Source organism: Anneissia japonica, unplaced genomic scaffold (assembly GCF_011630105.1).
Source record: "Anneissia japonica isolate Jap-2015-1 unplaced genomic scaffold, ASM1163010v1 scaffold287719_len1884721_cov185, whole genome shotgun sequence".
Classification (NCBI taxonomy): domain Eukaryota; kingdom Metazoa; phylum Echinodermata; class Crinoidea; order Comatulida; family Comatulidae; genus Anneissia; species Anneissia japonica.
The window spans coordinates 1,391,988-1,464,076 of NW_022715822.1; the positions used below are offsets into that span (position 1 = coordinate 1,391,988).

The 72,089-nt window shown below is 34.8% G+C and overlaps 3 protein-coding genes across 4 annotated transcripts in view; 1 reads left to right on the forward strand and 2 right to left on the reverse strand.

Moving 5' to 3' along the window:
• The window catches only part of LOC117109408 (protein RCC2-like), a 24,658-nt gene extending 22,768 nt beyond the window's left edge, over positions 1 to 1,890 (reverse strand). The window contains exon 1 of the mRNA XM_033251759.1: positions 1,613 to 1,890. Coding sequence (XP_033107650.1) covers positions 1,613 to 1,768 — 156 coding nt within the window. The 5' untranslated portion in view covers positions 1,769 to 1,890. The remainder of the gene's footprint in view (positions 1 to 1,612) is intronic.
• A 52-nt stretch (positions 1,891 to 1,942) lies between these two features.
• LOC117109409 (UPF0415 protein C7orf25 homolog) lies at positions 1,943 to 12,157 on the forward strand. 2 transcript variants are annotated; one of them, XM_033251760.1, is made up of 8 exons: positions 1,943 to 2,082; positions 3,540 to 3,705; positions 4,556 to 4,799; positions 5,510 to 5,647; positions 6,166 to 6,272; positions 6,514 to 6,706; positions 7,576 to 7,760; positions 10,569 to 12,157. In XM_033251760.1, exons 2-8 carry the CDS (start codon positions 3,565 to 3,567, stop codon positions 10,797 to 10,799), a joined length of 1,239 nt encoding a protein of 412 aa, XP_033107651.1. In that variant the 5' UTR covers positions 1,943 to 2,082; positions 3,540 to 3,564; the 3' UTR covers positions 10,800 to 12,157. The 2 variants fall into 2 exon arrangements, with proteins under 2 accessions (XP_033107651.1, XP_033107652.1); XM_033251761.1 differs by having other exon boundaries at positions 2,067 to 2,204.
• A 9,582-nt stretch (positions 12,158 to 21,739) lies between these two features.
• LOC117109444 (ski oncogene-like) lies at positions 21,740 to 57,735 on the reverse strand. Its single transcript, XM_033251804.1, has 6 exons — positions 56,527 to 57,735; positions 29,025 to 29,224; positions 28,567 to 28,653; positions 27,977 to 28,089; positions 27,524 to 27,720; positions 21,740 to 26,492 (listed from the first exon to the last, which is right to left on the reverse strand). The coding sequence occupies exons 1-6, from the start codon at positions 57,508 to 57,510 to the stop codon at positions 26,094 to 26,096; spliced, it is 1,980 nt and encodes a 659-aa protein (XP_033107695.1). The 5' UTR covers positions 57,511 to 57,735; the 3' UTR covers positions 21,740 to 26,093.
• Positions 57,736 to 72,089: the final 14,354 nt, after the last annotated feature.

Consider the following 72,089-nt stretch of genomic DNA (forward strand, 5'->3'; position numbering starts at 1 on the left):
TTAGTGCAATAAAATAGATTTCAAAAATTTTGACATTTCGGGATGTTTTGGCAAATATCTCTAAAAACGATTTGCGAAGAGTGACTGGTTTGGCTTGTCTTTGCCACATAAGTCTGAGAGTACCATTTCCGGCCTTCTAGAGGTGACATTAATAGTAAATTTTCTTACCTAAGCCCCAACCATGGTGGGGATGAGGTTGTGTAGATCCTCTATCTGTCGAAGTCCCTACCCGGGCCCCCTCTATTTCAAATTCCTAAATCCACCACTGTTTATTATCCAAAAGTGATCTCAACCAATAGGGCACAATAACATGACATACAAAAATTCATAACCAATAGGTGTTTGGAAATTCTTCAAATTTGCTTGTTTACCAACTTCTGGCAAATTTATGATGTCAGCATCACGGACATATGGAGGAACACAGCCAGGCCACTGCAAAGATTCTTCTTGCTTTACAGCGTAGGAACCAAAAACAGACCTGAAGACCACCGTACTATCCTTTCCCCTACAATTTAAGTGAATTTCCAGGTGCTCTAGTGATGTTGGTAAAGAGGCCTAATAATAGTAACAAAACATAGGCTCATAGGCAGAAGGTGGTAAATTTGCATAGATGCTCTTCCATAACAATTAAATCTGGACTTGAAGATGCAAGTGTTTTGCCGTTCAAGACGGGGACACTTAGAACTAAAGAGACCTGATTTTAAATGAAAATGGCAATTACACAAAACAGCCAACAAATGACAATAAACCGAAACAGCATCGCCTAGTCGTACCAAAACATTAATCAAAGGGTAAATGGCAACTGAACATAACCTTGGGTAAAACAATAATTTCTATTGCACTTTTTATCGTTTTTTCGATTACGAACATTGTTTACTGGTAAGTCAGATGCCTTTGAACTTTGGCCTAGGGTCCCTTGACCTATTATAAGATATAATATCTTCACACAATTTTTTTTTGTAAGCCCTACGACAAGTTAGCATTTTTTCTATGTTGAGGATTTTAAGGATTAACACAACAATCCATAGTGTCAAAAAATAAAGAGTATTATGCAACTATTATTTGTATTGTAACAAACCTTTATTTATTGACCAAAAAATACTTAAAATATTTGCTAGGCCTCAGCATGATGCAGTGCTGCTAGAGTTTATGACAACAATAAATATCAAAAACAATTTAATTTTAAAAACTATTTCATGATTAAATTATAAATTCATAGAAATATGTCTTGAAATAAACACTAACAAATACTGTAAAGTAAATAAAAACTAATTATTAGGGACACTATAGACAGTGCAAGTGAAATCATGTTTGTCTTTTCCACAAGGCTAGCTGTTATAGACAATCCAAGGCTTACCTAGCTAGCCTAGGCTAGGCCTTGGCCAGTCCAGCCTATTTTCAGTCTTTTTATGTACACACAACACTTTAAAATAACATTAATTTTGGAGGGATTTTCAAATTTATTCGAATGAGAGGTATTCTCTATGATTATCCAAACAATATTTGTTCAAAATGTCCTAGGAAGAGGTGTACACATTTTTGAAAGACCTGGTGCAAAAATAATTTCAGAGCATCCGGCCGATAATTGGTGACCCGATCGTTGTGAACTCACGATTTTTTCCACTTCTTCCCCAGGGGTAAGATATGTCTCCATCTTGACTTTCTTCCCATCGGAGACGCCATCCTCATTTTTCTTGGGTTTTCTTCTTCTCTTTTTAGCCTCAGCTGTTTTTGGTACGTCGTTATTTACTGCTTTGGGCTTAGGCATTTTAATGTGGTTTTATTGGCACAAATAAATGCCTCACTTTTTTAAACCCTGCGATGTAACGTATTGAAGGATATACACAAAGAACACGCTCTGAAACAACATAAACGCGGGGAAAAGAGCCCTCTCGCGGTTTGTTAGAATCGTTCTCACAATTTTGTTAATTGTTAGATTTCATGTGATACTTCAATTTTATTAGAGCGTTTATGAATCACGTGATGCACCTCCTCGCCTAATACGATCGTCAGAGGGCAGTATGTAATATTGTATTAATGTAATGTTACGACGAATGGTGCTGTGGGGAATATTTCTTTGAGGTACGGTGGAGATCATCGACAAATTTGGATAATTTTGATATTGGTTGGGGAAACACATAATGATTCAATGTTGTGCAATTACTGTATACCATTAGTCGTATGACGACGTTATAACATTTACAGTAGGTCTGCTAGGCAACTATACAACATAGGCTAGGCCTACTCTAAGGCTAGAGTAGGTAGGAGGGTATTCAGGTAGGATAGGCCAAGCCCTAGCTAGGCTAAGTAATTTTAGGCTAAGGGAAGGCCTAACTAGGCTAGTCGTCGTTTAGGCAAGACATAAAAATAGGCCTAGGCTCCCAGTGGGAGCGTGTGTCTAATTTTATAGAACGATGATGTGGAAAATGATTAATGGTTTAACATTTAGATTAAGAGGAGGGGGTGGTGGTGTTGTTGATATTAATTATATACTGTCGTGTATATATAATATATGATATCCACCTACAGTAGGCCTAGGTGTCTAGTGCCTAGCCTAGGCCTAGACATGACCTCCACCGGAATTAGAAAGGTCGACTGTTGCGCGATAACATAGTGTCTGCTGCTCCCTGAGGGGCAGGATTGGATTGGATTAATTCGGGGTAAACACCAAGAGGATAGCCCACGAAAGTCTAGAAGAAGACTTACTTCCAGTGGGGTCCTTCTGGTGGTGATTGGGCTACACTGGGAGACAATCCCCTACTCTTTTCCGAAGAGTGTACTGCATTCTTTAACGTGCACATGTGCCATAAATGCACACGGGACCAACGGCTTAAACGTCTCATCCGAAAGACTGCGCTATTGTAACTTGTATTTCAGCCCTCTACCTGAAACTACTTACAGTACTAGCCTACTAGGTTCTAGCATAAAGCTAAGCCTATTAGGGAGCCTATGCCTGGAATCTAGATCATTCATAGATTAGTAGTATGCAAAGTCAACTTGGAGCCAAATTGTTATATGCTCGTTTTGATTTTATTTATTATATTCCTACCATTAAAGAAGGTTAAAAATAACAAATTGAGAGAGGATCCCCAAAAGTGAACTGAATCAAACTATGTAGGCCCGGATTCAAGCAAGCAAAACCAAACTGCGTAAAAAAAAAACAAATTGAAATTGGTGCTAAAAAAAAACGTATGTTAAGTATGGGCGCCGAATAGTGTAATATTGATGTTAATAATGAAAATTATGAAAATGGACAATTTTCTTAATTTTTAAATAGTCATGGCAGAACCTCATTAAAGAGTTAGTCTTTATATTATACAGTTGAACTTACCAAAAGTCGAATCCAAAACGGCATTAAAAATCTTAGATAAAATTTGACTTACAGATCATTAATTAATGGAAAACACAACAATTTTGCATTAAATAAGATCGACCTAGAAATTAATCAAGTTAGGCAAAGACAAATTTTTGTCTTGCCACTTGCTTTCAAATTGTTACTCTTTGTTTTTAGTATTTAAACAAATTATTATTCATTCCAGGAATTTTTGATGTGCAAAACTTGCAATGAATGCCATTCAACCACTCATTGATAAAGCAAGTGATCTTATAAAGAGAGCAGATTATCTTGAATTAAAGAAACCATCTATTAAAAGCATACCAAAGTTCATCAGAAAAGTTAAAGCAGAGCTCAACTTTCTTCTAGCTGTAAGTTATAAAGTTCCATTCTATTTAATGTTGCCACTAAAAAAAGTGAGGGAAATTTAATAAAAAACCTTTAAAATTTAATAAAAAATTTAATTGTGCATTTAAGTGAAGCAACCGGGAACTCAACTGCTTCGTACAACAGTTGTACATATGTCAGTAGAGAAATCCAACTCTGCTCTCTACGAGTGTCAGACAACGCGAGGCTGTCTGCTGACGGTCAGTGGCAGTCTGAACGAATTGTCATTAACAACAGTTCGTTATGCGAGCATTGTGGCGTTGCGTTCCTCATAGTTTTGCATCAGCCGACAACCGTTAGACGCAATGATTGCTCGGCTTAAGAGATCTCAACTTATCAACTCCAACTATAAAAGAAGTGGTTTGGCACAGCGGGAACAGGTTGGTTTTTCTACCTCAAAATCTGGGTTTCAATCCCTCGCTGTGCATTTCACTTGTCTTTGATTACTTTTATTTGTATTGCTTCTCTCAACCCAGGAGTATAAGTGGGTACCTGGTAGGGTTAAATGTCAAATGCACTGATGTAGCTACTGCAGTGTTATGGAATACTCCCCCAGGGAGCTGAATTTATGGTCCATGTGTTTAATCCAATGTCCAGCGTAATACAAATGTAAAGGGCAAAATGACCTATGGAAGTCATGATTAGAGTTGTTTTTGGTTGTGAGTCCTGCTGTGACAGGAATTGAACCCAGGACCCTGGAATTAGAAGGCAAGCATCTTAACCACCAAGCTAATCAACTCCACTCCGCTACTGTAGCTCCCTCAACAACTTCTGCATACTTGATAGCCATTGCCTAATTGTTAAAATGATAAAAAAAGAGTTATTTTTCCATAGTTGGAGAATAGAAATGTGCCACCTAAGGACAACCAGCTTCAGAGCACCAACCTCACCCATCTGGAGACCGTCCTAAGTGCCGCTGAAAGCCTCCCTGACGTCACAGACATCTTTTGTCATAAACACTACACAGATGATTATGAATTCAAAAAAACACTGGGTGTTGATATCATCTCAAATAATGGTGCAGTCTGGGTGAAGGTCACAGCAAGGAAAGGTCATGCACTTCACCGCATCTGGGAAGGTCTGTATCTCAAAATAGCAATAGGATTTTAAATTAATTGATTTCTCATTAACACTACTGAGGAACCCTACTTTATGCAGATGCATCTGACGGAAAAAAAGTGCACAATGCGTCACCAGGAGTCTTTGTCACTCATGAGTGTTGGCAAGTTAAATGTCTGTTGATTGACATCCTTGGCCACACAGTCAATATTGTTGAGTAGTCTTCAGCCTCTGAAGGTGCGGGGTATGCGCCCCATTTGAGCTATGGGAAGGGATCCTGTTAAATAACAGCATTATTCCAGAATTCACATAATTTTATACTCTTGATAATCCAGGGGTCCCAAGTCTTCAGTAAGTCGAGGGAGTCTCCCAGAAATCAGGAAGGCCTCCCATACTCCCTCGAGCTAGCAAAAGTCTCCTCGAAGATAACCAATCTCCCGGGAATTCACGTTTTTACTACTATTATCAATTGTCTCCTGGAAGTCGGTGCTGATGGGTATGATCATGCACAGCAAAATTTAAACAGGTCTTCCGGATTTGAAATTTTCCAACTTGGGACCCTGTAATCAACAGAAAAGATAGTGATAATGATGACACATTATGCTTGCTTGTGATTTTAATTGACTTCAACGGAATATACTAACCAACAGGCGCAAGTTGACATGTTAAAATGCATTTCTAAAACAAAAAATCACATTAACATAGAATAATGTGTATTTTGGTTTCTAGGTGAGGGTGACTATGGTGATAAAGATATAGTTGAACAAGCGCTGGAGTATAAGAAGGTAGCATCTGAACATCCAATCAAATTCATCGTACCTCAAGTGCATGTCATATTTTTCAACGGCGTTACTTCTGCAATCCAAGGTTAGTAATTATATTCCTCAGTGTTTTGATTGGCTGATTGCTTTATGTTCACTTTTGGCCGACTTCCATTTTTGACTTGAGGAGCGTTCTCTTTTGGAGAGAATAGGCAATAAGTCGGTTTATCCAGGCACTGTAAGTATCCGCTCATAGACTACAAACATCACCATTGATTTGTGTAACTTAATGATTTAAACTGATAAAAATATCTAAACAAAAACTCTGTCCAAACTATTAAATTTTATGTGACAAATTTGTGTGATGTGCCCATATATGGTCATGATGATGTCATATTACAGACATATCACACAACAGTTACTGTTCTGAAGCTCTGTCCACACTGTCAAATTTTATGTGACAAATTTGTGTGATGTGCCCATATATGGTCATGATGATGTCATTTATTTGTCACATAAAATTTGATAGTTTGGACAGAATTTTACATAACTATTTATATAACTTGTTACATCAAACTTGTATTGCTTTACCTATCTTAACCTATATCCTATTCTTTTAATTAGGAGAGTTACACTCTGTTGGCATAGCAACACATGGTCATGTGCTTGATGATGCAGACGATCATAGAAATGATACAGTTCCCTCTTTTGATTGGTCAGTTTTAAAAGAGGTTAGTTTTTATGGCGTATAATTGAAATTTTATTTCTTCTTTGCCAATTTTATTGTTTTCAAAAGTGGTACAGGATTCTACCCAAGGCAGTACTGTTTTGGGTTATATTTTAATGTTATAAATTAACAACATAAGCAACTTATGGAAAACACAATCACCCCACGGAATATACACAATTAGTGATTATAATTTAATAGGTTCTTGTTATCATTTGCTACTAATCTGTAATTTTCTACAACAGCTGAAAGTCGTGACTGAAAACGACCCGCGTCAAAATAAAGTGAATTTGGACGTGACAACAATGATTGCACTAACCAGCAATCTCACTCATGATGGATGCTGGTATAGTTACCCAGAATGCAACCCCATTAACAAGCAGGCACTGGAGGAAAGGCAGCGCCCCCAATTGACCTGCCTGTACAATTTCATGAAAGGTAACAGTGGCGTTGTCATTTTACAATCAATTGAAGCATGTTCAATTAATTTTTTCTAGTGAGAGGTCAAAACAGTAGTTGTCGGTAAAGACCTCTTGTTTTCTCTATGAACCCTTACCACCACAACCTTGGTGGTCTAGCAATCAACAAGGCCTACAAAGACCCCCAATCTTAATGAAGCCACAGGGCCCCAAGCCCCGGTGTTACACCACTCAAATGACTACTGTGATATGCACCAAACCGTGGAGAACTTGGTGAACTGGTTGTATCCTGTCAAGGTACTCTCTGAATACAGGTTGTAGTTAGTTGTTTTTAGCAAGAGAAATTTGCAATGTTTTGTATAAAAAATGGCCCCAGTGCACATTGAAAAATGTAGGCACAATACAGAAAAGAGCAAGGGATTGTCTCCTGGTGTTCTGCCCAATTTACCACCATTAGTGGCAGATCAGGAAATTCAACATAGAGGGGACCCAGGAAGGGACTTTTACAGATCAAGGGTCTAATCCCCAAACATGGTTGTGGCTGAGGTATAGAATTTAATGGCTATGGCGCCTCTAGAAGGCTGGCAATGGTGTGCAAAGCTTTAATTTGAACATAATTTTCTTTTTTTTCTCCGTTGTTGTAAGGTATCCAAAAGTTTAGGGGTGGGAGAGGCTTGACTGGCTGGTCCTCCCCCTTTCCCTTGAATCCCCTACTGGCAACTGTACCATCCAAGGGCCTGGCCCAAATTTCCTAGTTAACTGGGATCAACGAGTTTAATTGTCTTTGATTAACCAGACAAGATAAGCAAACTACATACTTTGTTGGTAACTATTGTAATACTGTATAATAAACCTATTAATTATGAGCCGCCTTGTAATCGCTTTCAGGTAAAAGACTATTTGCTTGTAAGACAGCTGTAGAGGGATTTAAGGATAATGTAAACACTGTAGGAGGTCCAACTGAACAAGCCAGAGCTGAAAGACTGCTGTCAAAAGTAACTGTCATGGATGACTGTATATCAACAAGAACACAGGAGCACATCTGGAGCAACAAAATCAAGGAGAGGTCAAAGGTAAATAATTTAAGTCTAAAGCTTGGGTTTCCTTAAAATCGCTACACTATCGGGAAGGCTTCCTGATACGACCAACCAGTCAGTATCGCTGAAAGCTGTCAGCGATAGCTTGTAGCAATTTTGTTGAAAACATGCTTTACATTTCCTTTGGGGTCCATTGAAATTTATTTTTTTCTGGACCATGGGTGGGATGATCCCAAAAGGGATTGTTAGAACCTATAGACCAATCCATTTACAGTGATTATTATCTCTCTTCAGACACCATAGCTGGGAACCTCTGGTGGGGATTCTTACTTAATCATCTACTACAAATGTAAATACTGGAATGATATATGATTTACATTATTTTTTTTTCCTCATAATCTACCCTTAGTACTTCGCGCCAATTGCGGTGCCAATATAAAGCGCCCTATTCTAATTGGATTTGTCTATAAAGACGGTATGGTATTTGACAATATGAAAGACCAGGTGTACCTTGATGATTGAAGTCTGGTGCATTCTGTCTCAGCTGGTGCAACACTACCAGCTGACCCTCACAACTCTGATCGGTGGCAGGCTGAGTATAGTTGAAGTTAATGGAAATGCATTGGCTGTTCACACAGTGTTTGCCAGGCTTAAAATGCTTTCTTTTTCAATCACAGGTTCTAGGGTTCAAATTGTCTTAAGTCTCTCCCTTGGATATTGTTGTCGACGTCCCACACGACCACAGCTATGTAGTTGTCCGATACGGCTTTGTTCACACTGTTTTTGCACAAACACACGATCTACTATCCCTACACCAGTCACTTCTGTCAGTCTTTAATACGAACAACTTGAATTAGATGCGTAAATGAAAATGCAACTTTAGGCAAAAGATTGCATAAACAAACCCTAGTAATGAAACCAATTACTTAGCTGCTTTGTGCTTGCAGGTTTGAGCTTTTTCTTTTGTCACTTTGTCAATAGAGATAAGATTTAAACCAATTTACAACAAAAACCATAGCATTTACTAAAATAGAAAAATAAACTGTAACCATTTACTGTACATTATTTGTGGCAGCAGTGAATGATATATAAAAAAATCAGTTGATAGAGAGGCTAGCCTGGGGCACCACCAAAAGCAAAAAGGACCTGGGGTCCTAATGATCTACAGCCTCACAAGCCTTCGAGGCATGAGTTTAGCCAGAAAACCAAAATAGGCCGTCCAAAATATGCTTTACTTTAATGCAACATTTGATAAATTCAAAGAATTTTTAAAAATTTGCTAAAGTAGACCAGGCCCAACTAGGCTAGGCCGAGCTTTGTAGGCCAAGCCGTCCAAGCCGTCACAGTAAAAGTGGCCGTCCTAAATAATTATTGGCCGTTCAAAAGATGGCCAGATTTCATTATTTATTCAATCTTTTAAAGAACATTATGTTTTGTTGATTTATTTGGTATCTCAAAGTGGTTTCACATAAACTTTAGGTATCCAAGTACCGTTTTCGGGCATCTATATAAAGTCTCAAATTCTTAAAATATACTCATTTGCCCACCAAAACCATATCGTAGAGTTTGTACTATTTAAGTGCTATTTTCTGGTATCTATAAGTCTCAAATTCTTTAAATTTTCCAACCATGGTGGGGCTCAGGTGGATATGGTAGTTTTTAGAATTGTAAGTTTTTAAGTGCCATAATCGGGCACCTATTTATTTAATTTGGATTTATATTTACTCATTTTATCAAAAATAAAAAGAATTAAAAGGTAAATTAAGTTCCATTTTCGGACATCCAGGTACAAAATAGTGCAAATTTGCTAACGTCACCGCCAAGGGTAATTCAATGGTTGAAAGTATTTTCTGCAGTAAAGTTGATTATATTTTCTTTTCAAATATTAAAAGTTGTCTCATTTTCCAGTGAAGGGTTCAAGGCTTCCCCACCCTCCAATTAAAAAAATAATGGAGAGGAAAAGGAAAATTGTAATAAAATTTAATTTCCGGCCATCTATGGGTGCCATAATCAAAAAATATCTTACCTCTGCCCCAACCATAATGGGGCTGAGGTAGATGGACTCCTCTATCTGTGAAAACCCTCTCAGTTGGGCCCCATCTATTACCAAATCCTGTATTTGCCACTGACTTCTCAAAAGGAAGATCATTAGTAAACAATAGTCACTGTAATACTAATGCCAAATGGTCATTTTTTAAAACATAAAGCATCACATTTTTTGTGATAAGGTCGATGTGCAATTTACTATGACATTTATTATTACATGTGTCGCGGCTTGTCTGGGAAATCACAAATTGGGTCCCAGAGAAAAAAGTTTGGGAAGCGGGGCACTAAATGAAGTCGTCTACTTGCAAGCGGCAGAGCTCTGGATGATAGTGAGCCTAGATTACATGACGACAGTATGACCTAGAACTTAGTCATTTACAAGAACTTTGAGTTATTGTTATCGTCAGGATTCTAGGATGCAGTTTGGCAAGAATCTACATTGTATAGAGAACGAAAAACGGTTAGGATGAATGAATCTGTCCCAGGAATATGTCATCGTGCAAATCATAAGCTCCCTGTCAACAAACCAATAACCTCTTACTTTTATCTGCACATGTCAAAGGTCAATGTATATAAACAATTTAAGTGGCAAATGATTTATCTTTCCATTGTTTGTTAATCAATGCTGTGTAAAAAAAATATGGTCTTAATAAAAATACAACGATGTGTACAGTACTTCACCTCATAACTCAGTTGATACGATAACCAATGAGAGATTGGGTGTTACAACCCGTGTCGTAACATATATCACCCATCACTGATCCTCAACTTTTTTTTTTATTCATCTGTAAATTTCAGATAATATTCGGGACTGGTGATTTTTATGAGATGGTGACGCTGTCAGCCAACGCTTCATTTGTTCGCTCGGCAAACAAACATAACGTATTGTATGCGGTGGAAATCCACCAATCACGGGCCTTCACCGAGCAGAAGGAGAAGGAGATAAATTCCATGGCGGTGGATAAAAAGGATTTATTCAGTAGGATTACCCTAGAACATATCCTAAAAGATGTACTTAATCCAAGGTGATTATAATCTGTGGTTAATCAACAAATGCTACCTTTAATACAGACCAACCAATTCAGGAATGTAGCATGATTGGCCAGTGGAAAAATGGATTAAATTAATTGGATCTACAAAACATCCTAGATTATTTGCATAATCCAAGCTGAGCTAATCCCAACTAATCCAAGAATGCTACCTGGGAATGAATAATCATTACGTGCCAGAAGAAATCAATATGATTTAATGCAGAAAAGACCTTAAATTATACTTTTTTTTTCAGAAAATTATATACTATTTGAATTAATATATTTAATATCACACTTAATTGAGTTTTTAAAAATGAGCAATTTGTTATCACATTGTTAAGTTTTACAATAATGTTCAGAACATATAATTAAAAAAAAAAAAAAATTATTAAGAAAATTGTTACCAGCACATAAATAATGTAAATTAGTTTTTTATTGTTATTGTTGCTGTTATTGTTATTAATATTACATATTTTTTATTACAGTGATATTTTTATCATTGTTGCTTTAATATCATTTGATCTGAACATAATGTCTATATTTAATTAAACACTAAGCAATTTATTTTATTTAAATACAAAAAGGGTATAATATTTGTAATTCCAATGGGTACAGAAAATGTGACTTCTACTTCTACGCCCCATTTCCTATCGATATGAATGTAAAAATGACCTACTATTTCCTTTATTTTTAATCACAGCTCTGTCGCTCTTTGCCAATGTTTTTTCCTTAGAATAAGAAACCTATTGAGCCCTTATTTTGAATTGCCATTCTTATTCGGGTATAGCGTGTCCCCATTAAATACAATATATTGGGTCAAATTTGGAAATGGGCTTATAATACCTCCGGAGCCTTCCAAATTTAGGTGAGGCCTCACAGGTGAATCCTGCCTAATGCTTAGGTCTAAGTGGCCTAGGAAAGCCTATCTTGAAATTTAATTCTAAATTTAAGTGCAATTTATTTTATACTTGATTTATTATACTGTCTGAATTAAACCTCTGAGGTGAGGTGCTGGGCTTACAGTATACACAGGAAATTTGTAAATACATTTAAAATACTAAAGTTTAGTCATGGCCATATATATTTAGTAACTACATTAATGGTAAAAGACCTATGGAGATTTTTAACACTAAGCATAGAAATAAATGATCAGTTTATTGCATACCGTGTCTAGACTCTGACATAGAAAATAGTATGTCTAGCGCCCTCTTTTGAAAATATATTCGATTTGTACAGTTTTGTGTTAGAGAAACATTAAAGACTTATTTTTATAAGAAAAAAATTATTCAACTAAATTATACCAGAAAATATCTACTTGTTTTATGTGAAAGAATAAAAGTACAGATTAAAGTTAAACAAAGTGATTGTGTATTTATATTTTGTTAATATGAAGCAAAGGTTGACAAACTTGACTGATGAGTTTATTTACAGCTTTTGCAGACAGTCTGTGCTGGCTTCAATTGAAGTGATTCTTCAAGTGTAGACTAACTACAGTACAATGTATACAATTAGTAAACAAGAGTAAATTAAAGCAATGAGAGGAGTATAGCTACAGTCAACAACACCAAAAAAGAATAGCAAATGGAAATATCGCTGCATTTAAAATGCATCTGTATACTGTAGCTTGAATAATGGGGGCCTACAGCGACTGGGGCAAGACAATGGCGTAAGACCGTGGTCTCTGAGGTTGATGGTGATAGTGGTCAGTCTAAAATCAACAGATCTTATGATTTCATAATATCTTCCAAGTGGAACAAGTATTTATTAAGTATAGCATGCAAAGCCGAAGTTGACATAAGCTTGGAAAAATCAATGGCTTTAAAGTTGTGAAAGGCTAACTTCAGTTATTTCGTACTTGCAATTTCGTAATACACCCTCGTTCAATTTTAGACACTACTTGTACCCGAGTCGGATTTCCCACCTCCCCCACCAACAGAATGTTGGTGGCTTAGTCCCCAGACTCGTCTGCTTTTGTCACTGCATAAAAACAATAGAAGCTACTTTATCGACACTTGTTATTTGATATGCATTAAAAGTGTAGTATTGGTACAGTGTGTTAATTTATTTTTTTATTCTTTCTTTAAAGTGAAAGCACTTTTAGTGACGCAACACTGGTTTCAAAAGGGGATCACATGAACAAAATTATATATCAGAAATGCAAATCAGAAATAAAAATCAAAAGAACAGTAATTATAAGAAAAATATAAACATTAAATTATTAGGAATATTTTACTTTTTATGAGTTCCCAATTAGATCAGTGCACCATTGGTGTATGGCAATGATTCTGGAAGAGAAAAATTTGAATTAAAAAAATGTTTAAACAAGTTTTAATATGTTTAAATATTTATATACATAGACAAGCCACTTCATTGCTGTTACTGGAGTATTTGTTTGTGATTGAACAAATACGATTTAGATAACATTAATATTGATGAGTGTGTTAATGAATAGGATTGCACAAAACAGGCAAACCAAACAGAAAATGGAGTTAAATATATCAGTGGTTAAGGTGCTTGTTTTCAAATCCTAGGGTCCTGGGTTCAATTGCTGTCAGTGTTGCAGGATTTTTTCTCACGACCAAAGCAACTCCGCTCCCTAAATCTCATATTGAGATTTAGTTTGTGTAAAGCATCGTGTGTGTAAAAGCATGGTTTGTGTTTTGTGAAAGGGTAGGACAGTGATATATTTGCTATTGGCAATCCTTGGTGCATGTGTGTGCACCTAAATAAATAAATACAATAAGATAAAATAAAAAATGATATGTTTTAAGGTAACGTAGAGCCAAATTAAACATAATCTTTTTATCATAACAAAATATTTTCACATTTAATAATTTAGGATTTCAATGTTTTTTTGAAAATAATTCGCCATGTTATGCGATCGCATCCTAAATGTGTTTATTAATATGATAGAGAACTAATTTATACATAAAACTTGAAAACTGAATGCCGTTCAACTATAGGCCTATGTTGAACAACCGTATTCTTATTTTTTTTTTGATACCACTGATTATGTATTTAAACCTATATACAACTACTCCAAGTGTAAGTAAATTACACTTAGAGGTCACGGTCAATGTCTAATTGGATATATTTTTTTGCATATCAATATGCATTTAACAGTGTTTGAATTTGGAACCTTGTAGAAAAATCATTAATAACATCCAAAGAAAAAACCCATGGCCTTGTAACTAAGGCAAATGCATATACTATGTTCAACAACAACAATAATAATAATAATAATAATAAATAAATACCAAGGGATGCAAGGTGTTGGCAATGTTGTTATTATTCTTTATCATTGGATCCATAATGAAACCGGTACAAAGAACAACGTCCACTCCCTGGGGACTATTCGTAGTCGTGCGTACAATTTAATACCAATACAGACTAATACATTCAATGCCACATCATCCTACCAGATACACATTTATATTCCTGGGTGGAGAGACAAACATAGGTAAAGTGCCTCGCCCACAAACACAAGCAAAATTCACAACGAAGGTTCAAACGTCCAACCTCAAGGTTGAGAGACAGAAACGCAACTGCTCCGTCAACCAATAGGTACCAGGGTTTTGAAATCTAGTAGGTGGGATGGAGGATCGCAAAATGGAAATGAACAAGGTGCTGTTTGAAATCGACAAGCAGAAATGAAAGCTGCCTCGTACAAATCAATGACTTCAATGTCATGTAGAGGACAAGTTTCCGCTTGAAAATAAATTTTCCAATAAGAAAAAAAGGAGAACACAACACACTGTGTCTATATATCTCTATACTGTATACTTCGTATTCCTTTCTATGTATTTTCTTATGCCTTTAAGCAAGAAATTCATTTACGGAACCGTTTTTGTGCAATTTTTTATTGGTTTTAAATTTGGCTACAGCATTTTCAATTTGGCGAAAAAATTAAAAACCTTCCACCATTTTGGCGAAAGAAAATTCAACGAAAATTTGATTCTAGCGTGAGTAATTAATATATGTTACTGTAACAAGAAACCGAGTCTCGCACTTTTATGTGACAATAAAGTACATCTGTATCTGTACATATTGTTGCTAAAAAATCATAAAAATTATTGAACATTTGTAAAATTGCTTCCGTTCAACATGATACATTCATGAAATTTACAAATCTGGGGGAATCTTACCTACAGTATGCAGAGTGTGCAGATGTTCTTGGTTTAACTTCAGTTGAAAATGTTTTCAGTTTCTTGGCATTTCTTTATTGCTAAAAGCCTTCATAATAATAAACATGTAACAACAAAGTATGCACAATTTATTAAAGTATGGCTCTGCAGGAAAACAATTTTTTGATATGTTGTACTTTACTTTGGAATGTTCAACAAATGATAGGCCTTTTTGTAACTTATAATAACTTCATAATTTTCTTTTTTTATTTCCACTTTTTATATATGACTATATTTCTATTTATTAAAATTGTATTTTGCCCTGCATTTTTGTATTTCAATTTAAATAAATTGCAATGTATATTAGTAATTATTATTGGTATTTTACATGGAATTTGAATTATTTAAATGATGTAGGTAAATTAGTGTACATAATTATTAATTTTATTTTTCTAATTATATTGAATTGTATTTTTCCATGTATTTTTGTATTTCAACATAAATAAATAAATTGCAATGTATATAAGTAATTATAAGTATTTTACATAGAATATTAAATAATTTACTAATTTAGAAACATTATTGTATAGAATAATGAATTGTTCCTAATATAAACGTTGTATTTGCAATTTCTTTTTTTGTGTATTTTATATTACTTTGTACTGTTTTTATTCTTAATGTATTGCTTTCGTTATTTGTGTATGGGCTTCCTCGTGTTGTGTATTTTTCGATTGCTGTATTGTTAAACTTCAATTTTGTTTTCAAAATTGCAATAAAGAATAAAGAATTATTATAACTGACAGAAAAAGCATATTTGACAGAAACGGTTAATGAGATAGAGATTTTTGAATATTTAAAAATTGGGGGAAAAGCAGCGTAACCACCTTTTTTTCCACATTTTACCCCCACCCGCCTGCAGTTTTTAAATATTCATTATTTTATTTTTAAATATTCATTATTAAAACCAGTGGCGTATGTTAAGAGTCTTGAAATCAAGGGGGAGGCTTACGTGGGTGCTAAGGTGAAGTGGGGGTTCGATGATTTGGTGAGGGGGCACTAGCTCACAAAATAAGGTGGTTTAAGATGATTTTCAACTACTTAAGCATAATTTTGGGGTGGGGGCAACTGGGCGAATGAGTACTTTCTGGGGGAACGTGTTCCCCCCGCGCACCCATTAGATACATCACTGCTCAAAACAGAACCTTACAATTCTGAAAATTTTTTTTTTTATGTTATCAAATTGTTCTGTATTATTAATAGCAAATGTCTGAGAAAATTCAATATTATCACTTACTCATAATATTATCAACATGAAGATAAACATCATCACAAATATTAACAACCAGAAAAAAAATAGCAAGTGAGATTAAAAGATTAACATTCAGAATTTAGACATTTCTGTTCAATGCGATAAACATATTTTAACAGGAAAAAAATCTGACATAACAAAAAAAAAAAAAATATGAAGACAAGGATAGGCCATAAGGATGTATCATTATGTATTTCCAATGGGGTCCTTTCATAAAGACAAAACCAAACATATTATTCATTTTATTAGAACCAAAGAGATAATAATATATGTTACCTCAGTAATGTTTCTGGTCCAGACAGGTACCTTTTATCAGACTGATAAAAATCAGTTAATCAGTTGATTAAAAAAAAATTTGGATCATTCAAGTTAAGGGTTTGGCTATTTAATAATTGAAAATTAAGTCAAGCTTTAAAGGGATTGCCCACCCAAAATCACATATTTAGCTGTTGTTGAGGTACACACAATTCATTTATTATTTACCACAAAATATGTCTTTATAGGATTTATAGTTTTTCAGTAATTAGAAATTTTACAATTATATCACGACAATTGAAAATCACCCTCTTGTGCTCCCAAAGTCTTGTGACATAAGATACGGCCGATGAAGAATTTAAGATTCACTGGTTGTATTCGGCGCGTTTATTGGCTAACAGAATTAGCGATGCTTGATTCCAGGTAAAATGGTCATTTATTATGTAATATGAATCTATGTACATGAATTAAAATTAATTTTATTTTCTTTGGTGGTTAGTGAGTCACTTAGTATGTGTATAATTTTTTTGCTATAACATTTTAAATTGTTAATGTGTTTTTTTGGATTTTTTTTTTTTTTGCTTGTTTTTTAGAGAATTTGTATTTTATATAAAGTGACAATAAAATACTGATATTGCATGAAAATTAATTAAGTTAAAACTCTTTTGTATGAAAATTACTCATACACTATGGGATGGACATTATACACTGGGTATTTTTGGTATATTCGTAAGAGGTGACAACAGAATAGTAATATTCCATAAAAATTAATTAAAATTAGGGGTTGACTTATAATCAGGGTTTAAATATTTTGTTTATATGAAAATCATTAAAAAACTATGGGGTGAACATATACAGTGGGTGGGCTAATTCTGAAGTCTAATTAAAAATATACTTTCCATGTTACTGAAGTTCTGAACTAAGACGTTTCTACTTAAAATATCATTTCACAATTCATTGATTTTAATATGAAAAACTAGTACATGATGTTCTACTTCGCTTCCAAAGAAACTGTGCTAATGACAATTGATGTCTGAATACTAAAGAGAAAGATTATTAAATTTCACCCACCTCTTTGAGACCAACTTTGGGACCTGAACATTTGAAGTGGTCTAGGGGTTTTGGTCTCAACCAAAAGGGTTTGGCTTAGTGTTAATAGATTGAAGATTATTATTTAGTTCTTTGTGGTCTGAAATTAGAGTGGTTTTGGAATTAGAGAGTGCACTGCAGTAAAATAAGGCAGCAGTAAGCCCTAGGCCAAAAATGTAAAAAAAAATCTGGGGTCAGCTTTTTTGGGCAAAATAAATATTTTTCCAAAGAGTGAGAAATACAGTACTTGAATTATGTTGAAAATAGAAACTTCAGTTGATTTAAATTTTATAATGCCTTGGAGGGGTAGATTCTAGGGGTGGGGGAGGTAGTACAGCTGGTGTGGGTCCTCTTAATTTTTGAAATTGAAGAAAAGGGGGAAAAAGAAAATTGCATTCAAATTGCCATTCAGAATCCCAGCCATCTAGAGGTGCTACTAGACATAAAACCTCAACCCCACCGTGGTAAGGCTGGCTACCTGGACCCTCGATCTGCAAAATTCATTCCCCGGACCCCCTCTAATTTGAATTCCTCGTTTGCCACTGTGTTAACCAAGTAAATGGCAGACATTACCATTTCACCAGCCAAAATTCCTAGGATAAATAATGGTTAATCACGAACCATAAATTAGTCCTTGGGTCTATAGTAGAAATACCAATTTCCGATTAACCCTGACAACATTTTTTTATCCTAATAAGTATATTATGGTAATTAAATAGAGGCTACAAGTAGGGTTTTTCTTCGGTTAGTACATGGAATAGAGGCTGATTATTTATCAGGATGAAAATTCCTCCTTGATATTACCCACAGTTGCATAACAACAGTTTAACCGCCGACGAGTGCGCATATATATCATAGTATATAAATTTAAATAAATTAAATCATAGGTCATAATAGTTATTTTAGACTGTTAATTAAAATTGATGTTTGTAATCTTTGCATCTGCATGGATTGTAGACTGTTAATTAAAATTGATGTTTGTAATCTTTGCATCTGCTTGGATTGAACCCATACCTATTGGATTTAAGCATGACACCTAACCAAAAGAACCACTGTGCTTTAGCTATAATTTTGATAAAACAGATAAATAGTTCTTTCGTTATTCTACTGAGCAGTCACTGGTTAAGATAGAGTGCTGATTGAATAAGTGCTTACTTCATCAAAAAAAATGTTTAAACACAGTTTTGCACACGTGCAATGGTGCTGCCAATACGCATGCACAGTGCTAGCAGCCTATTTATTATGTAGGCCAACATTTGAGCAGCAAAATAACACATTTCTAATGTCAATTTTTGAAGGTCTATCACTGAATTTATGCATCTTATTGGGTCCTTGATTGTGAAGATAATAATAGATAAAAAAATAATTACACTACACACTGAAATGTCACTTCAGTAAACATACTAAATGATAATAAAATAAATATTTCATACTGTTCCTAAGAGCTACAAGTATCTTGCCAGTCCAAGATGAATTATGTAATGCTTAGCACATCATGAGGCTTAGAGGGGGTATTTGAGTTCATTCATATGTGATACAAATTGACAATATTTGAGAATGGAGGCTAAACATCAAATGCACGAACCGCTCTCCTGCATGTCAAGAGAACTAAACAAAATATATCCAAGCTTTGAAAATGATCACTCTGTATAAGTCATCCCCAAGGACTTACACTTCAAATAAGAACAAGAATTCTAAAGCGAAGCTTAAGATGTAATGATAAATAGAAGCTCTGTCTTAGTCATCAAACGTGCCAAGATTGGATACATCTGCGAGATGCATGTGAGAAGAAAATATATATTGCTTATGTATATGACTCAGAGAAACTATAGATTGATTTATGTATTTTTATCTATATAAATATTATAAATATATACACTGTCTCTCGGAAATACCATCTCAGATACGTAAAACGTTGACATTAGAAACACTACAATTTATTGCAGAAATGGTAGCACAAGGCTAAAAAGTTTTGTACTACTAGTACTACCATTAAATATTTCCCATAAACATTTTTTTTTCTGGTAGGCCTACTAGCATTGATATATAGGGGTAAATGACTTGTATTTAAATTTTTAACTAGGTAGTTTGCCCATTATTTTGATAGCTAGCAAAAAAGTCTAAATTGTTTGGAGGCCAATTTTAATAGAAAAATTAAGTAAATGAGATGCATTTACACTATGTTTTGATAGTGAAATACTCAGAGGTATATCTTGCATTTGAGGGATTAAAACTTAGCTAAAGTTGCTAAAGATAATCAATTATGGATTTTGTAGGCCTACATTGATAAACAAAAGACCTAAACTTTGAGATTTGTTCTCCACACCAACATGCCTACCAAAACTCCAGATTTTTTACCCCGTCTTAAGCCCTCCCGCAAGTCACACACACTTCTCCAGCTTTTCACGAGTCTCATTGCAAAAAACGTACTAATCTTATATAATCTTATATATTTTTGGCAAGGTTTGGCAAGGCCCACACGTCCGTACTATTTTCAGGTCTATTTTAACATCAGAAAAAATCGTTGCGATGTTTAAATTTGAGCTATTACCTGCACAGAGTGGCCTCCTAGAGTACACCAGATACCATCTAGGCAAAACATTTCTGGCCCCTAGGCGAGCCCTGGACCCATGCCTATTGGAGTTCCTTCTGTGGCAAAATCTCAAGCCAGCACTTCTCTCAATCTTGGCATGTATGCACCAATAAGTCTAAAACTTTTATGGCAATAGATGTATATGGCTGAGAACAGTTGTTGAGCAGTGGAATTTTCCTAAAATTTTGTCCCCTCCACTCCCGAACTGAAAAAATGTTACAAAATAATATAGGGCATCTTGACCTAAGAAAGGTGTTTGGTAATGGCAAGTCAAAAGCCACCCTCCCCCTCCCCCCACCCACTCTCTCCGGTAGGACCGCCACTGAAATCAGTGCGCCCTGAGTTAATTGGCAGGCAGTACTGTATGAGATAAAATCGGGAATCAGGCCAACTGAGATTAAGCTCTTTAGGTGTACTTGGCAAAGACTGTTTCTTTGCTCTAATATTTTATAGAACTGGGTGATTATTTTCATCTTGAACCAGAAATTAAAAATCGTTCATACTCTATAAGTACATTAATAATTTTTTTTAAATTATGCGATTAAAACTGCAGATAATCAATGTATAAACTTTTTAGAATACCATCTAATCCAATAGCTTGATTTTTACTCAAACATTTGTTTTAAATGTCCGTAACAAATTAAAAGTGTGTGGGCACAGGATTCCAACCACATAATTGGAAGCCTTATGCTGATAGTAGGTGCTTTAAGATACACAAAAGTGGGGGAAGCTGAAAAAAAAGGTCTGACCATTTCTAAAAGAGGCTAACATGGCTGCTACGCCCATCAGTGTCCAGGGACAAAGTCCTTGAGTTGTGCAGTGAACACATGCTCAAAGAAATTCTATTTGGGCCGGTAAGGATGCAGCTGACGGGGCTTAGCCTGTGCCAACAGGGAACGAAGGTCCTGCCTCGCCACTGGTGTCATCTCAGCATGTCGGTCACATAGTTGACTTTAACTGTCGGACACACTATATTTGTCTCTTCTCTACGCAGGAAGAATGTCAATGACTTTTATGAATGTGTTTTTATTGTATCCAATGATAATAGTAATTACTAGAAACTTTTCAGCCATGAATCCCTATCACACATATGGGTCAATTTCAAGGTCCACGGCAGAGGTGAATCCCTTAACGCTCAGACGATCTGATGGTTTTGAAACGATGCAAGCCACCTCTCACCCTGACCCTCACCACAGCGAATGATGCAAAGGCCTGGACTGCGCCAGTGAAGCTTAGTTTCCATACAATCGCTACAGTCAATCGTACTGCGTAGCAGTCCACAAAGCAATCGAAAGGCTTCTGAATTCGACCAATCATCATCACCGAAAGTTGTCAGCAATAGTGTATAGCGATTGTATGGAAACAAAGTTTTATCTATTCTTTGGTTTTCACCATGTCTTCTCTTCATACTTTCTCTTCAGGTTCTTGAAAGTCATCAATATATGAGAGGTGAAGGCTAGATTTGGCCTGGGCAGGTGCATTGGCATCCTCCAGCCTAGGCCCATGTATACCATCACTTACCAACGCAATCATTTGGAAACAGAAATGAAAACACATGAAACGTAAACTTATTTTCAATAGCGTGTATTTTGTTGTACATATATATAATATATATCTCCAATACTCCCCAATCATGAAGGAGAAAAATGTCAGAATCCTGTACAACTACGATACACAAATATCGTAATCAGCTTACTAAAGATTTTAATCAATTTTACGAATAAACCCATTCTGACAAAATGATCTCTTACCAACTAATTACCATATACCGCCAATGACGTCTGTAATCCATTCGTCACATCAAAGCAGCTTTCTCACAATATCGTATCAATTGTGCTTTCATGTATAATTACATGCGGTTAATCACATGATTGCTTTATGAAAATCAGGATGTTTATATTTTCATTAAGCATAGGATTAACGTGCACAGAAATGTCTGCTCATCAGAAAGCTGCTTCTCTAAGATCTAACCACTGTACTACCTCACTAAGATATATAATGGATTAAAACTGACAGTCAAAAGCTAAATATATTTGGCATAACGAAGCGGGTACTGTAAATTTTTAAAAGGTCTGAAATCATGATGATCATAAATATATGCATGGAAAAAATAAATAAATAACAAACTTTGACATATATACACACAAGTAGGTATGTGAAGCACCATTACAGCAATGGCAAATAAAACCGACGTCGGTAATTTTCTCAAGAATAATGTTCCAACAAAAATAGAATGCCCTCATATTAATACTCACACAAGCAATTTTTAGCATTGAGAACACTTTTCAGAGAAGTACTCTGAGCTTCTTCCCTACATGTAGACTTCATCAAAAATTGGTTTCTTTTTACTAATTAGTGACCATGATGTATGTACGTTTTTTGGTAAACAAAACATCAGTCTCTGATCAGATAACAATTTTTAGTGAATATGTACACTGTAGAGATGAACCACTGCTGAAGTAAAAACAAGTTTCACATACTTTACTATGGAGTGACTGCTTCTGAGGTTATTTATACCCATAATGCAAGAGCAATCAAATTTTCTTTTGGGGGGAAAAACCCCCTTAAAATCTAAATCTTCTTTAAACGATTAAACAGAGCTGTTAATTAATATTTCAGAGATACATTAAAACATAAGTTAAAAATTTGTTTTTAGAGACCACTAATTAAAAAATGGGGTGTAATTAATTTAAACTCATCAATTTTGATTATATTTTAACAAATATAAGATAAAACTCATTCAATCAAAGATGGTCCTATATCTAAGCAGCATGTGATAAAGTTTCTACTAAATTAACACATTTTTGACATAATTGGCCTTTCATACTTCACTCTACATTTTACTTAACTAAAAAATGCACTGTGTAATTTACATGTCAGATGGATTGTAGCCAATCAGGTACCTGCACTGAAATCAAACACTTCAGCATTGAGACCTAATAGAGCAATATTTCTAAATGTTAATGAAAATTATTTTAATGAAACTAAGGATTTTTTAAATAATATTTTAATGGTACTGCAATCATTTCAGGATAAAGGGTGGGAACTGAATAAATGGTGGCTGAAAAATAATTACTGGTAAATATTTCAGTTACAGTTATGATCAAATATATATTGGAATACATTACAAGGAAAAAAATTATTGAAACTGTAGGCTACAATTCCTCGAACAGAAAAACTACCGATTTTAGTGTGCACAAAAATACAATTGAAAGAATCTTTGCTTTGGTTTTCATGCGATTTGATTATGTTCATATATGAATTTCCATATATGAATTTTCATACAACTTTCATATACACATTTAATATGAATGTCATTATATACATGTTAACAATTATGGATTTTCCATTTTAATGTTTATGTATGACTTTCATATATCATAAAAATGTGTATGTTCCTATATGAATTTCCATATATGGATTGCATATTATACACATAATATATCATTATATGCAAGTTATAAATTTGGATTTTCCATTTTAATATTTATGTACGAGTTTTCATATAATTATTATGAAAATGTGCATGTTCATATACAAATAATTATACGATCAAATTACATTAAATGATTTAACATGAATTAGTAACAATAATACCAACAAATTATGGTATCATGTTACACCAATTACAGTACCAAAATAAGACTCAGATGATTTAAAATCAAAATACATAAATGCAATCCAAATTGGATATCAAGACTGCTACAGTGAAAAATACAGTAGGTTAGAATCGGCATGTAGTTTATTTTCCGGATTATAAAAACTGTGGAATTTCTAGCGAAATCATAGGTATAAAATAGTAATTTATTTTGATAAATTTTGTAAAAAAAAACTTCGGCCATCAAATTTTCATCTTTTCTATCAAAAAATGATGGTATGCCCATATATAGTCATGATGTACCTATACATGGTCATGATGTACCTATACATGGTCATGTTTTTGTCCAGTAAAAGTTAACAGTTTGGACAGGACATAAGAATCAAAGGAATAATAGCGAACTGCCCAATGCTGGCAAGAACCAGATCTATAGAGAGGGTAGCAAGCAATGCTCAATTGTCTAATCCCTGTGATATCAATGACCCTGATTAACCTTTCAGTATTCAATCAACAGGAAGCGAGATCCTGGAGAGTCACATGATCAGATTTTTCTTCCACCAAGTTCTGGTTTTCTCCTTAAAATATCAATCGCCTTGACAGAACAGATGTTCCACCAATATTTTCTGATCATAATCCGATCTCTTGCCAAATTTATGTTACTTTCTCGTTTTTATATTCCGGAATTCTAATTTTATAGGAATTTTGTTTTTTTAAAAGCTTTGCACATTTTTGTTCCTTCTAGAGCAAACTAATGGCATTTAAAGTTTATAGTTTTGGGCAATTTTAACCTTGATCAACTGTTAAAGATAATTAATTGTTAAGTAATAAATAGTTTAACCTTAAACAGGAAGTTATGAAATATACACTATTCCATCATGCACTGTAACATGGATGCCATGTTATTTTTTTTATCACATTTGGGTCTACCTATTTTGTAAGGCAGCTGGTATATCAACAAAGGGAAGTCATGACATTTTAAAATAGAAATATAAAAGTTCAACACTTGGAAATGATTGTCATCAACAAATTAAAAAAACAAACTAAAAAACATATACACAGTAAGCCTTGAACAGACTATCAAACTTTATACGAAAAAAAAAAATGTAACATGCCTTAATATGGTCACGATGACATCACATCATGACCATATATAGGTACACCACGACTATATATGGGCATACACCTTTTTTTTTGTCAAATGAAGTATGATAGGGTAGGACTTTAAATTTTAATACTGGAAAAAGAGAATAAATATGATTTACTTCACCTAGGATTTACTTGGACTCATTACATCAGCAAAGGGCATTGCATTTAAAAGCAGAGGCTTCTCAAAGTGGAAAATACATGTACCGAGGTAACTCACAACTAAATAGGTGAGATATCACCAAATATATATTTATAACTATCTTGTATTTTAATTTGCCTACCTGAATCCAATCTTATAAAGCCAAAGCATCTAATACTACAGCGGGTCTTGTTGAAGTGCTTCCAAATCTTGTAACTTAGATAATCTGACTTCCTTTCACAGTAGGTGACCTCATATACATATATGCAAATCAGCTATTGTAAATACAGAAGTTATGCAAATGTTTTCTTCTAAATGCAGTGAGTATGTAAATTAGATCAGTGCCATCTCCCTTCAATAAACTTACTAATGTTTTACAAGAATTGGAACTTCTCCAACAAAAATATATGTACACTTAACATATTAGTCCTTTTATATAGCGTTTGTAATTATAATATATATTTTTCTATAAATTATCCACTCTTGGATTTAATAACATTTTTTTAAAAAGAATACACAAAGAATTGTTACATAAATGATATTTTCAAATGAGCTATTTTCCTGTATGTGTAAATGAATGTTAAAATCTGTTCCTAACTTACCAACATCATCAAAATCAATGTTAGCATTTATACTTCAAAATTAATGCCAAAGGAAACACAATATACAATTAGACATATTTACAAATTCACTCGCATTTGCTGCTCAGGAAATAGCTAACGATAAATTTTTGTACATAAAACTAGACTCACACTGATTTTCTACACAGAATACTAATACCCGTTTCATATATTATCATTTGCGTATTCTATCAAATCTTCATTTATTCATTCCTCGCATGATCTAGCACGCATTCACTGATTTTGGCAATTCCCACCTTCCACATCCAACCACATCCAATCACATCCATATATTTACTTATTTCAGTTCCGATAAAGATCTGTTAAACTATTTCAAATACTGTTTATTTCACAGTGAGAGTTCATCGCAAAATGTCTCCCTAAGTTTTAATTTCCAACACGTTTTCCCTTCTCGTATTTTATGACTCCGTCTTAATTGCGATACTTTCTTTTGCGGTCTTTTTCACGAGACTTCCTGCTTCTGGAGAAGTTGACCTATCACTTTCGGTATCACGGTGATCAGACCCATTCGTTTTCTTTTCTCTGATTTGCCTCTCCAACGCTTCAAGTTTTTCCTGCAGGTATTCATTTTCAGCACGGAGACGCACATTTTCAAGATGGAGATCTTCGTGGCTTTCTGACTGTTTGAATCGCAAGAGCTCAAATTCTTTTTTATGCCGTTTTTCGCTATTTGCCATCTCAGAAACTTTGCGAGCATGTTCGGCAGACATTTTCTCAATGTCGTTTCGCAGTCGTCGCTTTATCTCTGCCGAATCTCTAAGCTTGTCTCTTTTGGACTGCTTCACAGACTCAAGTTCCTAGAAAATTAACATAAACAAATTTATAAATAATGTAATTGCAAATCATTTATATCTATAAAAATGTTAGAAATGACATAATTGCTTAGTTTATATCATGAATATTCATAAACTCAAATTACTTAGTTTATAGTAATTCAACAGAGGGCAGTATATAACTCTTCAAAATTATTCATATTATTGGGGTTAGAGTTCATCCAAGTCACAGTTTGTGAAAGGAGCCATCCATATGATTAATAGCATGGGGCAGCTAATAATCAAAGTGTCTACAACACCCTTCCTTTTAAGTACATGTCTGACTTTCAAATCTCCCTTCCTTTTTCTTAAAATTCAACTCTATAAAAAAAATCAAAGCATTTTCTTTTTTTACTTTTGAATTAATAATTTGGTATTAATAAAAATTGATCGCTGGGAGATGAATCAAGAATTATATAAAAAATCAATGCTATTTGAGACATTTTAGAGGCTAATCATAAATTCCAAACCATAAATTTATAAAATAAAACAACTATTTTTTAATACCAATTTAAACAATTAAGATTTATGATCAATTTGTTAATAATTAATCAATAAATCCATATGATTGACTAGATATATGTTTACTGAATTTAAAAATGAATTCTATGCAATTATTACATTTTTTTGTATGAAACAAAGCCACTGAATATATTTAGTCAATAAATATAAACTGAATCATTTCAATATAATAATTATAATAAATACATTTAATTGGTAATCACATGTCTCCCTGCAATTAAGGACCACTTTTGGGACCGGGATTTCCATGGTCTTTAGCAGCTTTGGTCTCTAATTAGAATAATAAAGATAAAAGACATCTGTTAATTTGAGACCACAGAGAAGTGGTCTTTAATTGTAGGTGGTCCTTAATTGGAGGGGTCTTTAATAAGGAGACATGTACGCATATGCAATAAAAATGTTTGATTGATTGATTGATTGATTCATAACTTAGTTCAGCTTCCGAATCACAAGTAAACAAACCAAATATAACGAGCAGCAACAATTATCCATACCTCTTTAAGTACCTGACAAGCGTTTCTCAGTCGCTCTTCCTGTTTCTGATGGATCATCATGAGGTCTCGCAGAAGGTTCTCGCGTGATTCTCGTGTATCCAACTGGCCTTTCATAAGGATGGTCCGTACGGCTTCAATCTCGTATTCAAGGTTTATGTCCGTGTAATTACACTTCTGTTCTTCGTTGCCATGGTATGCTAAAAACAGGAAAGACACATCAAGGTTGTGATATTTAATCCGACATTTCATTACTGATGTTTTGTTTTAGATAAATTAGATCAAAGCTGAATTATTTTGAGAATAATTCAAAAATGTGAACAAAAGAAGATATTTAAATTTTTATTTATTTTTCCAAAACATACATACAGTAAGGTTATGAACATTTCACATATGAATAATCAGAAACTCAACAATTTTAAATATTACAAAGAGTCATCAAGAGGAAGTACTTACATGGACTGAGGTGTTTGGTGCTGTCTGGTCCGTCTTTTGATGGGCTGTTCTTTGGACTGTAGTGTTGGCCAAGCTGGACAGACAATGGTGCAAGGGCAACATTAGGGGCAGCACTGTGAAAGAAATACAAAATTACTGTTAAAAATACATCTAGAGATAAATAAATATTCAAAGGTCATAAAAACAACAGGTATATACAAATTATTGCATATTATTCAACTGGATAAATAAAAAATTATTAAAAACATGTTATTTATATAAAGATAATTCACACATTGGAGTATAATATGAATGTGTAGCTTAGCTGACTACCATAAATACTTCCAGGGAAAAAAATAAAGATAGGATTTGAATCAAGCATGTAGGTTTAGAGAACATTTTGGATAGTGATTAAGTTCACTTCTACTGTACGTAATCCTCAGCCTTTTGTTTTTTGTACTCTGAAGTTTTAATGTATTTTGTATTGATTTTGCCTGGAAATAAAATAAAAATACTAGGAGTATAACTCCTAGTATAGGGACCCCCTCCCCAACACTCAAAAAATGACCTTATTTTGTGTTCAAGGGAAGGGGGGATAGACTAATTCTCACCTTGAGGCAGATGCATTATGGGGTACTACACGTTCTGGATTTAGCAGCACTGGTGGTCCTGTACTAAGGAACGTTGGAGCACCTCGTCTGAAATTGAAGAAAAAAAACCCAAACATATTTAATATATATGTAATAATGATTGGTGAGTTGTCACATGGGCACAACTGTTGCCTATTCCAGTGTATCGATGGGAATAAAATTCTTGTTATTAACAGTATATTTTTGCATTTCAAAAGTTGAAACTGAGATTCCTACAAAGCCCTACTGATACAAATTATGTATTTGTTCTTGTGGGTTCTATAATTGATGACATATGAACATTTATTGGCATATTATATTTTTAATAATAATTGAATAATTATTTTATGTATGTATTTGTGTTGTTTTTTTTTATTTTTTATTTTTGTATTTTGGTTGACAAAAACTAATCTTTAAATACATGATTCAATATATCTTACCCATCATGCACCAGTACTGTTCCTTGTTCAGGCAAAAGGCTCTTAAGATCGGACGGTGACCATGGCCGGAATGCAGATGGTCGCTGAACATGACCCGTTGGATGGCCCTCTGACCAGGCGGATGTGACCACTGCTTCCCTCTCGTTGACATCCTTACATTGTAATTTCTGACGTTTGTTACCATTTTCATCAGTTGTGCCCTAGAAATAAAACAGTGATAACAAATTTTAATTTATTGTAATTCACTTCATACTTCATACACGTATTTGCTTCACATATTATACTTGTTTAATTTTGATCTATCTGATGTTATTATGAACATTGAACTATTCATAATTTTAATTGGGAGTTTGTTTCAAGAATATGAAAGGAAAATATTATGCAGTGTTAGCCTGAACTTAAACTAAAGTTCATTTTAAGAATATTGGCAATCAGATATTCTTCACAATCTGGTTTTCTAATGAGCTCGATTCTGCACGTTTCACTCCACCAACAAGGCTTTCCCGATTCAAAGAGCAACAGTTCATCAAAAGCCACGTCGAAAATCACAGTCGTTTACCAATTACCATAATGCAAATTATCTATATAGTTAACTGGAGCTGGAGGGTACAGTAGTGAAATAAAACTTAATTTAAGGCAATGTTTTCATAAGTTCAATGTTATACAGAAAAATACCTTGCTATATCCAACTTATCTACTGGCATATGCTTTTGGAGAAACATTTGGAAGTACAATGCATAAAATATGTCAAACAACACAATGGATAATAATTAATAAAATATGAAGAAATTCCATTTTATGAATAAGACATTTAATGTGACATAATAAAAGAAATTGAAGACATCATTAATGTTCCATATTGAGGAAACTACAAAATATCTAATTTCAGAAAAAAAAAAAAAACAAAAAACATGTTAATTTTTTTTTCTGGCCTTGTATGTTCGAATTCTGTGCTTTTATGCTGAATGGAAGCACAACTGGAAGTATTTATACATATTTTTTTTTTTTTTATTTAGGCCTAATCTTTACACGCATTGATAACAAGACATGAAAGGTAACTGTACTTAAATAACAATACAGTATTCAAGTTGATAAATTCACCTGCAAAAATGTTGTTTTTAAGCCAAGTTTACTACACCTCAGGAGTACATCATTTATTATATATAAATTGTTGAGGCTCTGGATTCCCCAGGGCAACCATTACTGTTGTTGTAACCTTGCACAAAATCAGTGTGAAGTCCACTAGGTTCAAATAGAAAGCAACTTATTGTGACCATGCCATGATTGGTCAAACTCTCCCTGGACATTCCATTCATTGTTGCTACTCCCAGCTGGACACAGACTTGGAATTGACAGATGACATTGTCAAAGATGGTGAATTGTTAGGGTAAGGGTAGTTATTAGGAAGGAGGGCAGAAGTTGGGAAAGATAAGAATTTAAGAACCTGGATTTCAAGTGAAGCTGGAATGACTACAACTTAACAGTCAACACATTTAACACAAAATTACCATCTAGAGAATTATAAATTTCCTCAAATACAATTTGTACTATCCCCCCACATGTAATAACATATACCTGTACTATCCCCTCACATTTAATAGTGTATACTATCCCCTCTCATGTAATAGTGTCCCCTTTTAATAATAGTTTGTACTATCTCTTTTTAAGTTTGGAGTACTGTAATAGTGTACTATCCCCTCTCATATGTCCCCTCACATGTAATTATGTTCTATCTCTTCTCATGTAATAGTGTGTACTATCTCCTCACAATGTTTACTATCCTCTCATATATCTCATGTAATAGTGTCCCCTTTCATGTAATATTACTACTATCTTCAATAATGTAATAGACTGTAACTACAGTATCTCCCCGCATGTAATAATGTGTACCATCCCCTTTTATATATTGTACAAAGCTCATATTCAATGGAGGCACATGTTTAATTTATACTCGCACAAAAATCGGTGAGAAAAGACCTTACTGGATTTCTATGTTAATCGCATTTTTTCGCGTATGTTTTATAATTTCAGGTAAAAACCTGAGACAATAAAATTTTCAATATAAAAATATAAAAATTATTTATTTATACACTTATTTCCCACTTATATAATACCAGTACGCGATATAATGAAGACATTTTCTCACTCGAACTCAATCTCTTTTCACAAGCCTACGTTCACACAATTTCCTTCAGTACACATCAGGAGCATGTAATTTAGACTCCCCAAATCGTCTGCAGCTTTCGAACAATACAGTTTCAATAAAACGCAATATATTCAAAAGCGCGAGTTAGCTCTTTGTAGAAGTGGGTTCAAATGGAGTTCACATCAATTGTGCACTGACCATAATGAGCTGTGTATTTCTGTTTCTCCTATCCATAGTATTTTTTTTCGCAACATGCATAAAAAATTGATATTTCTGTTGTTATGGCAACTTCGAAATGTAGTACATTCGCAGTCCAAGATAAAATATGAAATTTTCATCTTTCTATTAAAATACAAACTGCTAAAAGTGATTATGCTCAGAGTAATTATATTACAAGTTATGAAATAGCGATGAGTTATATAAACTTGACAGAGCAAAACAGTAATGATTTTTATATCACATTAACATCAGTATTTTGTTTTACCTTTCATGAAATAAATATCACTAAAGTATTGGACCCCATTCAGATCCCAAATAGCCCCATTAGACACATCTCCATCAGCCATCAGCACCCCCTCCCCCAACACTACTGTACTGTAATTATTAATTAATAACCATAACTATATATACTGTATGCCATTGATCAAATGGGGAAACTAAGCACCACTTCCCCACCCACTACCCACAACTTGTCAAATTAATAACCATGATTAGATACTATATACTGTATGCCACTGATCAAATGGGAAAAAACCATGTGTACACTCCTCATTTTTTCTTTTTCAAGGCATACTTTGACCTTAAACTGTCATCGCAGACAATCAAATGGGAGAACAATACCAGAAAAGCCGTTATTTACATCTCCCTTACAAATCCTATCACCTGACCACTACCATGTGACTAGTTGCGTAGGCCGAAGGGTGAGTGACCAGTCCAACAATAATAGAGTAGAGCAATAATAATCTACAAGAGAGAACGCGAGTGATTTGGCAGTGGGCCAAAGACCATCAATACTGCTGGAGCCTCTGCCAGCTATGATCCAGGTCCTGGCTAAGTATGAGAACCCTGGTTCCTGCAGTGATGAAAGTGAATGTACCATCTGTTAGATGTTATTAATTTTGGGCATACTGCATGTGATCATAAACAAGTAATCAAATTTACTGTTCAACATGAAATTGATGATTACATTATCAACAGTATTTCCATATGCTATACCCAAAAAAAATGGCTTTCACATGAAAATATACACTTTCTTAGGCCTCATTAACAAGTAAAACTTGTTTCTTGTACTATGTGTGTTTTTTTTATTTGGTTTCATGACATCGAAGAATTTTATCATATTTTTGAGGTAAGTTTATTATTTCTTTGACCTTGTTTTCATAGATGTTTTAAGCTATTAAGTTTGATATTCTTTCTTGTTATTTTATCCTGTTTTACTTATTTTTTAGGGTTTATTCTCATTTTATGAAGTTACAGGTCAACACAGATATTTGTGACCCAAGCTTATAAACGGGCTGTAAACTCGCACTGCACTGTATTGAGAAACAAGCTTCAATACCCAGAATAGGGCGTAGAATGTGAATTTTGTGTGAATTGGGTTTTTGTGTAATAAAGTATAACTATTAATCTTACTATTCCTGAAGTTTGAGTTTAAAATTCCAATTGTAAGAGGTAAAATTTAGCCATTTTCGGATGGGAGCTAATGAAAAATGAATAGAAACCTGCCGAAAATAAAAGCATTTTTCTCAAAACTTGATTTAAGAAAATTGATAAGATGACAATTATTCAAACGGTCATAACTTTGCTTCCAGACACCCGATTGAGTTCATTTAACTGTCATTTTAAAGTAAATGATATGTTCTATGCCACTATAACAAAAACTCATTTTGGCCTGAGGACGAGTTTACAGCCCGTTTGTGAGCTTGGGTCACATTTACCTTTTTAGTATAATGTGATATAATAAGATATTTATGCTTTAAGCTGGAATATTTAACGTTCCTTTTTATCTTTGCATTATGGATGTTTTATTTTCTGGTACATTGTTATTGCTTGTTTTTTAAAGGGATTATATTTTTTACTCATCGAGTTATGGAACTTCATATCGTCACAAACTTTTATGCTTGTTTTCATGTAAATTTATTTATTTCTCTTGACCTTTCTTAGATGTTTTTAGGTTATTAAGTGTAATGGTCCTACCATGTTATATATTATTTTTAGTATATTTTTATTATTAGTTCTGTATTGTTGTTACTGTTGTGTCTATAGTATGTACAAGGTAGACATTTTAGGGCCTCTCTCCAGAAATAAAACACTAAATAAACTAGACAAAAATCTAGTAAAATAGGCCTATTCCATCGGCAAAATTATTTTTTAACACAACACTGCTAATCTCTGCATTCCTAATGCTGTTTAGTGACTATTTTACTGTGCTTTTAACACTAAACAGATTTGTTCAGAGTAGCTCACTTTTAAGCATACTAATACTATGTTGTTTCTATAAGCCAGGTAAAAAAAAAAGTAGTTTCTCGTCCCTGCCCGCATGCTATTTTCAGGCCGCTTCGTTTTTTTATATATTCAATTTTCAATCAAAATCGATCCCATAGTTTGTCTTAGTTTACCTCATTTTCGTTATTTCGACTGTTTACTGATCGTGAAGACCGCGACGAGTACGATAACAATTTTGGCAGCTACCAAATTTTATTTTAAATATCGGTGGTCCAATAGGGATATATATTATCAATACAGTATCACGTGTCTAAATCGTGTTGGGCCACATTAATTTTAGCAAGCTATTGGCATGATAAATAACAACAAGAAACAAGGGTAGCGCGTGAAGAAAAGCGTTTGATTTTATTTACTGTATTTGTTTCTAATCTTTGCTGTATAGTCAAGTTGCTTATTTTTTAATAGTTTTGCAATGGTATTCGTATGTGTGTGCATACGTGCACACACTGATCCGCCATCTAAATTTTTAAAGCCGTACTTTGGTCGTTCTGTAAATGAGACGAGATTGACATTGGCAGATGTGTTCAATGAATACAGTACGCAGGCCAATTTGATGGCAAAGGCCCAATGGCAATAGCCGACAAATACACGAAAGTGCGAGTATTGGTTGGTTGTACAATAACTCTAGGCCTAGTTATACTACTGTATTTAACAATGTACATAATTCGAGTTGCATCGCTGAAATACAACTCGGGACCAAATGGCCAGGATTTATTTTTGAACATTGAAAGCCTACTATGGTTGACATTTTAAATGCCTACATGATTTTTTTATTTACATTTGTAGCCTAGGGTGTATATACAGTATTTAGGTGTTTATAATTTAAATATTTGTTTTGTTTTGGTTGTTCTAGCATGATTTTTAAACTACATCACAACATAATTAAAATTACATAGATAGCATGCTTTTTTTATTTCACCCTCTTTTATTTTTTGTTTCTAAAGAAAAAAGAAAAAAACAGCCCTCATCCTCTTTAAAAAAAAAAATTAGGACGAGAAACTACTTTTTTTTACTTGGCCTAATAAGAATGTTCATTCAACTATGTTCTGCAAAATGATGAGTGACATTACGAACATCAACAACCAACTCAATGTGTAAATGTGCGAGATAGATTAGATGTAGGCCAATAGCACGTTACAAGTTCACGGATTTAACTGTTACGAGAAATTGCTGAACTTGAAATCATGCTGGTATTATTGCTGGCAAGAAATGTTCATGCAAGGTTTTGATAAGTAGAATCTAGTTACATGCAGAATGCATAAAAACAAGTGTCAATGCATACTACATATAATTTAATCAATGCATACAACATATAATTTAATAACAATTTTCTAGGCCTTATTTTAGCAAATTAGCATAATAATATTGGCATATAATACTGAAACTTTTATGTCAATATACAATCAAATACAGTAAAACTAATTAACTTCACTAGGGATGTGCTACAAAAATTAATTGAAAATGGTTATTTTATATCAGATTTAACCATTCTTGGTCATGTTTTATGTCTTTCGTGTAGGGATGGTATAATCTAGTAGCTCAAAGCTAGGCCACTCCTACCATGACCTTCAATTTCCCCTACCCTGGAAGGGCCCACAGATCAGGCTCTCTCATTGGCCGGTTATAGTTAACAGCAGAAGACATAAACACCTAGGGTTCAAAACACCAGTCAATGACCTTTGTATGTTTACCGCCAGGAAGTTAGCTTTTCCCGTCACTAGGCACCACCCCTCTGCTGGATTCTAAGAACAGCATGGCATGCTTTGGTCTGTTATGATTGAGTCTTCGAATTATGTTAAAATTTCATGACTTTTTAAGCCATGCATTCTTGGAATGAAAGGGCAATGTTTGGTATAATTATACCCAGAAGACATGTACTGTTTACAAAATAACATTTAATGCTCTTTGCTCTACAAAACACAAATAAATCTTATATTTATATCTCCACATGATGAAAAGGATAAACTCTGCATGCAGAAACAGTACCACTAGTTATGAGTAAGCCTAAACATTTTTTTAAAAGCTATCAAATGTGGCCGCTCTTGAAAAAAAAAACCCTCTGTTTGTCGCATTTTCTAATTTCCCACAAGCACCCAAAATGTTTGAGAATCAGAATTTTGAACATTTTTATGTTTTTGCATTTTATACAGTAATATACAAAACTTTCCAACAAATCTGTTTTTTAGGACAGGATTTGCCTCTTGATTTAATGCAAATCACAGCTATCAAAATGATATATTCAATAATACACATTAAATATGAGCCTAATTAGAAATATTATTATAAGTAAATACTAATTATTGCATTTTAAATTCTTAATTCTAATCACATTCAAGTTCCTTACCCCCGAAGCATGAGTTACAACATGCAGGCTAAGCATTAGCATATATATATATATTATTCATTTTGTATTTAAAATATTATTCATATTTAACACATCAATTTACACTCTTAAATATGAACAATATTCCAAACACTAAATGAATATGTTAAATTAGTATTTAGAATACAGTATTATTCAGGAATATATTTACACTCAAATAACTTGTTTGCAATTTTTCAGAAATGCAAATGTTGTACTTACTTTTTTTGGCACAAAGTACTTTTTTTGGCATAAAGCAATACAAGCGTAGTTAATATGGACACTAACAAATTTAATTACACAGACATCAAAACGGTAAATATTAATATTATCGACCGGCCTTTACAATCCCATTGTCTTGTTCGCTCAATTGACCCAACCAAGTATATTGCAGCACAAGTATAACAAAGAATATTTGCTAAAGCATGACACTAAAGCTCTTTCATATGCAGATGGAAAGTTTGACCAGACTAGTGATGACCATCATATTTTTCCCAATGGTCATCCATTCATGCATGACTTGATTACGTGAGAAAGTAACAGACTTGACCGTTGAACTCGGACGTTAAAAGACGGTGGTTTTAGTTTGTGAAGGAAATGAATGTTTAACACTACTGATTAAAGTGTTTGTAATTAAGATTCTATTAACAATTTCAATTTGTATCACATGTAAATACAGTAACAAAGAATCTACTGCAAAGGTATATATACATATGACAATCTGCTAAACACAATAAGGGCCCGTTTATACAACACGTCATTACACGCTTTATCAGCACGGCAAAGTTATGAGTGTTGCATAAACGAGTTTGGAGTCCGTGTGATTACAAAATTATCTAGAAAAGAGGCTACGCGAGTAATCGCCAAATTTGGACGGTTTCTGACCCTGGCGATGCCTACTTGTTCCTCAGGCTACAGGGAGCGACAGTTAACCATCTCGACATGGTCGCTAATAACAAGATAAATAAGACTTTATTCTGGTGGGTCGGCAAGATATAAAAGTATCGCTGGATGTAGGCCTATTTAGAACAATCAACAATTGATCAAATGGTTAGGCCTGGTATAATTGTTTGTTTTTATTTTTAATTTGTATTTCTGAGATTTACCTAAATTTAGGCCTTATTGTTAATTCTTTGTTATGAATTAACACAATCGATCGATAATAAACAATCCCCTCCTCTTCCAAAACAAACCGCATGAATTTAGCAGAAGTAAGATTGCACTTTTGGTTTGAAAAACACTTGTAATGGCATGTTGAATAAAAAGTGAAGTTTGGGGGCTTGGCTTGGGTAGTGAAAATACCATCAAGGACATAACACTGTGTTCGTGTTTAGTGTGTTATATAAACACATCCTAAAAGATTAAGATCAGATCTTCTACATTATTCTATGTATGTGATAAAGATATCAGAAGATCTTGATGTCATTTTTCGGGATATTAGCAACAAAATCCAAGGGAAGGGCTTAAAAAAAGGTCCAATAAATTTTTCTTCCACATACAATATGGTAACTCTATCTGATGTCTTAAAAGACAAAATGGCCACCAGTACCGTTGATGTAAGTCATTGGCTTTTCACCAACAGTAAAGACTCCACCAAGATATCCACTACCAAACTCAAGCTGAGGATGAAGATAATTCTTGGCTCAATCACTGACAGCTTTGCTTTAGGACCAGTTGGTTATTTCACCAATTTCAAGGTTCTTTGATAGCGCTCAACAGTACCTGGATGAAGATGAACTTGAGTTAACCTTACAGGTAACTAGGCCTAGGCCTATGGTTTGCATTGGCTTTATCCCAGGGACTTTGTATTGTGGAATCTCATTACTGCATAAATTTTCAATCTAGGGAGAGAGAGAAAGAGAGAGAGAGAGAAAGGATTGATTTATGACTAAAACTGCTCTCTCTCGGTCTTTCCAAGGGAAACTAAGGAGTAGAATTGCTTAATGTTCATACTTTTAACTCTCATTTTATAGAAAACACAAATTATGTAGCTTTCTATGCTTTTACTGATATATCTATATATCAATCAAACATAGAAAGCTACACAATTTTGTGGTGTCTAATAAAAAAAAGGTAGTCAAGTGTATTGTTATAAGGCCAGTCCTTTACTGGGAAAACTTAATATTGCCAGCGTTATGAGTAAAAGTATTATGGCTTCTCTGCACTATACAATACTTCCACATTCTTATGCTAATTACTCAGTCTAACATACTGTACAGCAACAATACGCTGGTTTTTGGATGGCATGCCTCATATACCATACATATATGGAAAGAGAAAATATTGCTTCTTGCTGTCAATATCTAACAATAACCTTCTAAGTATTGCTTAAAGGTTTGCATGGCGAGGAAATAATATATAAATATGTTGAAGCTTGCGGTACACCTTCAACATATATATTACACCTTCAACCATATATTACAGTACACCAGTCATTTTCCTTCATTCATTCATTGATCTTGCAGTATAGTTCTTTAGGATATTTGTTTTTATTATTTTCACATCTAACAAGAAGTATACTACTATTAACAGGATGGAAATTTTAATTCACATCACATCAAACAATAATTTACAGCCACCACTTCACATGGCTAGGTTATGGAGACCCAATGAAAGAAATTTATGTTTGTTTCACCTGTGCAAACATTATATAAGTAAGACTTGATCAAAAGACCCTTGGATTTGAAAGGTAACCTTCACAACCATCAAGCAGTAGTTGGTGGTTAAAATAAGATGCTTGCATTTTGAATTCTAGGTACAAATCCTTTAAAACACCAGCTTTTTTTTTTCCACAATTAAACGTCATGGTTTCATTATTATTGGGTAGTACTGATTGTAGCTTAGACGAAAATTTGCTGACAGGGTCCCGCGACAAATCCAAAAGGAGGCCCAAACTTAACACTGGACAGCCACCTCAAGGCCTCTGGTCAGGACCCTGGAGTAAAAATACTGTTGGATTTTAAGGGGAAAGTCTTGATGGTTTTCTTTTTAACCATTTAACTATAAATTATGTTGAATAGATGGAATAAACAACTTGTGATAGATACCATGTGTACTTTTTAATGACCCATTAATATATCTTTAATATAACAATCTATTTTGTACCCTGTTTATCAATGTGGAAACTAAAATAAAATTAAGGAGCATGTGTACTTTTTAGTTTACTTTTTATTTTAGCTTTACAACTTTCTATATTGTAGCCTATTCATCAATGCAGTAGCTTAGAAGAACACAAACATTAAAAGAATCTGGTTTTGTTTTCGGTAATCGAGTATCTTGTGTGGGTGTAAACCCATGTGCTTGTTGTTTCAAACCAATTTGCTTTCCACATGTGCGTGTATGTGAACTACTCTCAAGAAAGAACTTCTAATGTTCTTTTAATTTTAACACGTGCAAATCTAGACCCAATAATTCCATCTGATTGAAATTCTAAAGGACTGTCTGGCGGTCTAGACTAAAGAACAAAGCACATGATTACTTTACTGTTCAAAATTAGAACAGCTTAAAACAAGCGTTTGTTTAATTTTGGAAGCTTCAACAAGACAACAAAGAAGAGCTGGCTGGGTCCCTCTCTGTCACCTTCACTTAATTCAAGGTTGCATTTTTTTTTTTGTGAAGTTCATCTAGGCTTATGTAATTAATTTTTAATGGGTTTTGTCTGGTGAAGGATAAAATCTTAGGTCTAGACAAGTAGAATTCTTGAGATGACCATGGATTTCAAATTAGTACAGTAGTGTTAAAATATAGGCAACCCATCTACTCTTTTGAAGGAAATCAAGATCATCTAAATTATTTTTTATTTCATTCTTGTAGAGTGTATGGTGGATTGTTTCCAATTCAATACTTGGGGAACATGTTTGATACTTGAATCCCACCATTCACAAAGGGCGTCCTCCTTAGGCATTCGCTCCATTGTACTACATCTTACTGTGTGTTCGAAAAGGTTGCGAGATGATGTAAACAGTTCTACCAATCAGGATGGTAAATGCTACAACTAATTGCGAGAAATACATTTATTATTAGGAGATTTTACGATTTAATTTTTTTTATTTGCCAAATATAAATTTTTCTATTTTCTCTAGATGCTTTGCCAGAACTATTTTGGTAAATTTATTTAGAAATAAATGTATTAAATATTATAATACAGATTGCTACTACGAACAATGTATTAAAGTCTTGTGTAATACCTGTTGAATACTGTACTGACATGCTAATATTTCTAGATCACTGTATCAGAGAATACAGAGATAACACGACTACTGAATAAAGAAGATATCTTAAGCTATGCAAATTGGAGTACTGTTGTCATTCAGTGTTTATATAATATCATAGAGAATATTGATTAGTTCAATATGTCAATCAAAAGTTAAAGGCCTATCTAAGAATGAAACTGTTTCTCCCAGCTTATCTTCCTCATTTGACATTACCATCCTTCCGCTATGTCTTTTATCTCTTGACCACTCGGTTTTATCATCTAACTCTAGTCCGCTATCTTCTGGCCAATCTGTTTTATCGTTCTTACCAGCATGGTTGGAAATTATCTTCTTACAGTAGCCAATATCAAGGATAAACAAACCTGACCATCTTGTACATACAGAAATTATTTTTAATATTAAATCGAAATATCAGCTAATATTCCTACAGGCCGCTACTGTACAGTACAATTAGCCTATTAAATATTGTACTGGATAGTTTCTCTTGTATAAGCCAACCCCTTAACAAAAATTGGACTGATTTTAGGGAGTGGACTTACTGTATATACACACAGAATCTATTTTCTATACAAAAAAAAAAACAAAAACAAAAACGCTGGGCTTTTGCTCGAAAACGGGGAAAACCTACTAGTATGTAAAACTGGGTGTAATGTAGGGGTCGGGCTTATACTAGGAACTACTGTACGGTGTATACAACCTAACATCCACCACCCCAACACTGGAGTACCCGCAATATCCACTGCTAATAATTTCTGTCCACTTGTCCATACTGCCAACGAACACTACTCACACTCCACTTACTACTATAGTACCACCAATTAGCTTTCTAGTAATTATGGAAAATTTGTATGAGCTACAAAACAAGGCATGAATTTAACTTTCAGATTATATACACTACATCCCTTTAGTGAAGAATGGAATGGTCCATGTTCAATGTCCAGACAAACTGACCCACGACCCTGAACTATTCCATCAATGTGAGGAAACCTGCCTTAAAATTGACCACAAGGCATTCAGTTATAAGAGACAAAAAAAAAAGTAAGGTAGACACAACCACATGTAAATAAACATCTTAACACAAACTTAATACTCACTTACATATAAAATGTATGAAGACACACACATTTCCTACCAATACCACCAAATCATTCAATTATTAATACTACATACAATATCGATCGTTAAATTGCGTTAAATAATATATAAAAGGAAGCCTGCGATTGGGCGTCAACAATGTGACCCTAGGAAATATCTATAAATAAAGACATTTCTCTTTCAAGGTTCAATATGGATTCACCCTAAAACTCTCCAATAGACAGTAAAAAGGAAAGTTCCTTATTCTTAAAATACTATACACACAATTTAACCGAAGTTGATACAAAATTTGACAAATCCCTTTGTAGTAGATAATTAGGCCTACACTATAACTAGGCTATTGTTCACAATACCAGACCAAGTTTAATAACAAGACTGACTAGACTGTTTAATTACAAGCTGTAAATTGCTCTATTATTATCCTATGCTGATGGTAGTCTGACCTTTTACCTTTTATGTTTAGAGACAATAGACAGGATCATCAGTGCTGGTATGACAGTAATATGCTAATTTCTATTATCTCAAGGCTACAAGAACCTAGCTTCCTTTTCTCTGATACCAACTTTCATTTATTTAAATGTGCTTAATTTTATTAATTATTATATTATAATTATTTATTTAAATTAATAATTCATTTATTGATTCTTTCAGTATTTAATTTTTTTAAATTATTTTTTTTATTAATTTATAAGTATTTTTTTTATTTATTTTATATATTTATTTGTTTAATTAAATTTATTTATTGATTCTGTATTTTTTTATTTTCTTTAAATTATTATTTATTTAAACTTGTTATTATTTTAAACTTGCTGTTACAATTTTCGCTCCTTTGATTATTAATAATATTATTATAGGGTTTACATATTTGGACAAGTGTTATATTGGCCTGGGTTCCCATTCATTGAATATCATTTCTCCATAGTGTCAATGGCGAGTTGGTTGGCCTGTCATTTTATTTCCATTAGAGTGGACACATCTTTGTGTCCAACCGTGGACAGTGAACAACTGTGCTATACAAGGCACTTTCCATTTCATGCATTAGTAAACAATAAAATGCAATGGTCATTTCTGTGTTTCTACCGTCCTTGGAAGCAAGCAACCGTATTGGTCAGCTTGGTAAGATTAGTCAGTCAGACGCCAGGTACATGTCCACCGATAACGTTGTTTTCACACTGATTAAACACAACTTTGCATAACTAATGAACTATGGTATGAAAATCCAAATTTCGTTAAAAGATCGATCCAAAAATAATACACAATTTTGTAACTATGATACATGTACAACAATAATGATACATATACACGAATAACATTGTCACTTAATATAAAACATACAAACTGAACAGATCCTACTTTAATTACACGATAAATAATGCAAAAACCGTAAGATCGGGAGTTTTGAGACGGACGCATTGCTCATGTCCTTGGGCAAGGCATATTACTTACGTTTGCCTCTCTCCACCCAAGAGCTTAAATGGGTACCTGGTAGGATGGTATGGCATTGAATGCATAGGTTTTGCATGTAAAAACAGCATGACTAGGGATACTCCCCAGGGAGCAAATAATGTGTGTGGAAAATAATGATGCCGGCACACTTGTATATTCACCAGACTGATAAGCGCTATATAAATCTGATTCAAAAAAAAAAGGTACTGAATAAAAATGAGTATTCAGGACACATGGCCGAGTTAATGGGAATTATCCTACAAAATACCAAGCATTTTGTGGCAAACCACAGGATTAAGGAACTAGGAAACTCAGAATTCTATAAATAGAAATGCACGAGGGGAAAACAAAAATGTTGGTAACTATATTGCATGAACTATACACAAATACTGTATGTAGTTAGGAATTATATTGATATAAGGTAGACTATGTTTCTGAGTTTAATAATTATCAAATCTATAATACAATATATCATAATATTTATTTACAATTTTCTATAAATAGAAATGCACGAGGGGAAAACAAAAATGTTGTTAGCTATATTGCATGAACTATACACAAATACTGTATGTAGTTAGGAATTATATTAATTGATATAAGGTAGACTATGTTTCTGAGTTTAATAATCAGCAAATCTATAATCACAGTATACCATAATATTTATTTACAATTTTTTAACATTTTTAATATCTATCTTTATTATTACACATTTTATTGACATATTGTAGTTTGTGACTTCATTTATCCACCCAACTTTTCAATTCGTGATTGCCGTGTGTGTATACAATGTCATTGTATGTAATCTACAAATCTGGACACACTCTCTGATCATTTGGACAACGAACAACTATTATTGGCTAAATGTATATTGTGTACTGTTTGTGAGACTACTGACATGAATACCAAGACATTTTTGCTTGGAATCACGAAAGTTAACCACAAGTCCACAAAAAAATAATTTCCATAGAACTGCATTCCTTTGTTGCAGGCACGAAGCACGAGGCAGTGGGAATCCATTTTCGCTGACCATACAATTTGTTTGCTCAATCTGCTAACTGACCTTACTCTGAAGAAAATCACCTTAACAACTGACCAGAGCTTGTGCAATGTCCAATAATGCAAGGCCATGGCAAGGCTAGCCTTATGTCCAGTCTAACAATGGCTGCCACTTTAGGAATTGGTTTACTACAGTGAGCAGAGTGCCATGTATTAATGGATTGGCTCCAAGGTTGTCTGCTATAGATTTCAACTACAAGGCCTAGTTTATAGTACTCTCAGTTCTGTATTTCACCAAACTATAGGCCTATAAGTATTTAAATTAATCCGGTAATTCTAAAAGCAGTGTGTTTCAATTCAAGTTTAATTACGAGAAAGCAGTCGACCGCACTAGCATACTGTAGCCTTCCACTCAGAATTAATACAAAAATGTTACTACACATCTTTTGTATATTTTTGTTACTTCATCACTGCCATCTCCCTGGTCCATATTAATTATCACTAATTATAAACATTTAATCAATCATTTTTCTCATTTCAGGCAAATAAAAATTATAAATATTTAGAATAATTAACCGAACCTATAACAGAAAAACTACCCTTTTAAACATTTTAATACAATAATATTAAATTCCTATCATTATTAAATCTCGTATCAAAAGAATTATACAAATAAAAAACCTAATGAGCTTATATTTTAATTAGTAAATTACATGGTAATTACTTCAGTACAAAATTTATAAATTCACAGTACAAGATTTTTTTTTTTTTTTTTTTTTTGTGGCATACTGCCAAAAAATAAAGTGAAGTATCCCTTAATTTCATTCTTATTAAGTAAACAAGAGAGGATGCATATTGAACAAAATTTTTAAAACCCGTCGGCGAAGCTTTGCGGAATGACTTATTGTCCATGTCCATTGGAGCCTGTTCATCTTCATAGCCTTTACAAAGCTACTGCTGATGTCCGCAGCTTACAAAGTGCAACCCCAATTCATACCGTGCTAATAAAGGGGATTTGTTCGGACATGTAGTAATCCGCTTAAATAAGTCAAAATCTGGTATTCCACTGAAAATACTGGGAAGAACACAATGAATAAATTTATAGCTGTCTGTTAAAAAATTGTAATAAAAACCAAAATAAACAATTAATAAACATTTATATAAATAATGAACATACAAACTATTAATATTTATATCTGGTTTCATAATAATGGTCATTAATCAAAATAATTTTACACCATATTTGGTTTATTTATTGCATTTATTTTTGTCTTTGTCTTTCCCCTTTTTCTTCTTTTAATAATTTGATAACTCATATTTTTTTAAACAATATACACAGTACCATTGTGTAGCTAAATGCGGTTTATATATTAATTAATTAATTAATAATAATTGCATTAATTTGCAAACAGTTTACACACACATAAATGTCAGATTTTCTAATGTAAGCAATTCTTCTGCACAAATTTGTAATGACTGTGGTATCAAAACCACAGCCAATTAGCTAATAATAATCAAATTGAATTAATTAAATTAAATGTAATTTATATTATAAATAATTAATTAGAGATTACATTAAAATTTCTTCTTTGGGATCGAGATAGCAAAGGAGAAAATATAATTATGTCAGTTAAATTTAATATTATAAGTATACCAGTAACAAGAATGAAACAACACAGCAAAATATAAACCTAATTATCTCTCTATGCAGAATCCGTAAATAATATGACCTAGAGTTTTTTTTACTATGCAGATGACTCGCCTACAGACAGGGAAATAAGCCTCAAACCTACAGGGTAGCTGTCCCTAATCAGTTATGAATACATTTTATAATACTTTCTATTGAGATGAGAGTACGCTTTTCTGGCGCAGTGGCTTGTCTATACAAAGCTTGGTAATATAACAGTCGGGCAGATCCATACCACTATCATTAGCTAGACAATACAGACAGAGCGACGCCAGCAAAATTAATCAGTCTCTGATATAATCTCAGCTCAAGCCATTTACCTAGGTCACAGGAGCTAACAGGCAGATTGCATGCACTCTGACTGACTACTGCAGGAGCTGGCATCAGGAATGCTAGAGAAAGATATTGTACTGTCAGCCTAAATCCAAAACTTCCTACGGAAACTGACCTGTTTGTACACAAGTTGTTCTTAAGCTTTGTCCAAAAGCCTACTATCATATTTTCTTTGAAAAAAAAACTGTTGTATGCCCATGTATATAGTCATAATGTGCCTATATATGGTCATGATATAATGCCATCATGACCATATTAAGGCATGTCACATTTTTAAAAAACTAAAATATGATAGTCTCAACAGGCCTTTAGATTAGAGATTAAACCAAGACGTTGAGATTAAACCAAGACGTTTAGTTTACGGGACTCGAACCCAGGACCCAGGAAAACAAACAAGCTATTTAAGATAAAATGTATTACAACTAGACGTCGATGGGGGAATGGTTTCCTTTTAACTTTATTATGAATATTTGTTGTGTTTTAATACATTTCATTTTCTTTAAAGTTTTCACGCTGGGGAAGCGGGGTCCAGCTACAATGCCATTCTGCACTCCCAAGCAGTAGTGGAGCCAGCTGGGATTCCCTGGCATCCATCGGCATGATGTCGTCGTCGTCATCGAAAAGAGAAAAAAAAAATGTTGTGATATATACAAGATAAAATGTATTACAAAAACTGAAAATGTACTCTACGAATCTCAGCCACTACCTTTCAGATCCACTTGGTTCTGGAGTATTAAACTAAATAATACTCTTCAAAAGCCTTCAATTCAAAAAGTCTACTGGTGAAAAGACTTGGGCTTATGGTTTTCCAACATAAAATGTCCAAGCTTTAAAGTGTATATACACACAGTGTAGCAGCGGCAGAGAAAAATTGAACCTGTTTTATTCTTTATGTTAATCCACACTGGACGTGACTATGTCATACCGAAATGTTGCTCTACATAGAAAGATTTTCTATCTAAAAACCGTTGAGTGAAAAACAAAACACATTATGACCAATCAGTGATTCCGGCCAACCTTCGCTGAGCATGCTATCATCCACAGGAAAAAAACGTGAATGGTACGTGATGACTGTTGTCACGCACTATTAATAGATTGCACTGTGCGACAGAATGGTTTGCTCAGTCGAATGCTGCTGTAGCAAAATCTAAGTTACATGTATAAAACAGTGGTTCCCAACATTTTGCATTCGCGGACCTCTCATTATCGACATGCTATCAATAGGATTATCAGATAGTAGTTTAAAATGATTCGCCACGAAAGTACATCATCAAGGTTATTTTATTTTCGATGAGGCTCATAATGGTTAGCCAAAATATGTTTATCACACTGTTGTAAGACAAGAAAAATAATGAAATCATGAAAAATTGGTCAAAAAGTCTAGCGGGGCCAACATTTTATGTGGAATGAGAATCCAAACTTTTAATTCATTACTTACTACTGGACCTCCTACAGGATGTTTTACCTCTGCCAGTACTGTGATATGACCCGAAAGGTCATTTGTAACTTCGCAAATGATTACAAAACTTGAATGACCTCAAAGTTAATTCTATCTTGTCATAAGTTACAGAACCTGATAGACCTAAATGAGCATCTTCACCAAGCCAAGTAAAGTGGCTTCTTTGATGATATAAGCTGAATATGTTGCAGAAGTAGGGCAGGTCAGGACTCACTTTATCCCACTTTATCCCTCATGGTGTTGGAGGTCAAATCCAATGGCCTATTTACTCTGCCTCAATAAAAGGCCGATTTCCTAACATTCTAGCTGTTCATCTAAACTGAGCTCTGATCATGGCACTAACAACAATAAATTCGATGATCGTAGCTTTAAGAAACGTGGATTCTAGATGAATTCAGAAAGATTTCAGGTTAAGTGTGTTGGCATATGATATCTGTGATTGCGTTTCTTATCCACCATTTACATGTACATGTTCAAAACGCTAAGTACTGTGGATTCAGGCTAAACTCCGCAGATTCTCGGTTAAGTATGCCAGCATTGAATATCTGATCAAATTTTATATCTAACATTTATTTATGCACGTAAACATCCAATACGCCAACAGTAGTCTACATTGTGTAAATTTAACAAGTTCTCAGAAAGGCAAGTCTTTTCTATAAAATAGTTTGTTTCATAAACTCGTTTCCGGCCAATAACCATTCTTTTAAATAAAGATAACAATTCAATCAATCTTCATTAAAGCACCCGAAAAAAACAAGAAAAAATTATTTTATTTCTTTTTATCATGCCTGAATCTAATGTAAAATCTCCCTTTAAGACACCTTTATTCTTTATCATAATTTTTTATTGGATAACTGAATGTTTACATGGCAACATAAAATTTCCTTATGGCCGCACGATACGATCTTTAATGAAAATCAAGAAATCGACTTAATTATAATATTGCAAATTCCATTTTTATGCAAGAATATTATTTTATAAAATCTGACTGTTTTAGTTTATATTTCATCTGAATTGTTACCTTTCCATTTAGTGTAATTCCTAAAGTACAGTAACTTAAACTTTCCCCATCATGTAGAACCACACCTTAATACTGACCAATCACATTGCTCCAATTCAATTCTTAAGGTTAAAGGTGCTCAATCTTTTCCTCAGAGATTGAAAATATTCCACTAGTTGATGAATCCTCCATATTCAGTTTGGTTAAAAAGAGATTGAGAGGAAACTGCAATACTATATTAGGCCTATAATAAGACTGGATGTAAAAAATGCTGAATACTACAGCCGTGCTCAGGCTTGGAGAAGCACGTGCTAAAGAAATGCACTAATATACCTGGATAATCTTGCATAAATTCGTGTCCTACTGTACTATAATTTATGCACCTTGTGATGAACCCGAGCACTATATGATAATGTTATTCGGAGCTATACATATTATAGTAAATTGTTTATTAGCTATGTACAGTATAGACACATTATTTAATAATTACGAAAGGGGTTTTACTTTCTGTATTTTTATGTAAAAATAGTCTGCTAAATAATATATAATATTTGTTCCTATATACGGTATGTTTTATACTTCTGTGTATCATTTATGCTACACTAGTCTTCCTCTTCGAAAGCCTAGAAGTTTAAACATCCTGATTTAACTATCTTAGGATTGGTCTGACGTTAATCTAGAAAATAAGAGGCCAAAGGGCAAACAGACATATTATAATATTATGTTTCTTCACATTTTTTCAATAACCATTATTAAAATGTACACATAGGGTATGCTAATATGACCACAGATATGTGTGCTGAACAGATACTTTATTAGTCTAAAATATTATCATTATTCATATTTTTAATCAAATCAGTCTTTAGCATCAACCTACAGTAGTACTTACTGTACTCTATGGAGAGACCACAAGACCACTCCCTGCCTTAGGTCATTCAGTGGTTTATCAACCCAAAACCTTATTTATAACAATATGGCCAAAGTCACAGATTGTTATCTATGGCCTAGTCATAATGATGACGCTTTGGATGAATCTAGCAGTCAGCGAACAATACAGTGTAAACATTTCAAGAATTATAGATATTGAATCCAGATAAGTTTGTTTATAAGAAGACTAGTGTCTCACGAATATAGGGTAACCTTAATATTAGTTGTTTATCTTTGGTTTACAAATGAAAGGGTTTCACTTTGTAAGACAACATAAGACATACTGTACTCAGGACACCTGACATGTTCATGTATTTTGAAGTAGTTGGAACACCAGTAAGTTACAGGTTTCCAACTGCAAGGTCAGAGGTCAATATCCCCTTCTGTCAATTCTAGTGCGATACCAAAATATCATTGTTTCATACATACATTTAGACCTTTCTAAAGTGTTTGGCCAGGCACTAACTGTGGCCAATGGTCATCGGTGGACATGATTCTATGAAGAACCTAACGCGATGACGAATCATATTTAATGACCGATCCGTCATACTACCACCGACATTCAGCAGACGGCGTTGCAGCATCTAGCGCTCACAGGGACCGGAGTTGGATTCGTAGTATGATGCAGTTAGCACCCGGCTTTAAACAAGTGACTAGACCAGGCCTGGGAATCCACAAACAAAATCCACAAACACACGTTTTGTCCAAATCGCATGTTTGCATACATTTACACTTAGCAACATTATTAAAAAAACAGGCTTGACAGGCAAGTCTATAACATCTTATATAAACTTTCAAGTATGAATTATTCTTGTAATTTGAATTATTTGAAATAAGATATGTCTTACTTTACTTCCAAGCTATTATAATAATAATAATAATGAGGATTCATGTACTGTAAGGTTGTTTAAATAAAATCTTTTTTTTAAAATTAATTAAATGATATACAGAATCATTTTTCCTTTTGCATTATCTGGCTAACTCCCATCTGAGACAAAGACCTTGACTAAATGCCAAGGAAAATAAGAGAGAACCACTAACCACAACCACTAATTTTTCTCCTACAGAGTACAGTACAAGATAGTCCTTAATCTACTGTACTGTTCTTTTGAAGTAAAACACCAAAAGAACCAGAAAAACAAGAAATTCTTTGAACTTGAAAAATTCTTTCTTGACTAGACACCATATGGTTTCAAAATGCAAGCTTTTGCCTGCCTGACATACTGTCATATATGCAGGTTAAAGGTCACACTAGATATTGACCTCACAGAACAGTAAACAGAATTTATTATGACTGAGACTGCCAGGAAATGTTATTTTATTAGATGCACTGATGCTTGAACTACTTTGTCTAGCAACTTTTTTTAATTATAATTCCATAATATTTTCTAAATTAGATTTCAGCAAAATGTCACTTTGTTAGCAATGAGACCTACCTTGTACTGAATCATCTATGTTATCTTCATTTCAAAACATTTAAACAAAATATTACTCTTGGTCATCTTTCAAACAAAAATGTAAGAAAAAGATTATTTTTAATTAAAGAATTTAGCACTTTATGATTAATAAGGACTTATGAACTGAATAAATTTAAAAAAAAGTATAGGTCTAGACCATACATTGTTTAATACAAGGTGACCAATATAGTTGGCTTACTGATACACAACACACCATACAATACAGTACTTTATTATTATCTTACAATAGGCAGGATATGGCAATCACCGATGTGGTATGTTTAGTGGTCAAAATACTTTTATTCATTTACTATAAATTCAAAAATTTTAAACCAAAATGATGATCACTAAAATATAGAAGAGACAGTTCAAGTTAGGTCATGTAAAACAGTAGTGGCTACTTTTTTTGACTTTCAAGTCAGCATCGGTTGGCCTAATTACACATTATTTTGGTTCTATAGCACAGGCCTACGCATGGCATCATATTTCTTAGGGAGCTACTAAATAGAGTCAGCTACCTGACGCTTCCAACCACGCAAAAAAAGAAAAGCCAGACTGTTCATTTCTATCTTTAGCTTATGACGTAAGGCGGGTATCCCTTCAATTCCTCCAACCAGGTTCACTCTTAGTCTTACAAGCATAGGGATGATACGGAAGGCCTACAAACAGGCAGTAGACACAAAGTGTACTGTTGTGTTCACATTCGGTTTATGAATTAAATTATGGCCAAATTATGACCAAAATAAATCTTACTTATTAATTAGAAGAGTTCCAATTCTGCATATCATCATGACTTTTCCCCAAAAAAACACCTAATTTTTTATACAAGGTTGTCCCTGAGATTTTTTTCTCTAGTACAACTGATAACACACTATTTTTTATATCATGATTCTTTCTAAACTAGTGCATTCGAATTGAAAATGTTTCTCCTGCCTCAATAACAACCAACAAAATGGCATATTTGTTCAAGCGCATGTCACAGCTAATCCATGGTCTAGACATGTCTGCAGGTAACAATGTATCTTTTATTGTTGGTGTAATCCAACATCCTGGTCAAACCTTTCGCAATGTTTAGTCTACTGTAAATAAACATCTAAATATCATATCCACTTATTAAAGGAAGCAATTTTGACATTTCCTGCATTCAAAACCACAAGTAGACTATTAGTATTTTATTGGTTGCTTAATATACAGTTTTCTCTGTGTCTGTGGTCAGATGAAATGAACATACTCTGAAATTGCCCATATAAGGATAATGAAAAGAATGACCATTTGTATTTCCTCATGCAGATAATTTGATGAATGTAAATTAGTGTCCCTGAGATGACTAGAAAGTGTGTTGAAAAAGATCAAACCTGAGTAATTGTAAAAATTATTTACGTTCTTTCTGGTTCTTAAAATTCAAAGAAGATGAACTTGAAACTTCCATGTTTCTAAAAATTGTAATCCTGATAAGAAAAGCTTTTTATTTGCTTTGTATGGTTATATTCATTTTTTGAAAGTGAGGGCGTTGTTCACTCAATTCCAAAACAACGGATGCTAGCTCATTAACCTGACGAAGTCATGTTGATAACATAGACGAAAGCTTACAGTTAGTGTACATTAAAATGTGCTTCGTTTATTATTATTGATTAAATAGTTCTACATTCATTTTAGAGATGAAACTACTGTACTCAAATATTTGTGATTAATTTTCTTAGTAAAATATTTTTTATGCCAGCATAAATAATTGTTAGTGTAGTTAAATCATTGCAATTATTACAAACTGTAATTTTTTTGAATACCTGTAAAATAAATCAATAAAAAGTCTACATTCCAGCCACCACCTCCTTTAAAAATTTCCTAGACAGTTTAACCGCAAGTATGTTAAGTACAACGTAATGTCATTGATCTCAAACATGTTGACAAATGTCAATCACTATTTAAAAGCATTTGTTGTGCAATATTTAATATGGACGACGTTTAATCCTAATATCAAACAGGAAAAAATATGTTGTAAACAGTAATTGGTACTGTACGTGGTATGGGCATCCTCCGAAAGATTCCATGCAGGAATTTAGACTGGATGCTCGATGAGGGTGGACTGGGTTTTAATTAATTAAAAGTACGTAGTAGAAAACAAGCCTGCACTCTCGCCACCGCTTTCCCATGCAATGATTGTTTTCACACTCACACATTCCTGAACCATGTTGGAAAAACATGAATGAGCAAATTAACAATGTTCGCATTTTGCAATCGTTTTTTTTTTTACACATGCTTAACCAATCAAACTTTAAAGAAAGTTGTACGGAAAAGCAGAAATAACTACACCAGTGGCAGAAGGGATTGAAAAAGTGGCGCCAAGGTGACAAGGACATTTTCTTATCAAAATCATTCGCACAATACACCAATTCCCAAGTTTGGAAAGGAGTTCGTAAAAAACGTATAATGTAGGCCTACAGTAGGAACAGCGTTATGATAAACTTTTTTGGTTCAATTTTGGATATTAATATCTTCTTGTGCTTATGTACAGAAATCATCTTTAATAAGAAACATGAAGCCGTGGGACCTATTTGAAGCTGTTAGCTACACTTAGAAACAGTGAGAAAAACAATCAATCTTGGGGGATATTTTTCATTTCTTAATTATTTTTCATGTTTTGTTTTATAGAAAATGGTCAAACTGTGGCTTATCTCTGCCTGATCCTCTTTGATACATAATTAATAAATTTAAGTATCATCAATATACTGATATTAAATTAAGTACATGTCTTTGTAAGCAAAATACTTTTAGTGTTTATCCATGGTAGATAAACTGGCAGTCTGCCAAAAATTAGTAGTTGTATTGTATGCTGTAGTGTAGGGAGTTCATACAGCAACAGAACACGCGTGCTTGGATTAATTTATCAAATAGTTGCACTACAAAAATTGTGGTCTAATTTATGTTTTCTTTGAATACCGTCATAAAAGTATGTAGCACTCTGAAAGGAGCTACACAAAAGCAAAGGACAACAAAAGCCTTGCAAGCTCAGACAGAACTGAGTGAATAGGTTTCGCGGTTCAGTGAACATGACCCAAATTCAAAGTAGAATATAGAATGTAAATTCAACAAGCTCACAAACATACGAGTGAGATTGTAGGCTTGGTCCATTCGATATGCAATGAGAAACATTGTTTGTACACTGTAACGATCAATACCCACTAATACAATTTGCTCTCCGCCACTTCATCACGAATCAATGAATAAAATGAAATGACATATGGAGACTGTCTATGGTACAGGTCAAATCAATATGCTAGAGTTCAATAACCAATGGGTCTAGACGACAGTGCCCGCAGCAATTTACAACGCCCCTACAAACATCAAATACCAATTATACAAGATTCGATATCATAGTACAGCAGTAATTAGGTAACATTGTAATTATTATGTGAATGTCTGTTCTACAGTATTATTAATTACACAAGGCAGATATTTGATTGGTTACAAATTTGATTGGTTACAAATTTTGATATTAGAATTTTACCATGCGACACTAATTTTGAAAAAAAAAAAATATCACAATCTAAATGATACAGACAAAAATATTATAAATTATTCATTTATTGTACAAAAAAACAAAACCAATAACAAAATTGTCAGGTTCCAATTGGTGATAAATCATCTGAGGCCTACTGCATGTAGACCTAACTTTAAAACTCTAATTTTAATGTAGTTTGAACTTGCATTACTGTAGTTAGATATTTTCTTTGCCAAAATGCATCGAGTCTTAAAGTTGGCTGACAATCAATTGAGGATTTTTATAGTAAAATCTGCAAATCTGCTATGAATTTTTGAATCTATGGATTTAACTAACTTGATTCTTTTGAATATTTAAGTCAGTGATTTAATTGAACGTCTGGATTCGGTCAGATTGTTACCAGACAGTAGGCACTGCAGTATCTTTAAACAGGGTGTTTATTTATTGAGTAGAAAGCACGTAAAAATATTTTTATCTTAAACTGTTACTTGTTGTACCTTAATAGGAAACTCTAAAAAGCAATGATGGCTGATAAAGCCAAGTTTCAAATTATTAACTTACTGTGTACTACATTAAGTTTTCAGTCTGGAAAATCTTCAGATATTAAATACAAGAATTTTTGTTATCTGAATGTCACACATTAACAGATAAACTTAAGTTTAGGTCATTCCCTTGTCTAGACGGATTCCTACAAATAAGTGAGTCTGTGATGAGATGCTAGCGAAGGCATGGCGTTCACGGGAAATTAAGTATCCGCTGTATTCATTAAAGACAGCAATCAAGACAGATTGAATCACTGGCTAACGAAAAAATGTAAAAACTTCTCTAGAATCTTGAAATCAGTTGACACTATTCTACTCTTCTCCCAGACATGGATTTAAGTTGTAAATGCATTTAACCTCAAGGGCCTATGGATTCATTGACTATGTTTGTGTGTAACAGAGACAGAAACGGTTTCACTTTTGACAACTGGAACTATCGTATTGAAATTATTAACCTCTATAAACTTTAACACAGAATTCAGTCTCTTGGATAAATGCATGTCTTGTCTTTTAACGTACTAATGTAATTTGTTTGTCGTTAGTCGTAATTGGCTTGCTTGGAGCAGGCCAACTAGTTAAAGAACTTCTTGATTTTTTAAAAAGAATTCTTAATTTCGTAATGCTAAAGTTAACGTATGTTATCACCATGGTTACAGTGATTGTGATAAGAAGTTAAATACTAACAAATTACCAAGACAACTACTTTCCTATAATCCGTTCGATGTCATTTTAAATTGTGATTTTAAAATTGAAATCATCTTGACGCATCGATCGTCACACGATTCAGACGGAGAATTTTGCTAGTGGCCTACAAAAAGGGGATCCCAGCAGACGAGTGGTCTCCAGCAGGGTTGACTTGGATTTCTAGAACTTCCTGTTAAAGGACTTTCTCCAAAATGAAACTTTCACAAAATGATTAAGTAAGCGTTGACATACGATAGGAGCGCCACTATGTGACAATCACGAAATGATCGTGGCGAGCGATATCTGATCCTTAAAAAATTTTCAGTTCAACAGTCACCAGAGACCTTTGTCTGGCAATTATGAACCTAGCCATTCACACTCTCGAATTTGTCCTTGAGTGAAATTGGTTCGAGAAGTCATAGATTGTGTGCAATTCTGCGTACTATGTCGCAAGTCTCGCACCAATTTAGATGGTGTTGTATTAATGAACACATATTCTGCAAAATTGATAGACTATAATATATCTATTTTCACATCAAAATAAATTGGACAAAATGCTGATGGTACTTTAATTATTAATTTCTATGAAACTAGCAACCTTCATTTAAAAGTAATGCATTCAACACAAAATAAGAAAAGCATTGAACTTTAAAAAAACGTTAAATCAGAATATGAAAAAAAAGTTGTAACATGGGAAAAACATGAAACTGCAAAGAAAGAATTGTGAATGCTGTAAGTCCTATCATGACAGAATTTTTTTTTTTTTTGGCTAGACATACTGTATATGAGTGTAGACAGTTTTTATTTATTCAGGATTTGTATTGCTGTTTTCAACCTATAGGGGGCATGGTTATAATGAGTACAAAGACGTACAGGAAAACCACTGATGTAATTATGGCGTGTAACTCGGTGAAATGCAGGAAACTTTCTGGATTCAAAGCCAATTTCATATTTTGTCCAAATCAGCATGTTGTCACATCAGTAGAACATAGGCCTAGGCCTACTGAACATTAAATCTTAATCAATATTTTTTCTTATCTTGATAATGAATTTGTTTTGTTTTGGTTTTTGGGAATATAGTATTTAGTAAACAAATGAATACCAATGTATTTTCTCTGTACATATCCGACATTTACAAACAGTACCCTACCTGTTTTCGTTTGTATCTGCTCCTGTAGTCAAAACGTCCTTTCATTTCATCCAGTAAATCTTGGTATTTTTCCTCATTTAATGCAGAATTGGACAACATCAAGTAACTTCGCCAATTAGCAGAATCAAAGCCCCAGTGACAAGTGCGATTTTCCTTGCCACCATGGGAATGGACGATAAACTTCTGTGGTGGGTACATGTTCATACATTCAACACATTCAATGGATGGTGCGTCTGGGTGGTTGTAGAGTTCTGGGAAAAATACTCCCTTACATTTCCCAAAGCATTCGTGATAAACCCCGAAGCTGTTTTCTTTTTGACACTTTCGTTTCTTTAATTCCAAACCATAGTAGACGTGCTTCTCTGAGCTGTACAATAAAGTGTTACACAGACGCTCTGCATCGGTTTTTGTGATCAATCCACAAGACGGTGCACTGAATGGAAGAATACCTGTTACCTTTAAAATCTCTAACTGCTCTGGACTACATCGCGAACAATAAATGTACAAATCGTCACAAACTAAGTTTATCTGTCTCAGGCTATAATCTCTAAGCACACTATTCAAAATTTGAGGGAGACAAAGACGCTTTTCTCCGCCGACAATAAAACAGGCGATCTGTTCGTTCTCCAATATCGTTTCACATTTTTCACTTCGCGAATTGTCTATCGGTGTAAGAACTGGGATTTGCTGAACTGGGAATGGAGAACCATGAAGAATAGGATCCATAACTTCGACGTATTTTTCCATCTGTTCGTTCCCTGGCAGTGATGTGGGCAATACAGGCACCGTTTTCAAGGATTGATTCAAAAGCACCTCTTTCCCCTTCATCGTAATCGTATGCTCCTCTTCGAGTTTCACTCGCTCGTACCAACGTGGTGGTTGCGAATTTTTTGGTCCTTGTAAAGTCGACAATGCTACGTTCTGATAATTCTGCAAAACCTTGTCGATTGCAGAATTGTAAGGCATTGACTGAATGTGCTCCATTTTCAGTCAAAATACTGGCTAATTAGCCAACAAACATCAGGTTTATAAGTCGCTCTGTTTTTCACTGTGTCTTGCGCTAGCTACTCACGTTGACTGATCCAGCCAGCTCGATCGCTTGTTGTCGGTATGCGTGTGCGGCGGGCTAGCCCAGCCTTGAGTTCGATTATCCAGCCAGAGACGAACAGACGCTGTTCCGTTTTCCTCCCTCTGCTGAGATATGCAAAGCCGGAGATGACCTCGGTGTCGAGACACACGTTATTATGACGGAGTATTCGTGAATTGCTCTAACGGATTAGATTTGATAAGGTTAGCTGTTTTTGAAGGCCTTTTAGAAGCAACAAAAGCACGCAACAGTGAATTCTCATGAGTAACCCACAAGTATAGCGAATTCAGTAGTTAAGTGGGGCCTCATCGGGGTGTTCCAAATTTATTAATACACAGCCGCATCAAAATGGGAATTTCAATGGTTTTATAGTGCCATCATAACTGATAGTGTTTTTGCATAAGTAACATAATATAGCAGAAATTTTGTTGATAATGAATATATATCTGTTTTCTTTCTCTATGCATATGCTCATCGTGGAGTTTATCGGCCTGGCCTGAATTTACAAGTCGACTCGAATAAACTGGTATACAATAAAATGTCTATAGATTGACATATTTCTATGTATAAAATATTGTAAATCTATAATCATTCGTTTCGTTAAATATTATTATTGATTATTATATTAAATTTTGATGATACTTATTATCATCATCGTCATCATCATCAAACAGTTCTGCATCGTCATCTTAATTATTATTATTATTATTATTATTATTATTATTATTATTAAAACTTTATTTTTACACGGAAAGCTTGTTTCACCCAGAGGGTGTTATTCTACAAGGCCGTGTTGTCATTGAAGTTGCAAAATAACAGTATAACATAAAACTAACACATAATCACAAAAAAAGATAAAATTATATACAAATACGAGATACAAAAAAATGAAGCAAATCATCATCACCATTCCATTAATATCATAATCATCATCATTATTATAGTTTTACGTTTTCTTGTTTTGTCTTGTTTTGTTTTGTTTTTTCCTTTTTTTATTTCAACAATTTCCTATAAAAACGATTAAGTATTTTCATTAGGAAATGATAATTCTTCCTAATAATTTGTAGAACCCCTCCTATGGGATACTTTTTTTAACCACATTCCATCACCTTGTTTTGTCACGGTCATGACAACAAGGTTTATCTTTACCATAACACTTTTTGGCGCCGAAAGTGTCCCCCTCATAAAGGGGTTTTACTGTATAAAATACTGGTGATACTATAATAGTTGGGCCTATCAGTTTCTATTTTATTCGTATTTAATTAGTTTTTAACTTAACCGCGAACAATCGATATTTAATAAGTTCGACCGAATTGCTCTTTTCGAGCGCCCCATCCCCCCCCCCCTTTATAAACCACATCACTTCCACTCCCTGCAAATAAAAACCATCAAAATGATGATGAAATTCACATATTTAGGCCTACATAGTAGTATAGTACTGCTGGTAATGTAGTATTTAGATAGCATCATTTATGGTATGGTTGTGTCATAAGCTGCCGGTTTTTTTCCTATAGTGTTGGCAATGCCGCAATCTGTGAAAGGTGGGTGGGAAGGGGGAATCTGTTGATTCCACACCCACCTCAGCTCCACCATGGTTGGGCAGTCAGACCATAAAAATTATATAAATAGGCCCACACTAATATATTCGGCAGAGATCTAAGTAATCTGTGTGATTTTCCAAAGAAAATAACTTTAAAACAAAGTTCCCCTTACCCACCTCTATAAAACACGTCACTCCCGCTCCACGGGAGAGCATTTGATGAAATAGTACCTCTAGATAGATGGCTGAAAATGATACTATATAGTGAAATTCATTATCATCACATTACCCTTATAGTCAAAATGATGAAGCGCTAACAAAATTTCTCATGATTTTTTATCAGCGACTTTCGGGAACCATAGATAGGCCTATCTAATTAATATGTGTGTCACGTGTGATGTACCATAGAAAATGAAACTTTAAAACACTGTCTTTTGTGTATTTACATGTACTTTATTTTACCTACACAACCCACCTCAGTACCACCATGGTCATCACATGACCCATATAGTCAAAATGAAGCGCTAACAAATTTCTCATTATCTTTTATATTATCAGCGATTTTCGGGAAGAGATCTAATTATATTTGTAATTGTTGGGGCTGAGGAGCGAAAAATTGGGTAAATACTGTTCGGAAATGATAGTAAAATTCATCATCATCAACATTATACAGTGGCGGCGCCTGCCGGCAACAGGGATTAAGTCCCCCACCGGACAGGTCAAGCCCCCTCCCCCGTCGGACAGAGCTCGTCGGGCAGTGAGACAACAAAAAATATATAAATAGGAGGCCCACACCAAGCCGACACGTCTGTTACAGTTTGAGAGTGCCATTTCCGGCCATCCAGAGATTGCTATTCTTATAGAAATCTCATTTGGGAAGGGGAACCCACTTTCAACACCTTCTCCCAGCTCGGGCATAACATCTCAAGTCCCCCTGTCGGACAGCTTATCCCCCCCCTCCCCCTGCCTCAGAAAATATATCTTCTTAGATCCGCCACTGCCATTATAGTCAAAATGAAGCGCCAACAAATTTCTCATGATCTTTTATCCGGTATTTTCGGCAATCAGAGATCTAAGTAATCGGTGTGATGTTCCATAGAAAATAAAACTTTAAAGCATTGTCTTCGATGTATTTACTTTACTTTACCTATTCAAAGTCGTTAGCCCATCCATTGGTCCACCATGGTTGGGGCTGAGGCGCGAAAATTTAGGTAAATAGTAGGCCTATCTCTGATGGCCGGAATTGACACCTTCTTAGAAAAAGTTTTCATCATCACAACCTGGGTCATTACGTAGTTCATTTCAACAATTTTCAGGCATCTTGAAATCACATTGCCGCCGAAAAGTGGGGGACCAACCCCCCTTAAAAATATGTGGTGAGGGGAACGTGTCTCCCTGTTTAATCTGCGCCCATGGGGGTAGGCCTAAACCAGCTCCATCCATTAGTGCTACGGTCGGCAACTCATGGGTCGTGAGTGATTTTTGAGGGTCGTCAGATCGCATCTGGGTTTTTAAAAAATCAAACAGAAAATCGTTTAAGTGTTAAAATTAAATGCTGTAAAAATCTGAAGGTTCCAGTGAAAACATCGAAACAAAATATTTTTTTAATTAAATAATTGATAGTATCGAAGTAGGTTACTATATTACATATTTTGCACATTTTTATGATAACTGGAAGTCTTGGGTCGTGGGAAGCTATGGCAAAAAATTCCGGGTGCTAAGGAGTAAAAAGTTTGCCGACCGTAGCATTGTGAATTTAAAATAATATTGAATGGATCTTACGACTTGTGCTGTCCAATTTGCTGTAGGCATATCATTTTTGTTGCTGATGAATATAATTGAATGTTGATGGTTTAACATTCAATTATATTCATCATTGAATGTTGATGGTTTAACTCTCGGTTCCCCTTGTAATAGAGAATCGACACATTTAAGTCGTTTGCTTGCCTTTTTTTTTTTTTTTTTTGTCTTTTTTTTTTGCCATTGAATAATCGAATATTTGATATGAATACGAATACGAATGAACTTTATTATCTTTCATCATTAAAACAAAGGAAAAGGCATCTTTAGCTAGCGAATGCAGATAATAAAAACATTAAAATCCAGAAGAAAAAAACCTAAAACTTCATACAGTAGGCCTATACCATATTGTTAGTTCAATGTCATTGAACTATGAAATCCTGTGTATTGTTCTCGCAAGTATTGTGCGTTTTTAATCTATTGCATTTTGGCACCGATTCTGATACTGTTAACAATGTTTTAATTTTATTCGTAAGACTATGGAGGAATAAAGGTTAAGATTCATTAGAAGTTATAACAATATTTTTACCATCATTTAGCATTGTTAATGTTTTCAATGCATTATTATTCAATTATTACGACGTTTCCGAAAATAAACCTGAAAATCGAAACTAATCGACGGAGAAACCCCATATTAGGGTTGCGGTTGTTTATTATTAATGCTAATTAGGAGGTCATGAAACGGAAGTTCATCTCCAAAATGAACTTGAAAATAATTTAAAAAAAAAACAAACTACGCGGAACCACGATAGCAGCATGCTGCTGAAAAAACTCTAGTATAGCAAATGCAAAATGTCGCTTTATACTTTATCGATCATGAATAATTCTCTATCCCTCCATACCCAGTGTCAGAACTATGCCTTGGCAGATATTTTCACCTATTCCATACAGAGTCCAATTATTGGTTGACAACAGTGACGTAACGCCTGCGCTCTCGTGCGACGGTCCGCAGGGCCCCGACCCCACAGGGCCCTCGATCTAGCACTTTGTTGATACATAACTGCATAATCTGGGGCGGATGCAGGGGGGGGGGGGGGGGGGGGGGGTGCAGACGGTACACACACCCAATTGGAACCCCCTAATTTTATTAGGAAATGTTTGTAGGCCTATTGTATTGTTGATATGAACATGTACCGGTAAGATTTTTAAGGATAGGAGTGCAATTTCCGTGCACCTAGAGGTGCATATTATTTTCAATGTTTGCGTCTCAGCACCAACCATGGTGGGGCTGAGGTGATGTGGACCAGGGGTGGCCCCATAGTTAAGTACGGTATAACTGGGTGTTATATTATTTGAGTGTATCATTTTGGTTTTTATGAATAAAATTGAGTGTCATGGTTTAACTATCGGTTTCCCTTGTATAGAGTACGGTACCGACTCTTTTAAGTTCGTTTGCTTTCTTTGGTTTTGTTCACATTTTCATTTTTTGCCATTGCATAATCGAATATTTTGATAGCCATAGGCCTATTGTTAGTGATCGATGTCATTGAACTATCGAATTCTTTGTATTGTTCTCGCAAGAGTTGCAACTTAATCCAAGTATTGTGCACTTTCAATCGAATACATTTTTTGGCACCGACTCATCATACGAATCGGAAGCTTGACAAGACCACAGTGCGCCGGAGATCTTCTCTGGCGCGAAGCAGAGCTGCGCTAACCACGGCGACATAGTGGCGCAGAAAGGGCCAGCGGTTGGCCTGCATTTTGGTGATTCATTTCTGCGGTTCAACTCAGTAACAACTGCAGTAGTACAGTAGGGCGCGTAATAGAAGGATGATCAGACAAAATTCAATAGACAACTTGGGATGCAGATTACACAATTGATGAGCAGTTGTCCTCGAGTGACGCGTGGATGTAAATCGAATAGGCCTACTAGTCCTTGACTCAACATTAACAGAATTGCCATTGAGGCCTAGCCTGTCGGGCCGCCGATTTGTTGAATATGCTTCTTAACCATCGCCATAACTTTACAAGTTGCTTATTAAAAGGGAGCAATAATAAATAAAAGCAATTAGTTGATTCTTTAAAAAGAGAGGACTTAAAAGATATAAAGATATGTGTTTATATGCAGTGGCTTAAAATACGGGGGAGATTGAGAGGGCAAGCTCAAAAGCTCAGACCCCCACACACTGGAAATTTGCTGAGCAAAAGAAATGACTTAATTATCTACCCCGTAAAGGCTTTCGCTATACCCTATCCTCCCATCCCAATCAGCTCACCCATTTCAGTACTTTTAGATGCAGGATATAGGTGCGTATATTCGTGTTTAGTAGGCTATGCTTATGCCGTCTACATTTAATGTCAAGTTTGAAGAAAAGTTTCACTTTTCATTCATAAGGTAAATGAAAGCCACAGAGATTTTAACTGATTCCTATTTTTTGATAAGCAAATGAAAATACCGTTCATCTTGTTAAGAAAAGCATAAGGGAACTGATGCAATGACATCGAAGGGAATGAAAACGATAGGGCGTAGAGAGACAGGACGAAGAATGGATAATGAGAGCGTCTCGTGGTTCAAAAAAGCAAGGTGGGGGAATTCAGGGTTAGCGGTTTTTATGCTAATAGTAATAAACTTTAGTATTTGTTAAAATTCCCAGAAATCATCCGTGTCTTATTAGACCTATCCCCTTCTCAGGGGAATATAAGGTGTCAACTTGCAAATGATGCGTTTCATCCTATGCCTACTCAGTAGCTAGAATTATGTATAGCATTGCATCCCACGCGCGTATCACGTGGTATTCTATTAAGCCGAATGTAACTGCTCGCTGTGAGCGACAGGCTTACGCCGTCAGTTGATTGCTTGGTAGCAGTCAAAAAGGACCGTCTGATTAAAAAATATCCGTTGCGCGCTCATCGTGGCGTAATTGCGATTTCATAGCGCAATGAGTGCCACGGAAAGCAATTTTTTTCACCAGCAACATTTACTATACGTGTAGCTAAGCATAATGTTATACGTGGAGTTTAGTAGGCCTAATTACGTTGAGTTGTAACTCCCGCTAGACGGCATTAATTGTATTTCTGCAGTCTGATGTTCAATGTTAAGAAACAGGATACCGTGGTTTCCTTTTACCTTGGTTACATTATTTAGTATGAATCGATTAATTGCCTGATGACTGTTTGATTACACAGCCCGTCTGCCGATGTGCCTCGTTACCACCGATGTCATAGAGTAGGTCAGAGGTGAGCATCGATTCGGTCCAGCTGGTTCATGAACTATCAATATTTGCAAGTCGGACACAGCCTTTTCCACATTAACTCCAGCAAAAAGAGAAACTATGACAAACACAAATTATTAACCATATGAAACTTCGGAAATAAAACTTTAACATAAAATTCAAGTTAGCCAACCTCTACCGTTATGTTACAATACAGGGCCAAGATATCCGAATAATGAATAATGTAGGCATATTTCTTATCAAACTGCAAGACTACCGGTAGGCCTACATAAAGTCCAGCAACACGGGTCTTTCGTCGTCACTTCGCCATGCAATAGACGTTTTCTGGCGTGACAATCAAAGGTATCAACTGACCATGCAGCACATGAGCCAGGAATACGCACATGTCCCAGACGTACGTTTACGCTGTCGTTTTGTAGGACCTTAGCAACAATTTCAAATTATTTTATCTTTTAATATTGTCCTACTGACAGTTTTTTTTTTGGCAATTTTTGGAGTTTTGGCAATCGATTTGCTGCTTTGCAGAAAGCTCCATTATTCGATAAAATCGCCACGTCCTCAGGACAGTAACGCATCCAGCAATTCGAAACAGGGGGGGGGGGGCAGGAAGGGACTTCCCCAAATAGAGGGTCTATACACCTCAGCCTGAGGAAAGAAAATTTATGATTTTGGCACCTCTATGGCCGGAAATGGCATTCTCAGACCTAAATTTTATTACAATTTCCCTTTTTTCTTCTGCAAGCTCACAGAGAAGGTCATTTCTGGACTCTGGACAATTTCGTCTGCAGCACTTCATCCGTTGGTAACGTCTCTGGTTATAGACCAGTTAGGGAATAGGGAAACAAAATGTTAAATAATTTTGTCAAGCATTAGTCAAGCTCGTCATAAAAACTAAATTCGAACATATTATTTATAGCCTATAATTACTGCATATTGATGATAAGATATATTGGCCTAATTTGTTATGTTGAATGAAATGTGAAATAAGAGGTATTTGACCACAAAGAGGGAATCAGCAATGAACACATGCGTTAAAATCCAAGAAGTCATTGGCCGTTAAGTTTTAGTAAGGATTTGAAGGGACGTGTTTGGAAAGTGGTACGGTACCGGTATGAGTTCGTAGCAGTTTGTAGAAATGTTATTGGATATAGGCGAAGTAGTGGATGTTAATGTTGATTCAGGAAGTTTAGTTCGTATTGATCGTGAATGAAAGTATCAGAAAATCGCAAATGAAAGTGTAAAGGTGGGAAGACTGATCTCGTCCTTACCTTTACTCTTTCTGTTTACATCCTTAGGGAGAGACTGCATATAATATTTAAAAAAAAAACAAACAGAAAAAAAAATAGAGAATTACAACGGATCACCCACGAATACAAGCTTGCTTTGGTGCCGTTGGAGATAGCCTACTTTGTTTGAAATCCTATAGGCCTAAACCTCCCTTGAATTTCCGATACGTAAAAGCCCTTATGTAGGAAATCGCTGATGACGAAAGAACGCAAAAAATTAAGCCTGTAAAAATCCCTGAATTGAACCGTGACTATTACTATTTGATCTCTCTTTACTTTCGCACATTGAACAGTAGGCCCTATATGATATACCGACACTTTCGAAAACTTATCATAGACTGTGCGCTGCTGTATCATAGAAAACGGCTGCAGAATACACATTACAAATCATAAATACATAAACTTTTCCATAAACAAAATAAAGAGTTTTTTCCCGCAACCGGACCACATAAATCCGGACACTCACTGCGCCCGACGTTCATCGGCCGACGCGGTTCGATGGAGAACACAACGCCACGACGCGCGTGCAACGGATCGTTTTTAATTAATGACGATCATTTCAGCTTGCAGCCTACAATCAGCAGACGGCGTCGCGTCGTCTGCTCACAGGGAGTGGAATTTGAGTCGTCGGCCGACGGTCGTACGTCGCAGTGAGTGCACGGCTTAGGATAATCCTGGCAGACCACGCCCATTCAAAAAACTTTCTAGATCAACTTGATACACGCGTGTAGTCATCCCTGCGCCGTTGACCATGATGCGAAGCCGCAACACCAAGAAATATAAATTTAATACTTAAACCTCTTGATAAAAAATATAATATAAAATATTTTCTAAATAATAACGACTTAAAGATAATTTGAATTTAGTAAATTCCTCAATATCGGATATTTGTTTTAAATATCTAATATCATTTATTGAGTAAGGCCAAGAAGCAATGAAGTGTTATCACCGCACTGACTCTGTGCATGGAGGACTCTTAGCTCTGTGGCTCTAGCTAGCCGAACTTAAAATAGAAATGCCAGATTTACATTGATGATTACAGACAGCCGTTTGCATGAGTATTGAGAGGTTGCTTCTTCTAAAAGGAATGCAAAACAATATTTAACAATAAAAGTTTTTGAAGATTTATTCGTGTTTGTTATTTGCGACAACGAAATGAAATGAGTCATAACGCATAAACCGAATCCGTTACGACACTTGTTTTTGTACGTAAGCTTCTTGATAGGGATGGATTCGTGAGCATATATAGAGTATAACAAATTTTAAACTGAATTTCGGTCGGACTATGAATTTATCAAGAGGTATGTATGTGACAATGGCGTATCTGGACTGTTTTTATTTGGCAAGAATATTGTAAATATTGTAGGCCTATAGAAGCGGGGACTAGATGATTATTCGAGGGGGCGCCAGCTCACAAAATAATGTGATTTTTAACTACTTTAGCGTGATGTTTTAGCTTCGATTTTTTGGGGGCGACTGGGAGATGTGTATAAGAGACAGGTTATTGGATATAGGGGGGTGGAGGATACGCATCCCCGACACGCCACTGGCATTGAGTCACTCTTGGATCTGAAACAGAAATATATATAGGCCTATGACAGAACTTAACGAAAACAGACAAATTGTGCATCATAGCACACATTAGGAAATGACATCTTCCGGTCGGGTTCTTATTCCTCTTAATGTAGACGCCATAACAGTCAGAATAATGACGCCATATTATGCTAAATGACGGCAAAACAACCTTCATTTCTCATCAAAATGATAACAAACCGTCCCCACAGTCTCCGACACAATTTCTCCTGGGAGAATAAACTTAGTCCGTGCATGTGAGTGGGAGCGTTTCAAAACCTTCAAAGAGCTCCTTTTCCCAAAAGATTTCTCCTGGGCGGCAGTGATTTAGTTCGCGCACATCGTATTGGAGCTATGGTACCGTATGTTCTATTGGCGCAAGATTAAGTGAGTGATGGATAGGCCTACTTTTTTGAATGCTGCTTCCTCTTTCTGTGTACTGTGTGATGTACACTGTAAAGTGTAAACATCGTAATATTATGGTATATTTTCATTTACTAAAATTATAGTCCTAATACAAACAAATTAAAGTATTTATTTGGTACTCATTTAAAAGGATCAAACAGCCACAATTTCCATGAAACACGGATCAAAATAATTAAACTGTCGTTGATATGTTTTTAATACGAAAATCACCAACATTAGTATGCTTTTTATAATGTCTCTTAAAATAAATTTCGCAAAAGATTGTATAGTAGGTCTGTTTCTGTACTTAAGTGTGCATGATGATTTAACCGTGGATGTCTTATATCTATGCGCGCCCTGAACTCTTTACCGACACAAATTTCTCTCGGGAGGTCATGATTTACAGTGCCAGTCGTTAGGGTGTACAGAGTGCTGTTGTGTGTAACCTGGAACCGCAACTTTCCAAAAAAAATCACAGAGCACGCGTCAGAAAGGTTGAGTCTGCGAACGCTAGCTATGGCTAGTAGTAGCAGTAGCCAGTATGGCAGTAGCACAAATGGCTGCGGTTGCGGAGCGCCTAATTTCAAGTGGTTTGGACTTAAAATCGACTGTGGTGTCTAGTGTAGTCGCGTACGGCAAATCCATTTCTGTTCTCTGCGAGCGCTTGACGACGCAATACCGCCTGTTCATTGTAAATACGATCCGTTGCGCGAGCCTAGTCGCGTTGCATTGAGTTGAGTCCACTGCTCTGCGGTGTTAACCATAACCTAGAAAAAACCACTGTAATTTACTTTTTACGCCGTCGCTGGGCCCACGGCGCGAATGTGGGGAAGAATTATACGTTTACACTACGTTATCACGTAATCCTAATTACTGGTACGCAACTAGCTCTGTACTAGATAACCAAATTCATATTTTGAATTTGAATAGTGTTAAAGTTTGGTTTCCATACAATCGCTACACAGTCGCTAGCGTTTTCACTGTAATCCTTGCACTCTGTAGCTGTCCACGACGCAATCGGGAACGCTCCTTAATTCGACTGACCAATCAGCGTCGCCAAAGGAGTCAGTGATAGCGTGTAGAGATTTTTATGGAAACCAAGCTTTAGGCTATTGAACTACTGTACAACTACATCACCACCCAATTGTAAATTTTAAAGTTTTCTTAAATGCTAATGTACAAAATCTAATGTATGTTATATGGTGTTTTATATTCGAATAAATTAGGCCTATATATTGTATTTCACCTTGATGTAGGCATAATTTTGCTATTAAAAACGCATACTCATGGTTTATTCATTGTATTTTACCATGTAGGTCTAATTTTTTTTTTTTTATAGTTATTAAATAAACATCTACTTAGGTCTATCTATCAATATTGCTTAGAATTTCCATATTGTCAATGTGATTTCGAATGATAATGTTTCCACCATACAAAAACTCAAAACGGCTAATCTGGTGGTAGCCGCTGTGTGTGCGCTGAACCGTGGAAATCTAGGTCCCCGGTTCAATTCCCATCGCTGACTCTCCTTGTGTTTCAGCTAGAGGGTTAAAATACAAGTTACAATAGCGCACCGCCTTTCGGATGAGACGTTTAAGCCGTTGGTCCCGTGTGAATTATGGCCCATGTGCACGTTAAAAAACGCAGTATACTCTACGGAAAAGAGTAGGGGATTGTCGCCCGGTGTACTGCCCAATCACCACCAGAAGGACCCCACTGGAAATAAGTTTTTTTCTATACTTTCGTGGGCTATCCTTGGTGTTTACATCGAATAAATCCAATCCAATCCAATCCAATCCGACCATAGGTTACACCAGAGTAAAGGGAGGGGGGGGGGTGAGAGAAAAAAACATTCGAACACCACAAAACAAGAATCAAAAACAAAGAGTGTTAAGTATTTTTTAAATTGTAGATACAAAGGTCCGATGTTTATAAACGTTAGTCAGAGATTATGTTAGTATTATTATGGATTTCATTACCGTATTTATTATTATTTATCCTGTATGTTAGATGAATCATGTTTCCCGGCAAGTCTGTTTCGCAATCGTCTGAGCGGCGACTTTTCGAAGCCGAGCCAATGCGCGGCTGGGACGCGCTCTGGCAGCGTACATCGTTCTTCGTGATTCACTCTGTTTATAGGTACCCACACTGATACTTTTCCCAGAAGAATGTTCATCCTACATTTAAGCATGATCCAAGGAAAATCGAATCGGCATCATGTCAAGTTTATCAGTAAATGTATGTTACATTTTGTTTTATGTACTGTACCGCTCTGCGCAATATGACAGATCCATTTATCAAGATTTGACGATTGTAAATCATTTGTTTTGTAAGTGTCTCTGCGGTTAGGCTAATAGTAATATTACTGTAAACTCATGTCGATGAACTCGAATGAATTGTAGGCCTATTTTTAATTCTGTAGTAACACGATTTTAATGTCAACACGTTTAAGGTGCCTAGACCAGGCATGGGTTTAGAGCTCCATGATAAGACCATGAAACTATATTATAATTAAATTATAATAGCTTAATATAGATACATGATCAGGTCAGGCGAGACACAGTGCTCAGACTACCGTTAATATTATTATGTGACCTAATTAAGCAACGAGCCTACAGACATTGGATCAAAATATCACACAAAACCTGAGAAACGTTCCATGCATGATTGTGAATGAAAAATAAAATGCACTCTAATTAACGCATTAAAATTGTCCTCTCTTGCAATAGCAGAATATGGAATAATATTATTACAAGTTAGGAGGCGAGACAATTCGTTTTACAGTATACCTCCCGTCATAACATAAGATTTCCGTGCGTACAGTAAACGTTTCCTCGAATTCGCTGACGCGAACTATTTTGCGAATGACGTCACCAGACCTGCAGGCGACCAAGGGATTTTCGCGCATAAAATCTGTATGACATGAATAAAAATAAGCCGCATAAATCATGGATGATGGCTGAACTGCAGTACTGTATTATATTTATTTTTTCCGATGGTGTTATATGTTTGTGTTGTATATTTGTGTTCTTACAAACATAGTTTAAGAAATGTAATAAAACTCTTCTTTAAGTATTACTTTAAGTAAAAATGTCTATTACAGATGTATTGGAAGATGTCTGTATTTCAAAAAGTCGGATGAGGTTTTTGCAATTAGCAGAAACCACCAAACGCCCTGGTCCGGTTCCCAACGACGACAGTACTGTAAGAGGAATGAAATGAAAGTTTGGCCTACGATATAGCGACCTGAAATATGGGTCTATTTCGGCAAAATTAATAGGCCTACTCTAGAGATGAATTAAAGTCTGGTCTGGAGGATAATTTTTTTTTTTTGATGTCGTACAACTGAATTTTCTAAGACACAGCAAGCATTTTTTCCTCCGGACCCTTAAACTTTAGTTACAATAGTGAGGATTATCATCTAATCTGGGTGTAAAGATAATACAAGTGACTCATCATCGTCTGGCATCATTGGAATTGAACTCCATACGAATATCACTAAACAGTGAAAGCAAATACAGAACGGATGGAATTTTATGTTATACAGTATTATTAAAATTATGGGGTTTTTTTTGTTTTGTTTATTTGTTTTTTTAAATAAAGATAGGCCTACAATAATAATAATAATAATAATAATAATAATAATAATAATAATAATAATAATAATAATAGTGTAGTTTTATATAGCGCACATATCCATCTAATGTAAGATGCTCAGGGCGCTTGATATGTGGACTAGGAACACGATCAATTTCTGTAACTCCAATATTTTGTCGTGATGACCTAGCCAACGAAGTGCCCTGATTTTCCTAACCACAGGTACCTCTCTTGCGTCCAACAAAACACACTACTGCCTAGGTTTGATATCAACATTGCAGCAATCGTAAAAACAAAATTCCAATACGCGACAGATATCGCGTATCGACGTGAGTTCAAGTGACAGACCACCCGTGAGCAAATGTTTTTGTAAAAAGTTTATTAATAATTTTAGCGAGATTCTAAAGGTCATAATGTGAATCGACCAGACGTGACGTCATGTATTTGACAGCACCGATTGGATGAAGCGGAAAAATTACGATTCCACAGTATGATAGTGATAGTATATTGACGTTAATGAGTATTTTATTTATGATAGTGTTATTAGATGGATAAAGTGCAGCAGTTTTTGCGATGGCACCATAAACGTTATTATGGATTTTTATTTAGATTGCGTGCTGCCAAGAATGTTTTATGTGAATGAGAGAAGAAAGAGTTGAGTGTTCTTATGTTTTGACTGTCAAAATGACACAGGCTGATTATGTTCAACTTCTGCTACCAGGCAAAAAACATCAATGGCTGTCAAACTGCCGGAGGGGAAAGACACAAAAAGCATATTTGACGAAAAACTCAGGAACGGTTATTGAGATACAGATTTTTGAATATTTAAAAACTGGGGGGGGGGGGGGGGGGAAAGGAGGGAAAAGTGGTCCAATCCCTCTTCAATGATTGTTTAAAATTGAGAAAAAATTGTATTAAAATATAAGTCTGAAAGTGCCATTTTTGGCCATCTAGCATAATCATTTCTTCCAAGCATGGGGTGGGCTGTGGTGGTCTGGGCCCTCCATCTGTTAAAGTCCCTCCTTGTTCCCCCTCCCCCCCCCTATTTCGAATTCCTGGATCCACCACTTGTTGTCTCTCTACACGCATACAAGTGGGTG

What these genes read in the sequence shown, in the direction of transcription:
- LOC117109444 (XM_033251804.1), bottom strand. Translation starts at nt 57,510, where the DNA reads ATGGAGCACATTCAGTCAATGCCTTACAATTCTGCAATCGACAAGGTT. An exon ending in GCAGATACAAACGAAAACAG is followed by an intron (nt 29,225 to 56,526) that starts GTAGGGTACTGT and finishes TTTTATTTCTAG; the next exon opens with GGCACAACTGATGAAAATGG. An exon ending in ACAGTACTGGTGCATGATGG is followed by an intron (nt 28,654 to 29,024) that starts GTAAGATATATT and finishes CTTCAATTTCAG; the next exon opens with ACGAGGTGCTCCAACGTTCC.
- LOC117109409 (XM_033251760.1), top strand. Translation starts at nt 3,565, where the DNA reads ATGAATGCCATTCAACCACTCATTGATAAAGCAAGTGATCTTATAAAG. An exon ending in ACTTCACCGCATCTGGGAAG is followed by an intron (nt 4,800 to 5,509) that starts GTCTGTATCTCA and finishes TTTGGTTTCTAG; the next exon opens with GTGAGGGTGACTATGGTGAT. An exon ending in ATTGGTCAGTTTTAAAAGAG is followed by an intron (nt 6,273 to 6,513) that starts GTTAGTTTTTAT and finishes TTTCTACAACAG; the next exon opens with CTGAAAGTCGTGACTGAAAA.